Source organism: Chroicocephalus ridibundus, chromosome 1, assembly GCF_963924245.1.
Source record: "Chroicocephalus ridibundus chromosome 1, bChrRid1.1, whole genome shotgun sequence".
NCBI lineage: Eukaryota > Metazoa > Chordata > Aves > Charadriiformes > Laridae > Chroicocephalus > Chroicocephalus ridibundus.
The window spans coordinates 191,529,759-191,601,847 of NC_086284.1; the positions used below are offsets into that span (position 1 = coordinate 191,529,759).

Consider the following 72,089-nt stretch of genomic DNA (forward strand, 5'->3'; position numbering starts at 1 on the left):
TTGCCCTGGGAGTAGAAGGTATTTCTCCCTAATAAAGGGGCCTTAATTAGCAAGCTGACTCTCCCTGTCCATCCCTTAGCAGTTCTTATTCCCCCATCAGAGACACTAGGGAAGTATGGCAGTATGGAGATGTCTTCTGTCTTCCCTTGGAGAAGGTAGTGCCAGGAGCACAAGCAGTCAGCACACTCAGCCCCAGGAGAAGAAATTTCTACATAAATATAACCAGTGTAGCAGCTCGTATGAGTCTATATGTCCTATGATCTCCCTGCCATCACACATATATGAGGCACGTTCATACCCTGTGGTCTCTGGGAATCTGAAAGCCCTCATGCAGCCATGTATACTAAAAGAAAATTTAAAAAGCTCCTAGGTGACTCTGAACTATACCAGACAACACAGGTACTCAGAAGTTTTTATGTTTTTTTACAGATAGTTTTATATTTCCTCACTAATAACAACAGGCTGACGTACTCTTGTTTTTTTCCTGATGCACATAGTAACATGTCATTGGGAACTGACCTGAGTAAATGGCCACAAGGCAGGTTCTAGCTCCAGCTGCAGGCTGTCCCTCCCTGGAGGTCTATAGCATCCTGTGTTTCTGGTCCTTGGAGCTATGCTCTAATCTTGAATCATTGAATATTAAGGTCAAGGGCAAGATATTCTCCACTATAATTCCACTAAGTGGTATCTGATAACTTACAAAAAGAAGTTAGCGTATACTTTAATTTTTACTACTTTATATAGCTAATACCGTATTTGTGTTATCTGTCCAACCTACTGAGAACTTATTAAACTTTCATGTCTCTAGAGAAGGCTGTTCAGAAACTTTCCAATTAGCCATTCTGTTTATTATTTCTTCTCTGTTCACCCATGAAGTCTAGTTCTCACCTTTCCACCCACTTACCCTAGTGCCACCTACACACATATGCACACACATCTCGTATGTACCACCAAGTCATGCATACCGCGCTCATTAAATGACTCAGCTCACCTAGTTCATGCCTGCTCGGAACACAGAAATTATCAGTTGCCTTCAGCCTAACCACTCTGTTTCACATGTATTGCCCTCACTCAGACATATGTAGTTTTCATCAAAAAAACTCCCCTGACACCCAAAGAATGACAGAGCTCTGGATTACCACCTCAACTCTGAATCCTCAGCAGCACCAAGACCTCCTAGGTCAGCAAAGCATCCTGAGTCTCATCATTATCTATGTACCTCCCTGGTCTCCTTTGCAGACAGTGCTCTCAGAAGAGCTGCAAGTCTTAGAAAGCTCATCTGAGATTCGTAAAAGGAGATGGTTGCCTGAAGTGGGACTGTGTTGGTATTTAGGTACTTTTGTAGGTCTAAGAGAGAAATCCACAAATTCCACCTATCTTTAGACATTTCCACATTTTACCAGTCCAGTTCCTTTGTCCAGTCTATGTAACTGAGCAGAGCAATCCTGGTCTTGATCAGGATTGATCTGGGGGGACTGATCTTAAAGGACAGTTACAAGATCAAGCTCTTCAAAAAGTACAGTGGGCTCAGGGTGCCCTTGTCCTATGAAAGCTTCAAGGCTAGAGCAATTCTCCAGCGCCGGTTCATGAAGCACTGGTGTAGGCCTGGAAGAGTGACTTTGCAAACTAAGGAAGAAATTGACCTGGTTGAGGAGACATGGAGGTCTCGGTGTCAGTTTTGTATTTTATCTAGGATTTCACATAAAATTCACAAGTTGTTCTTGGAGTAGGGATTATATCCAAATATTCCGTTTTAGAGAAATGTCCCAATCCATGCTTTAAGGGGTTAAACTTTTCCTTTGTCCAGTCCCAAAACTCCGGGATTGTTTTCTGCAAAGTGTTCTATTTCTGAAAGCAGCAGCTTAGGTACCTCAGTGCACAAGAGGACTGCAGGATATGAAACCTGATCTGAGAAACACATGTCCCTGCAACCCAGCACTGAGTATGTAAACCCTCTGACAGGGCAAGGGTATAAGACCTAACCTTGCCATCAGGGTTTCCTATTAGATAACTTTGGTAGCTCCCTATTTAACACATTGTCTATTTTGATTCTCTTTCATAGGCTCGATGACTACAGAGCTTAGGAATTTTATTCAGGGGTGCAGATACCACTAGGCACCTAAAATTTAGTATAGTGAGTCCAAATATTACCATATTAACCTTCCTTTAGGGATCTAGTTCATACTCTGTCCTCCTTATTTTTCTTTTCCAATATTAAATAGACCTCTAAAGCCTCTAGCTTGTTTCTGTAGCCTATCTACTGTCAAGCCAAAAGTCACTGATGGATAAGAAGAAAGCTCCTCTCCCTGCTGCCCTGAATTTAGATTTAAGTAAATTCAACAGATTATAGATGCCACAATATCAAAATGAATGGGTTTTTTACATTTAAAGTTCAGATAATAGCCACGGGATACACCTCACATGGTATGGGATGTATATACCTCATATAGGCAAGCCCAATACGTTATTTTTAATCTCTGTACTGTGTCAGAGCTGAGCCTTTCATAACCATGGGCCTGCCACATAGTATCATACCTTTTTTCTGTTGCACAGCCTGATGAAATAACTAGAAACTACTAGAAATGAAATTATTAAACAGAAATATGTTACTGAGGCCTAGTAGGCAAGCTAAATATGAATCATTGCAAAAACCCAACAGATCACTTATTCCCTGAAATAAGTAAAAGCCGAGTATTTTGCCAATGTTATAAAGGTGTTGTTTTCATACTACAAACAAAAGTAAGAGGATTTTTAAAAGATAGCTTATCAAATGATAAATAAAAAAGATAAAATTACTTGCTTTGTTGTTTTAAGTACATAAGTTCTTGAAAGTTCGGGCACCTGTGTTCACAGATCAGTCTAGAGTCCTGTTTTGCAATCATAAGGTACGATACGCTGACTAAATATCTTAAATATAGAACGTAAAATCCCATTCCAAATCTGAGAAATGCTAACAATATTCCACTTGTATGTAGATGAAATATGCTTATTCTAACATTCAAATATTTACCCTAAATTCCAACTCTGAATGACTGTACATGTTAAAATGGCAGACCCAGATGTTTAACTTGTTGGAAATAGGAATACAGATGTTTGAAGCTAGCTGTCTGTAGAGACTGGAGTAACTTAGCTAAATTTCAGCTGATATTTAGCAACTGGTTTAAATACATTATGACACGCACTAAAAGCCCACTAATTTTTAATGAATGTCTGTATTAATAGATCCTCTCTATTTATCCCCTGCATTCTTTTTGCAGGTCATATTGACTCTCCTGGGCTCTCTGTAACATTTTTCTGCCATTCTCCAGAGACTGATTCAATCCAATGACTTTCTTCCACCCATAGTCCTGGGCCCATCAATTATCCCTGACCCCTTTTCTTTCTTTCCAGTCAGCTGAGCTGAATCTTTGACAACTGACCAAATATTTTGGGTTGAAATAAATGAGAGAAACCACTTTCGACTTGCACATTACGTACAGAGGACTACCACACAAAGGTTCCCATGGTTCCAGGTTGTCATGGCTCACAGGTAAAAGAGCAAAATATTCCTCAAAGTGAACACTCCTTGGAGTCCCCAAGATTCCATAAAAAATGCAACCAGGCTTTCCCACTTCCATGAACTGCTCAGCTCTGCTTGCAATAAGGCTTGTGTCCAAGACAGTTGAAGTTATTTAGCTATCTCAGTTGCTTAAGCATTTGGACTACATCTGATTTAGGTTTCTCTAAGAAACGGACATTACATGTCTCTTTTAGGACCAAAGCTCTGGGAGAAGAAAACTCCCCAGGGATGTGAGCTGCAAATGGAAGTCTCTACCCTCAAATGGAAAGCAAAGTAGCTATTATTTTGAACTAAGAACCACTTTCAGCTTAACTCAGTTGAGAAAGTAGGAATGCACCTGTGCGCAGAAGTAATTCCAAACCCTGGAGACCAGAATCCTCCTCACAACAATAGTAGTCCAATGGTTAATATACGTCCTGCTGGATGGAAGACCCAGGTTTGGTAAAGCTGAAGATATTCATACATGAGTTTGAATCCTGTCATTTAGTGAATAGAGAATTTACCTAACAGGACAGGAACCTGGGGTTTGGTCCTTGCTTTAAATTTTATGAATTTTTCTTTAAGAACTTACAGGGTAAATTAGATTTAGGAAGGCTTTGAACTGGAAACTGAGTCTAAAGATTCACCTTTTTGGCATGGAGGTTTTAACTATTAGAGTAAAATGTGTCTTAATGTGCTTGTTCTCTCTTGCCCCAGGAGCCTGGTGCTGGACCGCACGGTGACAGCTTCAGCAGGACAGATGCAGGGTTCTTTTAGCCCTCTAACTGAGGACCTTGAGCCCTCTAACTGAGGACCTTGATCCTGTCAGAATATATTAGACACTACTTGAGAGCTTCCACTGTACTGGGAGGCAGCAAAGCAATACCTGACGTCTCTATGCCAACAAGGCTGAAGTTCTGAACCATTTAGACCAAGGACTTGTCACACTGCAGAGTGAACCATCAAAAGTAAGGGAATGTCACGCTTTTTAAAAAAACCTACTATAAACACCATGAAAAGGGTAGGTTCTTTCATCATTTGTGGTCTCCAGGTAAAGAAGTGTTTGCGATCATTATTTTGGGCTTACGCAGATTCAACCTCAATCCTGCTTTAAGTCTAAGCCTAAGCTTTTTATTGGATCTAGCTCCTAATGCTTACTGAATTAATTTCTTTATCTCAATGAACATTTAGCTCCTATATACCTTGATGCACCCTTCCATGTCGCTCCTTAATGCCTCTATCCCATCACTATAACTCATTCACAATTGCTGTCAAAAGTTGTCAAGGCATCCAGCCATCAGCATGCACATCAGCAATAGATCACCCACACGCTTGCTGCCCCACTGAATGCACCACTCCCACAATGCTCCAAAGCTTTGCCCCCCTGGAGAACAGGAACGCCAAGGTGCCTCTTGTAGCAGAGTCTCCTAACACCCTGAAACATGTGCATAAGTTTTAAATAGACTTTAAAAGATTTATTTCACAGCTAGTATTGTTAGTATTAACAACTAAATAACTTCACTATTCTGTAGCTTCAGCCATATATTCAACCAACCCTTTCACAGTTAATGTAGTGTTTCACAGTGGCAGTGAGGAGAGAGAAACAAACACAGCTTAAAAACAACTCTCTTTCCTTCTTAAATTTTAGGGCTCCAGTAACATTATGTAGCCTTGGTGCTTCTTTTAACATACTACCTATGACGGCATTGAGAGCAGCCCTGAGGAGAAGGACTTGGGGAGTGTTGGTTGATGATGAGCTCAACGTGAGCAGACAATGCGTGCTTGCAGTCCAGAAAGCCAGCTGTATCCTGAGCTGCATCAAAAAAAGCGTGTGCAGCACGTCGAGGGAGGTGATTCTCCCCCTCTACTCTGCTCTCTTAAGACCCCACTTGGAGTACTGCGTTCAGCTCTGGGACCTCCAACATAAGAAGGACATGGACCTGTTGGAGATGGTCCAGAGGAGGGTCACGAAGATGATCAGAGGTCTGGAGCATCTCTTTTATGAGGACAGACTGAGAGAGTTGGGGTTGTTCTGCCTGAATAAGAGAAGGCTCCGTGGAGACCTTATAGCAGCCTTCTAGTACCTAAAGGGGGCCTACAAGAAAGCTGGGGAGGGACTTTTTACAAGGGCATGTCGTCATGTATGAGTAATGACTTTAAGCTGAAAGAGGGTAGATTTAGATTAGATATCAGGAAGAAATTCTTTACTGTCAGGGTGGTGAGTCACTGGTACAGGTTTCCCAAGGAAGTTGTGGATGCCCCATCCCTGGAAGTGTTCAAGGCCAGGTTGGACGGGGCTTGGAGCAACCTGGTCTAGTGGGAGGTGTCCCTGCCCATGGCAGGGGCGTGGGAACTAGATGATCTTAAAGGTCCCTTCCAACCCAAACCATTCTATGATTTTATGATTTGTGATCAAAATCCAGAAAATGGCTGAAGTGCAACATAATCTGTCCATCCTTTTCTTTCTGGTCAAACTTTGGGCATGACCCTATGTGGGAGACCCACAGTGTTGGAGCAGCAGAGCCACCAGTGTGCGTGCCCCGCGAGACTCCTGCTTCACAGGATCAAGCTGGGCTCTCCTTAGGGCAGATAGCCAGCTTTCCTGCCTCACCCAAACCACACAAAGCAGCCTCACTGAATGCCAGGGCTATGCCCTGTGTTTTCTCTTGGTGTGTGATTAGCTCTAGGCAACAAGCCACAGAAAAAAGAATAAACCTAATTCAGACATGCTCAACACAGTCATAGCACTCCTTTGTAAAATTTATTTAATGTTTTGTAGATATGCTCAAGCAACACTGATGAAAAAATATCATTTGAAGGCTTTGTCTGGAATAACACTTAGTTCAGTGAAATAGTCATGTTACACATTTCTCATTTACAAAATTCAAAAACATTCGTGCAGGTGAGTACATGGTAAGAGGCCTGTGGCTGTGGCCTTCAGTCTCTTCAGGGTGGAAATAGCACATTTATTCTGCTATGCAGTTACATCCCAAAAGTTACATGATGTTACTGAAGTTAAAGCCCTACATTTTTCAAACAGGGGTACCACTGGAGCTCTAAATCAAAGCAATGAAATAAAAATTTGGAAAAAAATATTAACTTATCAACAGATGCCATATTTCTCAGAGCATTGGCTAATTACACTAGTAGATTATCAACTGTAATGTCAGTACCCAAGTACTGAGTTAGTTTTTATATCGTTCCTTGTGTTGTTACATACTATGCAAAACCTTAGAAAAAACTCCCAGAAAAATATGACGCTTTCCTGCAGAAGAAATTAATGCAAGAAAACAGTGGTTTTAAGTATTAAAAAGATATGAAGCATTTCTTCTTCATATCCTGCTAAGGAGCAACAGCTGTACTTCATTTTAACTTGACGTGCTTCAGAACTTATATTCATACAGGTATTTAATGATCCAAACATAATGGTCCTATACAGTATAATTACTTATATGAAGGCTTAACTTCATATGTAATCTTTTAAAAAAGATGCTTCGTTGGAAAACTTGCTTTGGTTCTAACGATGAATAAGCTCTTTAACAGTGAAAATGCTTTGGAGGGGTTGGAGACAATTGACCGTGGATCTTGAGCACAGTTGACAATCAATGTTATTCCTTCTTGACAGACTCCTTGTTTCTCCCTCCTTCGCAGTATAGCCAATACAAGGAGAACAGGTAGAGTGCAAGACAAACCATCAAATCATAGTGGTAGAGTGTTGCAGCAAATAAAAGAAAGAAGAAGAAATAAAAGATTTTGCAAGCAATATGTTTTAAACCTGGAGACTCACTGGGTAACTTAGGTGCACCACTCTTCTGGTTAGAAAGATCTGCAGAATCAGAAATGTGCTGGCTTTCCTTCCGTGAGTCATCAAGCCAGTTTAGCGTTTTCCCCTCAGTTATTAAATGGTCAGATTGAGAGCCTGTCCCTCCAATTTCTTCAGTGGGCTTACTAATTAAAACCTCTGGCCTCAATGGCTTTTCTTGTTTGAACTCTGCTTGATGGAAACATTGACCTATATTCTTTCCTCTTCCTTCTCGAGAAATCACTATATCTGAAGTGGAAGGTACTTCTTTTTTTTCAGCTTCAGGAGAGAGGTTTTTGTTAATACATGTCATTTCATTCCGTAGACTTAAATCATACCCTGACTCAGCAGCAACCTTGTTAACGACTTTGAATTCAAAGTGTCTATACAGATGTTCCATATCTCCTGCCAGAGTGGACCCTTCAGAAGATGCCACTGAAGAGCTTTTATAATGGTAACTGGGCAGAGCATTTGTACCAGAAGGTGGCATTTTTGTTTCAGCTTTAGCACATAAATAGGAAAGCACACCAACATGGCTTTCCTCCCTACAGAGCTCTTTTGCCTCCTCACTGTATAGATGCTTCTGGGAGCTCGAGGGACATCTAGATACTTCTGAATATAAACCCTGCAGCAAGTCTTCTTTCTTTCCTGTAGCAGAAGCCTTTACTGCTTCTCCTACAGGTAGAATATTGCCGATGTCTGGTTGTGCTTTGGCACGTTTTTCCCTGCTATTGCATACAGACGCCGTTTCTCCTTGCAGCGTTTCATGTACGCGTGCATTATAAATATCTAAAACTGATTCCTTTTCAAATTCAGTGTCATATAATACACCCACTGTGTTGAGTTGACAAAGAGCATAATGTGAACCATCATTTCTCCCTTCATGTGTATCAAACGCTGTTTCCTTTTCCTCTGTGGGCCTGTCACTTAGTGCAGTCTCTTGAGGTAGCTTAGCAATTACTGCTTTTTCACTGGCAGACATTTTTTCTGGAGCACTTTCTGATGTTGTTTTAATTATATAAGCTGTACCTGCCGCTGCTTCCTCTGTAATACCCTGCTCGCAGACAGAAGGCTTTTCACAACTCTGTGTCTCCTGGCAGGTAAACAACTCCTCTGAGGAAGCCGCGCTCCGAGGCCCTGCCTTCCCCCTCGCTCCCCACCGAACCTCGCTCCCCGTTTCTTGCCACCTCTGCTCCCCGGGGTTTGCTTCGCTTTCCTCTCCTATCAGCCTCCCTTTGTTTGTGTTGTCTGACTTTCCTCTGTCTTTTAACCTCGTGAATCCCCTGTGTTCCCGAGCGCCTTCAGCTCTCCTTTCATCCCCCGGAGAGGATGCCGGGGGATCTGCCTGTGCGGGCCTGGGTGCCTGTTTGTTGTCTTCGGCTGGCAGAGCCGTTGTGTTCAAGGCCTTGGCGGCCTGTTTTCTGTGTGACTTGAAAGGCTTGGGTGCCTCCTCCTCGCCGATTAGTGCGAGGTCTGCTACTTCGATGACTTTCTTCTCCTTCCCCGCATCAGTGTTATAGTTCTTCCCTGACATTTCGCCAACTCCTTTTCTTTGCGTATATTGGCTTTTTGAGGAATCTATTGAGACATCAGCATGTGCAAAAGTGTCGGCATATAAATCTCCTCTTAAATGTACCCGAACTTTGCTTTCAATCATCTTGATTTTCCCTTCATTTTTGTCAGCGTCTGACAACAGTGAATCCAGAGTTTGGTGAGACATTTGCGGCGGCTGATGCTCCGGAGCTGGATTAGCATTGCCATCCAGCGTCCCTGCTATGCATGCATTTAATTGCATGGATTCATCATGCTCTGGAGAAATGGTTTCTGGTCTCGTTTCACAAGCCCCTTTCGAGGTATCAGCAGCATCCTCACTGATGAATAACCTCTCCATCATCTTACTTCCTGAGGCACTATCTGTTTCACCTTTTGAAATATCTGTGTGGCTCTCTCCTTGTCGGCTTGAGACAGTAGCCATAATATCGATAGCCTCATTCTGCTTTGTCCCAGGAAAATATGTTGCCGATAAAAGGTTTTCACTGGTACCAGTACGTTCCAAAGACCTCTCACCGCTGTTTACCGAGCCAGCAGCGACTTCCTTCCCTGATGGCTGACTATTATAATCTCTTAGTGAATACTTAACTTTATCCTTTAATTCTCCTCCTATCTCTTGTGAAGTGTTTTCAGATGAGGAACTGATAGGCGCAGGGTGCCTTAGCAAGTCACTGCTTCTTTCTGTACAGGTTAGCTTTTTCTCCAATCTTTCCGTTTTACTTGGAAAATTAACTGGTTCTCTTGTGTGTAAATTCCTTTCATCTCTGGAAGAGGTACCTCTAGCTCCTGTGAAGTGCTGATTTAGCTGAAACAATAGAATAGAAAAGAATGATCAAAAAACGCTTTGCAAAAATATGCCAAGTGAAGGAGGCAGGATTTCGTTATGGAAAGTTTTGTTTTCAGTAACAAAGCTTTTATGGAAACATATTCCAAACCATTTGTAAAATTTGCATTGTATGTATTTTTTAACATAGGTAATGAGCTTTATGGTGGTGCTGAAAGAAGCAGGAAATAAAATAGCATTCAGAACCCTCTCTCTTTATTCATGAGTTCAGTAAGCTGCTAGTGCATTTTATACAAATTAAATCTGAGGAGAATATTCCCTTAAAGGGAGGCTAATTCATTCTCTATACATTTGGTTCTAGGTTTGGAGAGAGGGAGGTGTGGGAAGAGGGGGGAGGACTGGCGCTTAAATGAGGGCATTGATACAGTACATCAAAGCCTGGTAATGTACAGTATTGTCCAGTAAAACAAAGACACATTTCACACTGACAAATACTGTAAGGATTATCGGTGCTTCATTTCTCTCAGGGACCATTTTACAGGCTTCAAACCAGACTGTTTTTAGACAATCTGGTAAGACACGAGTTGGAAATGAGATTAGCGAAGTAAAAGGCCAGAAACTAATCACTCTCCCTCCTAGCTCCCAAATATCATATTGTATTATTCAGCTATGCCTGCTTGTCATTGCACTCTCTTCTCACTTTAGCATAGTCACACTGATAGCACTAGCTGATCAATTAGAGGCTAGCTTCTTGGGCACCCCTTTATGCATTTGCACTTGCTGTAGATACCCCCATTACAGTTTCTCTTATTAATATGTTTTCTGCAAAGCCTCTGCAAACTATTAATAGTAAAACGTCACTCAAAGAAAAGTGAGGGAGCTAATGTCTCTGCAAATTCTGTTTTAATGACCCTCTGCCAACCAGTGCTCAAGTGTATTTGAGTTCTTCGGTGATGCCAACTGTCAGGATTTAACAGTGAGATGCCTGTGTTTTTTTCCCCTCCTCATAACTGACATTTGCATGATCTCAATAATTATATGCAAATCTTACGATTTCCCCTTCTTCTCACATAAGGCTCATGTTACTTGTCAACTGCACAGCTGTCTTGTGAGCCAATGCCTGTGCGTTTCAAAGATTTGGTTGCATTTCCATCTATTATAAGCCTTCATTGTTTAATTCATTAAAGAGCGCATAGTGCAAATTAACATCTAAATTATAGCTCCCCCTTCATTTATTGTACGGACAATCCTGGCAATTGATAAACAAACGGTTATATTTGATCCTGCTTTTTGTAACAGGATGGACTGAGAATAACAAGGGATTTTAGAGGTCCTCCTTTTTATGTTTCACCATAAAAAAAAAAAAAAAGGAGACATTGACTTTCAGGCAGTGAAAGGTCCCACAATAGGGAACAATTTTCAACTTTTTTTAAGTAAAAGACGAGAAAAATTTATATTCAAATAAGAGGAATTTATTCTCTCGCTCTCTATAAGAAAAAAAAAAAAAGAATGGTTCTCATCTTCCTCTCCTGTCTGATTCAGCATTCACATTTTCACAGGTGATAGCTATTATAATCTATGATTATGAATCTATGCACCCAAATGATATGAGCTGAGAACAGACACTGAGAATAATAGATTGCTGTACGTGTCTCATTTATTGCCATTTTTTCTTTCATACTGAAAAATGCAAGCTAAACCACGCACACACATGCACACACACAAATCCAAATAGATTGAATGTTCACCGAGTGTGAAATTTATTATAAAAAATTTAATGTCAAATACTGATATAAAAAAATCTGCTAATATAAATATATATTTATTTATTTTGCTTATATAGCATTTTACATGGTTATCCTTTGAAAAACCCCAAAAGCAAACAGTACCATAAATATAAGAATTTTACCAAATACAAAGCATGTATTTAAGAATATTCCCATCCTAGAGACTAGGAGGGGAGATTTTTGAAATGCTACTCTTCTAATTCCTTCAAACTGTCACTTAGAGCCTCTGGTAAAGAAGTAAAAGGGAGAAGTCATTAATTTAAGACCAGAAAAAGTTGATGCACTATACTGAAATCAAAGCACCTACTATTGTTGAACCAGTTAGAGATTCAATGAAAGTACAGACCAAGGCTTTACATTTGTAAATTAGTACATCAGCCAGCTCTGTTAAAAGGGGGCATTTCACCAGCTTTGAAGCGTAAATGGATTCATATCGTTTAATACTGTAGATATAATTGTATAACACTTACCAGCAACTCTAATTCCTTTTCATCATCTTCATGAGCACCCTGGTTGTATTCTGCATTTTTATCTTTTATATTTTCATTAGCTGGTGTGGTGTCTTTGTCTTCTGCTTGCGAATAAACAATCTCTGGGATGTTTGTGTCTGAAGAGTTAACAAAAATATATGTGAATAATTTCCATGAGGTTGTTTGTTACACTATTTTTTTAATTAACATGTGCAGTAAAGAAGAACTAATTAAACCGGGTGTTGTACCTGAAGTCCTTGAATTATTCCATGTGTCATCGTCAGACGTCGCCAATATTTCTTCTTTGCTGTTAAACAAAAAGAAACCTCCTGTGTTATTTTGCAAAAATTATTGTTCTAATTTCTCTTAGACTCTGCTATAAAGAGTGCTAGTTAATTGCACAAAAATTTGAATGCTGTTTGAAATTCTGAAAATAGCAGCTTTGTAAAATGTAGCTTTTTTTGAGTGACCTGATATTAAGTCTTGGTCAAAGAAAGAATTGGCCAAGAAAACGAAAATGTGTTGACCTTCAGATTACATTGCAAAGCTGATGGGTTTTCCCAGGCCTTTTCTGAGAAAGCAGCACAAAGGTGATTAGATGGGTCAGTGACAGGAGAGCATAACTTTGGGGTCAGGCAAGGGTCTGGAAGGATATATGTGTGCAGGAGACCAGGCCTCTCTCTTGCTTATATTTTTCAAATATTTGTAAGTATACAGAGATCCCTGGAAAAAGACATCTTTGTTACCTGAAATAAATCAAAAGATTCTCCCTGCGTGTATACAGCATAAATCCTGTTGCTAAGCTGTGCCTGGCCGGCAGGAATGGATTCTGCTTCCCTGCAGCCGGTGCAATTTTCTCTGTAGCTTTGCTGGCTGTGAAAACAAAGGCCAGGTCCAACACGACAAACACCTACAGAGATGCTGAGTGCTTGCAGTCCTCATCAATATCAATGCAAAGTGATAGCAGTTTGAATTGCTTGCTTATAGGGATGTAACCTTTAGTGGAAAAGGGGAAAAAAAATGTAAAAACAATGTCACTTATGTAAAATGTAAATTATTGTATCACTCCTAATGACTTCTCTATGAGGAGCAATTTTTTTTTTCTGTAGGTCTTAATTTATGCATTTTTCAACCAGCCGTCCACCTCTGTTACTGAAAATTACTTTCTAATTTTTAAATATTAATCTTTTCCCCTTCTATTTTCTCCTAGCGTCTTTCATTTGAATTGATATAACATTAACTCTGCCACCTAAATGCTTAATTCAGAAGGAGGATGCTAAATTTATACTCTGTTAAAAGAACCTAGACATTGACTGTCACCAACTTTTTAAAATCAAGCCTTTATAGGGATTGCCAGACTAAAGCAGACAGAAGATCCTGCCAGTCTAGCATCTGATCTCTGACGCTGGCCACCATCAGATACTTCAGGGGAAGAGGAAAAGTTCTTGCAGGAAAATACTTGGAGTAATTTGCACTGCCCTATTAAATTTCCGCTTGGCCTGTTGTTAGAAGCTGTCCTTGAAGCACAAGATTTAATGCTCTCTCAACAGCTCTTTTTCACCATTAATTGCAATAATGCTGAATATTCTTGCTATCCGTATGAACGTCATGTCACTCTTGAATTCTGGTACATGCAAAGCCTCTGCATGTTTCTCAGTCTCCTACTCACACCGAGTTGTACTTTCCCCTGCCAGCAGTTGCTATAATCTGCATTTCATCCTGAAAAGGCTGGCAGAGCCAGTCCTTATTTTCAGCAGATCTTGGGGGGGGGCGTCAAGGTAAATCATTACTGCTCATCATTTATACATCATTACTGTTTGTTGGGGCTTTTTTTACTGTCCAACTGTTTGTCTTAGTGTTACATCTAGTTCCCAGTTTTCTTCTGCCCTTTTGCATCTTTTTTACCCACCTGCTTCCATAAGCCTAGACACTGCGTAGGTTGGAGCTTAACCATGAGACAGGTGCATTAAAGCATTTAGGTGCTAATAGGGTGTCTGTAAAAGCCCCGAATTAGAGCCACAACATATATAACACATGAGCTGACTCAGTCACCCCAAAATAATGATCCCAAAACCACATGGGCACAGCAGGGAACCTTCTAATGTCATCCAGGAAAAAAAAGAGTGTCTCAAAGCTTTTCTTTGAATGTAGCTGGCTACCTGCAGCGTTCAGCCATGTGGATGCAAGTCTCAGCAAGCAAGGATGGCATCCTTTGCTGCTAGAAGAGGCCCTAATTTACTTCTGAAAGGAATGGAGTTTGACACGTTTTTTTTCTTTCAAGAAGCATTCCCAGAAGAAAGAAAGATGTTCATGCCCACATCTAACACAACAGTCTACTGGCAGCCAGAGCTTGCATCCAAGATGCAGTGGCTCTTTCCGCTTCTATCACACCCTGACGTGATTAAAAACCCCACTGCACACACATCCCAAAAGTACCCAAATTACCAGGTTGCAGACCATGTGGAGAGAAACTGGAGAGCAGATTTGCCTAGTCTTCTTGCAGTTGGATGTACAAGCAGGATCCTTACTCTTTAGCTTGCTCTTCATTCCTTGGAGAAAAGAGAAACTGTATTCTGTCTCCTATTCCCTGTGTTCCCTATCCAGTGATTGTTTTTTGGTTTGATTAGCAACTTTTCAGTGTAAAATATAGACACAGTCTTTGAATAAGGATGCTAAAGGGGGAGTACCTATTTTCTGAACCTTTAAATGAACAAGTATAAAGATGCTTCAAACTGGATGCTTCTGGGCACGTGCCAGGATGGGGTTAACCTTATCTAGCCTTAGTTTTCTAAACACCTACACTCAGGCAGCTGTGTACATCATCCCTGTCAGCAGCACTGAGAGATTAACACTTCCAAAGGGAGATTTGTTCCCTCTGTCGTGGACACCACAAGTGAAATGGAATGACGTATCCTTCGAAGGAGCTTCTCTGTCTCTGGAAGAGACTGACCATAAAGGGAACCTACAGTGACTGCCTCAGGCTGGAACCATAAATTTTAGATAACTGAAATTAGCTGAGTGAATCTCACCTTGCAACTCTAAATTCAAACTGGAACGTAGCTATTGAGTTTTAGTGGCTGGGGCTGCAACACAGAGTGTGTGACCTGAGCCCCTCACTTCTATTTTTGTTGTGATTAGACTTGAATTTGTCCTTAACTCTTGTTCTAGTAGCATCTGGTACCTGGTCCGCAAGTTTCCTTTTACAACTGCAACAGAGGTAATAAATAGAGATAATACAGCCTCACAGCCGGGATCCACACAGCAGGGCTTGTAACATAACTTGTTGCATGTTGCACTGAATTATATAAAGATTGCTGGTTTATAGCCCATTATTTGCGCACACCCGTCCTGCAAATACCTGAGTACAGGGAAAGTCAGCGCAACAGCTGTTTTCCTTATTTTAATGCTACATCAAAAATATCTGTCCTCATATAATTATTCTAGTGGGAAACCTAAAATTAACCTACATTGAGGATATTGGTACTGCAGTCATTTAACGGCACTGCTTCAATATATGGAGTGATATGAAGATGCTGAGATTAGAGGTGCATACAACTACAGAGCAATCTCAAAAATGTATGTTCACCCTAAACGTTGAAATACTTCCCAAAAGCCAATAAAGACCATCCCGTTCACCAAACAGTGGCAACTAGAAGGTGTTTGTCTAGTGAGTTTTTTGGCTGACTGTTTTTTCTCCATATTTCTCTGAAAAGTTCCTATCTCACTATCAGAATTCCATGCGCAGGTCTTTTAATTATAATAGTAATTAAGCTTTTGTTTTCTAAATTAATTATTGCCCTGTGTTGTGGAGGGTGGTCTAAATGTACCTACATTGTATAGTGAAAGGCGCAAAATTTGTGTTCTGTTTAAAAACATTTAGTTTTATTCCTAAGCGATGCAGGTGTTCTGACAACAATGGGAGCTAGAAAAATTCATTATACCAGCTGATGCAGTTCCCCTCCAACATAAGTACCTGTATACCTGCAGAAGCGCAGTTGCTTTTTCTCCTTCAGCTGAACAGGGCACATCTTCATAAAGTACATTAGGAACTTAAGAATGTCTACCAGCTTCAAAAAAATACTTATGCTCTTATGATTCATTCTTGATGGAATTATCATTCACTTGGATAAAAAGAAAGAAGGAATGAAAACATGTTATCACTATAATTTTGCATTTACAAAGAACAAATGGGAAGTTCGGGGATTAGTTAGTAGGACTGAGAGTGCTTAAAGGTTCATGGATATTATGCAAAGGAGTTCAGAAGTCCCAAAGTTATGTGGAATTGGCATTCCAAACAGAGAAAAAAAATGTTAAACTTGAACCCTAAATATGCGAGAGGTAGATAGACAAGTATAAGTGATGAGAAGAAAAAATTAATTAGCCAATAAACAATATTGCTTTGACTTCAGAAAAGGCTGGGATAAAGTGAGTCATGTCAAGGCTTTGGAATTAGTCTTTTTAGTTAAATAGGAAATTTTTTAGAAGTGAGGTTTGATCAAGATTTCAGATACTCTATGTATAACCCCACAATCAAAAGATGTTTCCTGAACTTTTCTACCACAGTGCTACTAGTGGGGCAGAGTCTTATAGGAATTGAGTTCTTACAGGCCATAACTGAAAGAACAGAGATTTAGAAAATTATATTGTTTCATCCAGTCTGAGGACAGAAGTTGGTGTTTAAATATTCTCCAATTAGGAGGAGCAGATAATGTCCAACCCAAAATGGAGTTGGAGAGACCCAACAGAGGAAATCACACATTGGTTTAAAATCTTTGCTATTCAAATCTATCAAATTGGTTCCTAATACTACTATAACAGTGTCAGAAGGGTAGGACAAGTATAAACTATATTTAGGAAAAAGAAGAGAAGTAGCGTCAGGGCAGCTACAGGCCCAGGTGTCTTCAAAAAGTTTTCACAATAGATTTAGAACAAAACTTAAATGAGAGAATAAATACAGATAAATGGAAAATGGCATAAAAATGACAGATTCACCTGATAATATCTGTCTTTGATAAGATTACTATATTTCCCTTGCCTAAAAATCAGTTATCTAATCTATCTGGACTTCATTAAAGCATTTGTTGTGCAGCCACATGGGAAATTTGTTAATTAAACTGGAGAAGAGGGAGATGAGTACAGGAGCTGGGCGGTGGGAGAGGGGCTCGGTGCCAAGCGGGGCCCCCCGAGCTGGGCTGCACAGAGCTGGCAGACGTCGATGGGGAATTGGAGAGTACCGGTCGTGTGATCAGACTTACTCAGTCATGTTATTACAGACCAAGGCACAAAAAGTCAAAGTTAAATTAAATCTGTGGCAGATAGGAAGTTGGGAGACATCATCAACGCAGAGGAGGATTGAAAGAAATGGGTGGCCTGGAGGGTCAGAATAATAGATAAGGGATGAAATTCAAAATTATGAAGTACCAGGTTATACATTTAGGGACTAGAAAGAGTTTCTGCCACAAAATGAGGGCTCAGAAATTGGAAGAAACGGGTGAACAAGAAAAATCTGAGTTTGTTTTTGGCAGAAAACATTTCCAAGCCACGGCTGTGAGACGGCTGTGGCAACAAGGCAAACAGAGTTCTGCAGTAATGTGTTGAAGAAGGTGTTCCCAGTAATGACAGATTTCCAAGAAATATTCTTGTCACAGCACCAGGCACTAGTAAGAACTCCTCTGGAACATTTGTATATGATGTTCAAGAAAGATTAATTCAAACTAGAAAAGGTGCAGAAGAGGGCTACAAGAAGACTGGCAGGATGAAAAATCTATATTAAGCAAGGAGACAAATTGAGTATTTCTATTTTCAGCCTAGCGAAATAAAGTCTGAGAGGAAAAATAAATGCCCTCTGTTAATATAGCAAAGGGCTAAATACTGAGAAGACAAAAAAGATATTAAGCAGCAAGACTCTGCTAATGTATCAATAGAAAGAGTTCACAAAAAATTTCTTGTAGAAACTTAAAAGAAGATATGTAAGCATTAGAAAAGTATATCCTGTAATTTTTCAGTGCAAGTACCAGGCTCAGGAAACTGAGAAGGTCTCGGTATGGAAACATGGATATATTTTTGTGAACGGGATTAGGCAACACATTTCCCAAGGGATAAGACTTCATGGTCCCATAGTCTCAGTCCAGCTCTATTTCAAACACTCATCTGCAGCTATATGCCCTGAGAGTTATGCCTTCAGGAGCGCAAATTTCACTGTGGAACAGCAGGTGATTCGGTCTGCTCTGAAATAGGTTTGGGACTATAGCCAGGAGCTACTAATCTCTTCATAATGGGTGAGGTTGTTATAGCTTGTTGCGGTTTTAATTCACACACCAATTTGGCAAAAGTTGTGCCTGTGTGTTTGTATAACCCACAGCACTGTTCACATTGTTCTGTTATATCCATTTATGCTAGATCTGAATACCTAAATCACAAGATATTTATTTTACAGAATGTAGGAAAAGGCTAAAATTGCTGGAGTACAGAGTATGGAAAGATGAAAATATACCTGTAAAACTCATGAAATTAATGCAATCTGAACAATTTTATACTATCTCATATTTAAAAGGAAAGGTGGGAATGTATTATTTAGTCTGAAATTTAGAGAGGTATGGGGATGTTAAAGTATTTAAAAAATACATTTCTCAAATATTTAGTTAAAAGGGAAGAGGGAAGAAAGTTTTCAATACAATTTTATTTAAAAATCCAGATAGGCTTAGGCTCTCACAGAATCTTTCATGCTTCTGGTTTTTACTTCAAGGTGAATTCAAAATCAAAATAATCCTCTTCTACCCTGAAGTTGAGGTGAAGCTAAAAGAAGTCCTCATGAAAGAAGCTGACAAGATTGAAGTTGCTAACCAAACAGTAATTCTATTTTAATTTCAGGTCAGATTTCTAAACTTAAGAGGAGCCTAATACAGCAGCAACCTTCAATACAACTAGTGCTTTTGGATCTACTGCCGAAAATAGCCAGCCTTGATGAAGAATGATGCCACTGGGATGTAAATAACACATGAGATCCTTGAAAAGAATTAGTTAAATGTGTCAGCAATGCTTTACTGAGAAGCAGAAGAGCAAAAAGTAAATTGCTGCAGGTAAGTGCTCAGGTTTGAGATGTCACTGGAGTCAAGCAGGCATCCTGCACAGAACTGTAACCCCACAGAGCTGGCGAGAGGAGGGGCACAAGAGGAGGGACGTGGTAGTTTGGTTTGCTTATTTTTGTGTCATTCGCAACGTATGTCATGTCAAAAGGAAGTAGAAAAGGAAATAACAACAAGTATTTAAATAAAACAAGTAACAACAAAAATTATTTAATTTTTTTTTACATGCGCATTGGAAGCAGAAAGCTTCTAAAAGGTTTGGAAAAGTTAGGTTAAAAGAACATTTATGAAAAACTAAATAAAGGATTTTCCACCTGTAATTCTGAACTCCAGTAGCATTGTATGCAGCGTCATTCAAAATCCACAAACACACAAGAAAAATAAATTTCTAAGGAAGAAGGAATTTTGGAAAGCAGTAGGAAAGGCTGCGTATGTGTAAAGTTCTAAACAGAGCTTTAAGGTTCTATTAAATTGTTTGTAAGACACAGTAGATATTCCACTCATTTTTTCACTAACATAACCCTCCCTAAACTGGAAAATTACATTTAAAATATTGCTCTATTTATACTGGTCTTAAAATGCCAGTGGGACAGGAGAGAAAATATTAGCAAAACCAGTTCATGGATAGAAGAAAATACAACAAAGGAAAAAAATCTGGTGCTATGGAAAAAAATGTTAAAAACAAGCTTGATTCTGGTGTCATTATCATGGTGAGACGACCACAGAAGATACATCCCACCCACCCTCTGGGATCTAGATCCAAATCATGTCCTGGCCTTTCTGTCTTTGTATAACAACTCACAAAAGGGGTTCAGGAGCTGGCAAGGATCCTTCGTGTGGATCTCCAACGTGCAGACTTTGACTTCTTTTGTGAAGGGTTGTCCATAGTCAATTCTGTTCTCGTTGAATCTCCCTCATTGAATGTATGAACTAAATATTTAACAAGATAAACTCATTCCTTGCCTCCATAAGGCTCAGTCCAAAGCACTATAGGGACAATTCCCCTGCTGATTTAAATTGATGCCCATGTTGTCAACTGTTGAAGTTACAGCCTTATAATACCGCTCCACGATTTCTTATCACACATGGTTCCAGCACCTTATAAATATTAGTCTCAAGCCCTGGTGCTGCCACAGAATTCACAGCCTAGCTTGAGAACTGGAGGTACAACCTTGGCTTGAAGCCACCTTTGTGTTTCCTGGGGCCTCGTTTCACCATGCCTCAGCACAAGCCAGGGCTCTCAGATGGCATGGAGATGACAGGGAGGCTGAGGATTATCTGCCTGTGCACCAGCATAAGAGAGCATATACCTTATTTCTCCTCTGGAGAACTTCTAACGCAGGAGACTGTTCCTGCTGCAGGTGTGTCAAACAGCCTCCCCACCAAGCAACACTTGACCTGTTATTTCTGGGTGCTTGAAAATTAAGAGGCCACAAAATGTCTTCATCAGACTCGCATGTGGTGGGACATCTTTATGTGCAACCACCTATGTGTTGTAGAGAGAAGCCATTAGCTAAGTGCTCAGCTTCCCAGGAGCAGGCCACTACCGTGCACAGAGGCCCCAGTGCCCAGCAGCACCCAGCAGTGCTGGCCACACTGGAGCCAGTCAGGCTGGTGGGCAACAGGATCCGACCTTGTCCAGAAGTCTACCTCCAAATTGTACCTGCAAATTGTACCCACTCAGGCTTTTTGCTCCCTGCGGCTAAAGAAGAGAAAGAGCCCTGATAAAGGAAGCTAAGGAGAGAAATCACAGTTATTGCAGGAACTGGTGCTTATTTCTGATTTGTTTACCTGCACATTTTGTCTAAACGAAGGCAGAATATTATTTTTATGAACGGTATGCTCTTATTTGGAATTGACACTAATGAATGCAAGGCCCTTTCCCCCTCTTGTTTGTACCATCAAATTAATTAGCTCTATTGTGACATCAGTATTTTTCTCAAGCAGTTCAAGGCTTGAGCATTTTCCTTTCTTTTTCTAAAGGGCATCTTCAGCGCCCTTTATCTACCATAAGAATCATGCATCACTTGTATTTTTCACAACTAATGCTGTTTATTACAAAAACTGATTGTGATGTGAAGATTGTTATACCGTGTGGCAAATTGCCCAAACAATTACTGTAAATGCATGAGCCATAAACTGTACTGCCAAGGACACTGGTAGGTTAGCTCCTATAAAAGAAACAATTAGAGTCTGAGGTGAAAATAATAGAGATGAGATGACAGTTATTGAAAAGGCAGAACATCCAGTTTAATGTTGTAAATATAGGTTTGTGGATTACACTGATGGTTTTAAAGTGTTCATGGCTTATTGAATGGAATAGAATATTACATACTTTAGAATGGGGCCATAATTATTATTCCTTTTTAATTGTGATGTCTGATGCATTTGTGAGCAGTTGTTGAGAACATCCTCACATTATACTGATTCTAGTTCTAAATTATCATCCTGCTCCAAGGGTTTTGTGTTTTTTCTTTTTTATTTTACTTTTTTAGCATTTTGTTGTTCGGGGTCTGTTCTGAACAAAGTATTTTCTCTTGAGGAACTTAGAGTGCTTAGAGGGTTACAGCAATAATTATTTCAGTTTCAGCCTACACACTTCACTGCTTTAAATCATCATTAGAAGTTTCATCCCTCAGCAACTCCTGCTGAGACAGTCTTAAACTCCTAGAAACCATTAGATAAGAATAGCTTATCTTTATAACAATTTGTATATAAAGGTATTGATAAGAATTTGCTAGAAATTAAGGGAATACATTTTTTTCTTAAGAATCACCTAAATAAGGAATAATGTTTTATATGATTGCTAAAGAATTTCAATCATTCGAAACAGATTTGCATCATATGAAGATTAGGGTGCATAAAAAAAGATGTGCACCCTACAAGAAGACGTTTTGTGATAGGCTATGGTAGATATGAAGAAAACACAAGAAAAGTGACATTACTGCATGAGAAAATTAAATGGTCTTCCACTCTTTTAAGGTAGGACACAGGGATAAAACCCAATGAAATAAAATTCAAATGTTAGACCTTAGGGAGAGCCCTAAACAACTGGACACAACTAGGACTGGCCCAGAAGGCAGAGCTGCTGGGCACGTAAAATCGGAACTGGGGAGAGTTTGCCCTGCGAGGAGAGGACAAGGTGAGCAGCAGAGCAAAGACGGCAACCAGCAAAAGGCAGTCAGTGTCAACACTGCAGCATGTGTGAGCTCTGAAGTACCAAATCCATTAGTAGGGGGGAAAAAAAAGCACAGTAAAGTGGCTTTGAAAGAAAGTTTCAGGGAAGCTAAGTACTCAGCTGTACCACCTTTCAGGGAAATGCTCTAAGTCGTTTTCAGGCTTTTACACACTGTTAAGAGAAGCTGATCTCAATGGTAGGTAGGGGCGTCACAACTGTGTTGGAAACCGATGGCGCCGGGCTGAAGTTCGGGGAGGTGTTGGGGAGCAGAGCTCAGGAGATGGCTGGGCTGTGGGCCTGGGCACCTGGCTGCCTCCTCAGGCTGAATTTACTGCCTCCTACAAAAAACAGAGGCAGAGTCCAGGGACCTAGACCTTCGGCAGAGCAGAAGCCATCAGCCGCACAAATTACAGACAGACCAAGAAACTGCAGAGCGTGGTGTGAGCGCGGCGTGGAGCATCGCTGTCTGTGAGGGCAACAAAGCAGAGGGTGACTGAAGCTCAGCGTGCTCTGTTCTGGGCTCCTAATGCACACACCCAAATTTCTCCTTGCCAAATGGCTTTACCTGAAAATATGGCCAGTTCCTACCTAAGAGCATTTTGGCTTCAAACAATACCTCCTTGTGGAGATGTCGTGGTATGTGTGCGTGAACTGCAACGTTGCTGTTGCCTGTCACATGTACCAGTATCATTGCCTTCTGTTTATATGTTTAATTTTTTCAGGAGGTATTTAAAAAATAAAAGCACAACAGAAAAATAATTTAATTTCAACAATGCAGAAAACAATAATTTAAATTGCATTGTTCGATTCCAAACTGACTGAGACCACACAGGAAAAGATTCAGAAATTAAAGGAGAAACTGCAAAGAAAATCAACAGCCATAAATGAATAGCTGTGTGAACATTAAGTAGAAATTACTGAATAATATTCTAAAATATTATGCCATTACAAGTGATCCTATTAGAATGAAGCTGTACATAAAATCAGAGCCCTTATTTCAAACCTAGGCAAGACTGATTTTCTCATATGACCTTCAACTACCAGCAGTGTTAGAGAAGGCTTGATCTAGTTCTTAGTAAATGGGTGTCACCAAACAAACAGGACTGACACTAATTAGCTCCCTTGTTGATAGTCAGGAGGCAGAGGATAGAGGCACGGAGGCGGAGTGACCCACTCGTCGCTAGATCGGTAGGTGAGGATCTTTGCAGGCTGGCATGGCAATGGAGGTTCGCGCTGCAGCCACCATTTTGAAACTATACGGTGAATAGAAGACTGCACTATCAGGAGAGCCAGCCTAGCAACCTCCACAAGCATTGTGCACAAAAAATAGAGCCACAAAGAACCTCTACTTAAATATTTGACATTTGAGGAAGGTAATATTAATCTCTGGTGTTTCCCCACCTTGAGGAAATACCCCTTAGTTTTGGTCATCTCATCTAAGAAAAGGGGCTGACTGCAGAAGAGGAGAACAGGTGGGCCTGCAAAAGGACAATAAAGGACTGTCAGTAGCTTCTAAAGAAGGAGAAATTGGAAAAGAAGTTTGGAAAGCAATGTGGAAAAAGATTCTCAGAATAAGCAGTATATAGTATGATGATTAATAGTGTCGAGGGGGACAATTGATCAAGAGAGCAGCTTTAAGGGAATTTGAGTGTTTTTTCTGAAAAGGTAATTCCCAGTAGGGTTCAGGCAATGTTTGTAATAAACCTATTTTTATTAAGATTATTGGATTGGTGCTATCCAGGGGATTATATTTTCCAATTACTAATATTTTCATTTTTCAGTCTTAGTTTATGATTGAAGCAGGGACATAGGTGGCACAGAACAAAATGCATTGGCCTGGTTTGGGATGAGAATAATCATAGCCTCAAAGCAAACAGAGTCCCAAGAAATTAGTCTTTATTTTCTAGCTCATTAAAAAAGACCTTGAGTTTTAACAGCAAAACATTCGTACAATATTTTTTTTAAAATATAGATGTATATCGGTCCATTTGAAGATTTTAGTTCCATACAGTCTGAACCAGGAGCCCAACACCAATTTGGTGCCAGGCTGAAACCTTTAATATAGCCCTGTCTATCCCCAATTCTCATGACTATAGGTACGAAGACTGCAGAAAAACCCATGCATATTAAGTCAGCTGTATCTCAAATTAAGCTACAGAAACTATGAACAGGGAGATTGCAACTTTTATCAAAACCTTTTATAGTTCTATCATGATGGTGGTACATTATTATGATAGGCACATAACAATGTTGAAAAGAAACCAGTTCAGAAGTCTTTTTACACAGCTGTTTTGTATGTAGATTGGTCAGAAAATTGCATAAATCCCTCGACAAAATGGGCTAACTATTTGAGAAACAAGGAAATTCTTTAGGAAAGATTTCCCTGTACAAGGTCAGAAGCTCTATTGACAGCTCCATTGTGAATTAGTAATGCAGCTCCTTACTATTGGGATGCCAATCTCCAGGGCAAGGCTACTGAAAAAGAGAAAAAGATGAGTTAGGAGACAAGTTTCCGAAGGGCTAGGCTTGGCCTGAGGTCAGAGGAGACACTTCTTAGGTTGCCATTTTGTCTGGAAGGCCGATGGTCAAATATCAAAATGGTGTATAGAAAGGAGTTGGGGGTAGAGCCCCTCTGTTCTCTTGCTTTTTTTCTCCCTCTATTTTAAAAGATGGAAGGAGAGTAAACCAAGTACCATCAACAGGTCTTGCACTTCTCCCAGGTTGTTTCCATTTTGGATACATCTGAGAAGAAAAAGACCATACATATGTGGTACCTGGTCTTTCCCTGGATCACACGTGGAAAAAAAAAGAGAAGGAGCAGTCCCCTACTGACGTGTCAGAAGAGAGTCATTTCCTAGAGGCTGACTGCAATAGGCTGAGGCATGTATGCAAGAAGGTGACAGATGCCTTAGAGAGACTGTAGCTAGATAGATGGCAGTCAGGTGAGACTAAGACACAGATATCACCCCTGGGGAGGAGAACAGAATGGGTGACCACAAAAAGCCTTAGCCAGTCGTTCTTGAGAGAGGACAATTATGACCCAAATCTTGGAAAGCAATTGTAAATTCACTAAGTATCTCAAAAGGATGAAATATCCAGGTGTTACCATGACAAGAAGAGACTTTTATAACTTTTTTTTTTTATGTGCTGTCTTACTACCACACAGCAAGAAGGCAGCTGTGTCATCCGTATCAATATTTCTATCAAGAAGAGCTGGAATATAACCTGAGAGGCCCTGGTGCAGATTTACTAGGGTAGCTGGAGAGAGAGAAAGACTGACAAACTCCCCAACCCTCTACCGCAAGAGGAAGTGATCCAGGCTTGAACACCTTATGTTTATCGTCCAGCAGCCACAAACACTATTGCAGGGACAATTATTATGCATCAAAGCAAAACGTAAATGCAAATCCACCTAAGTGCAAGGTAAGAAAAACCTGCCAGCTTTACCTAGTTCACATTCAGCTGTGCAGCTCAGTGCTCTTCAGTGCTCTTTAGGACTGCTATTAGTAACCAGCGGTAATAAATCTTTGGGTTTAGTGTCAGAGTATCAGATGGTCCCACGGATCAGGAGGAGAGTGGAGAGAGAGTCAGAAAACCAAGCCCCCCATTATGCTTTGGCATATCAACCAATATTTTCTTGTGTGTCACTGAAAGCCTAGGGATCAAATAGCCACTTCTAACATGCTCCCATGGTGTTTAAAAGGTCTTATCTCTTCCTTCACCCTAAGGCAGGGACTGCATTTAACTTGCAAAGTATTTGTTTGGATCATTTTTTCTACCTTTCCTAACTGAGAAGTTAATCCACATTTTATCTTAAAAATACGATGGGCGATTGGGTCTCTGGACTTACACCGCAGCTGAATCAATTGCTCCAGTTCCAGAGCTGCAGTGCTGTGGCTGGATCATGGCTAAAGTTCATAATCAGAATAAACAGCTCAAATGACATTGGTAGTGAATGCATTGATTAAATATGACTCCAGTGCTCTCAGTTAATGTTTCACTGACTTTAAACATCTTTTCAAGACTAACATTTAGTCAAGTCAAGGTGAACGTAATGGAACAATTTTTACCCAACCGAGCATTTATGAACTGCGATACCTGAACAGTGGACAGGAGGCAGAGTACTGAAATGGTCATTACCAGCCTGGTTCAATTTGCAAAACAGATTTCTCACTAAACAAAAGAGTCATTGAACAATGGAATACAGGAGTTCACTTAGCAATATATTTCTATTTGTCCGAAGGTCCTTAATCAGTGGTCTGAAAGAGCATAGAAATAAGCTGCGGTCCTGTAAATATTAACATTCAAGGACAGTATTACACATGCAGAGTTCTACAAAGTTCAGTGAGACTCCTGATGTTCATTAAATTATTTATTGTGCCTATTGCGGGATCAAGCCAGTTGCTGCATTAAAGAGCTCTAAGAGTCAGTTGTAATAGTGTTACAGTATTGGCATATATAAATAAGCTGATGAAATTGTAGCAACTGCAAAAAAAATTTTACAAGTGTAAAGCCAAGCAATGAATGTATAATTACAAATACTCACTTATCACGTGGTTGAGAAATGATACTCAGATTACAAAGCATCAGTTTTATATGGTTTTATGCGAACAAGTGAAAAAGCTTTATAGCAACCAATATTTCCCATACATTAGAGCACAAATTTCTGTTCTGTACCATTGGTGAGAGCAGTTTCTAAGGTAGATCATGGAAGTGAATGAGAAACCAGTAACACTAATTAGATCTAGAGTAAATACTATGCTAAGATTGACGACAAAGGAACATGCTATTTTCACATATTGTTACTTAAAAGTTTAGAAGCTTCTTTTAATATTTCCAGTGCAATAAATGGATGGCACATGGGTAGCAGAGTTCACAGTCACCAAAGCAAAAATGAGACATTTTTTCAGTCTTCAGGTGCTCTCAAATTAGGAGAACACAAGTATGGCTAGCAGAGGTCTGTTTGCTCTGTGCAGGCCATTCTCATCCATAACTTCCACCTGTTTCTTCAACCTTTCTGTGGTAGCATTCAAAGCCTTGTGCCATTAACTTAGATATCTATCTTTGGGGTCTTTCATAGTTCAAATAGTAAGTATGCTCAGATTTTGAAATATTATGATTAGACGGATCGAAAATGACCATTGAGCATAGTTCCTGGCCAAGTAGGATTGTTCCCTGTAGAACATTTTTCATATGGTTTATCTTAGTTTATTTTAAATTACTTTGGAGAGTAAGGCCACAGCAGTTTCCTTAAAAGATAACTCTAGAGTCACTATGAAGAAGTACTCCTAATACTCAGTCTCAGTTCCACAGCTTGCTTTTACCGGGCTTGTCTGAATAATACATTTTAGATTGCCTTGAATAATTATCTGCGTCCCTGACAATCACGGTCTTCAAGTACCTGGAGAGGTCTTGTTTTGGTGCCAGTGCTCCTACTTCTACAACTGGCAGAGACTGGCAATGACCAGGAGGTGAGGGAAGGGCTGGGAATACTAGGTCAGATTGAACAGCAGAGGAGTGCTGCTTTTAGCTGGCTGCCTGTGAATGGATAGCTTCTGTAGCAGCTGCTCTCCTGGTAAAAACAGTGACTGCAGTCACTTCCTAATAATAGAAATAAACTTTAGTCAAATCCCATATCTGTATGCTGATCAAGGTGTAACTTGTGACTTGAGATGCCAGAAACAACCTTGAGATTAAATAGCAGTACACAAAGAAGACGTGCGTTTTAACACCTTTTCTGCTCTCCTTTTCCCTTTCTGATTATGATGTGCAATAATCAAAAGAACAAGGATTAAAAGGGAACATAATTTAAATGCCATATTTTAAATGGACCAGCTGGGAATAATACAGTTGTTCCTCATAGCAAAGTATAGGCGAAGCTATTTCCAAACATCTCCCTCAGAAGTCTTTGATTTTTTTAGTCACATTATGGGTTTGTGGGAAAGGCCGGGAGGAGATGATGCAGAACTGCATTTCTCCAGGCAACCTAGGCACTGGTCTGCCATCTGCCTGGGGAGGACTGACTGAGCACAGCGCAGTCCCAACAGGCTGGATCTTCAGCAACTTACTTCCTTTGCCTTCCATCAGAAAGGGGACGAGACAGCAGCTGAAGACAGGCGAGTACTCATGCGCAGAAAAAATGTTCTCACTGGCAATTGCTTTAAGACCATTCAGTATTTATGCTGCTGAAGTTGGCACTGGTGGCCCACAGACCCAGGGGGTTTTATCTCTTCCTTCTCATCATCGCGCATTGTACATAGAGCAGCTCTTGTATGAGACATTGCCCTATTTTGTGTTCTACTTTAAAGTGGCATAACAGAGGGAAGTGAATTGAGGTACCACCATTCAAAGAAAAGTACAATCTGGCAATTATTACAAAAAAAAAGCACAGGACCAACATCAGTTCAGGGTGATACGCTCCTGGGCTCAGGGAGGTAAGAGGGGGATAACTCTAACAGTTAGGATAAAAATACTAGCCGCCTCCTCCTTTGTCAGAGGACAGGAGTCCAAATACACATTTTACCCTTTTGTAAAACAATTCTCATGCTTATCAGCCATTTTCCTTGCGCTCTTGCTCCCGCTGCTCTCTTGACCGATGGCAAACCAGGACCAAGCACAGAAATGGGGCGCAGCCTCACCAGTGACGGGGGGGGAATGGTTTGCAGGTCGTTATCACTGCGCCGTGCAGCATGATCTACAGGAGTTTGCCTCATGCAACACACAACCAGTCCCTGTCTGATCAGACCGATGCAGGAGCCTGGGGTCCACAACAAAATCATGTGGTCCAAACCTGAGCACCAGGAGAAATTTGTGTTCAGAATCATTATTCATGTCCCAAAAGCACAAGAGTCAAACAAAAAGAGAAAAGAGTGGAGCTGATACAATTAATTTACATTTTTCTGAATGTTTACGTATATCTACGATAGAAATCAGGGCTATTTACTGCCAGAAGCTCTCTCTTTTCCAGTGACAGCCTTAAAATTGTAGGAGTCAATTTTTGTCCCCGAAGTATTTTTATGAGCATGTATAAGTCAAATGCACACTTTCAGATAGACTAAAACATAAATTAATTAATTCAAACATTATTTTTTCAGACTACATTTTGTGTCTATGAATCCTTTCAAGGTTTTTGAAAAACACAAAAATATTTAAAATTTATGTGGGAAAGAATTTTACCTTGGACAAATACGGTTAGAAGCAAATACTTTATGAAACTCTTAAGAGAAGACTATTTGCTCATGCCTAGACATAGAAGAAAAAGCAAATTAAACATGGAATGAGTGGACAGGATTTTAAGTCCTGTGGTTCTGAATATTCAAATCTAGACTGTTTTCAGCATTAATTATTCCATGCAGTTTTGCTTTTTGCCATCAGTTCTTTCAGGTGCAACTTTTGAGGGTTAAGTCCATTTTTATCTTATTTCTTAATAGTGGTGTCAGAAGCCACCCTATTGCCCTCATTCACACAACTTTGTCTTGGCTCATATTCTTAAGGGTAACGTGATGCAGTCATATTGTGTTTCCTCAGTAACTTCCTCTGAAAGTGCATATTATTCCTTTCACTTAACTAACGCAACTAATCCTCACTAATGACATTTAATGAGCTGCACAAGTATGCCCTAGAGTGGATCAGACTCTCTGCTTAAAAAACATAATTCTTTAACAGTCCTATTTTTTAACTGAAGAGGTGAATGGCGCATTTTAAGAGAAAGTATAAATATCTCAGAGCCAAGATTTTAAAAAAAAAAAGTTATAACACTTTTCTAAATTTTAAATGGGGGCCTAAACAAGTGCCCTGTTAAAATATTCTCAGATTGCTATAGAAGAAATATAGAAAAAAATATTTAATTGAAGACATCCAGCTCATGGGCATGGATAGTAATATTCCTTGCCTGTGTATTTATTGTGTGAACCATCGGCAAAATCGTTATTACTTCTGTGTATATCTGTTTGCATTGTTACAGCTCCTAAGACAAGCCAGTTACAGCTCCTAAGACAAAGGACTCCCACTTTGCTAAATGTCCTGTGAACATCCAGCACAGCGTATATAAATGCTGCAGAGTTTTTCATCTGAACATAAAACAAGAGGCGAGAGAGAGACAGGCTGGTGGAGGAGAGCAGGGAAACAGGCAGCACTGTTCAACGTGATGTGGAGGAGTCATAGCACATCAGCAGCCTCACTTTGCCAATTTTGGGGGGTTTGTTTTTCTTGCGCTTTTTTCTAGACATCAAAGCAAAGGAGTTTTAATGAGGGTCTGAAGGAGAATAATGAGGTACTTTTGCAGATGTCTGCAGGGTGTTCCTCCTCACTCAAAGGGGCAACATGTACAAAGACACTTTGAAAAACAAGTGAGCAGTGGAGGTTGGCATCTTAGTTCTTTTGAAAGGAAAGGCCCTGATGCTGACCTCATTTACACTGGTGAAAGCTGTAACTCCTGTGAAGTCAATGAAGTCCCTGTAGCATAAAATTAGTCCTGGATTACAATCTGCCAGAACTGTCTTTCAGAAGCCTTGGCGACCACTGAAACTGTATTCCAAAAATACTTTCAGCTCATTTTTGCATTTACTGTAAGGTCTCTTTACATCCTTCTGCCACTAAAGAGGGTCTTGAAAGTGCACAATAGTTAACTCTTTGCCAAAAATATTCAACAGATCTTAATGTAAACAAGAATCTGATCGCTTTAATTTTAATATCACAAATATACATGTGTGTATGTGTATATATGAACAAATACGCACACATATGTACACATACATATATAGATATCTATACCCACAGGCACACACATATATACATATATACATTCCTCTGCAGACTGATATTGGGGGAGGCAATTTTACACTCTGATTAGAGACGAGGTAATTTTATGTTAAGGAGTAAATATGTTACCTCCTTTCCCATTTTTTAAAATACCTCTCTGTCTGACTTACATATAGAACATCTAGCATATAATTGTAGAAGAAGATCCCCCAGAAGAAATGCTTCTACAACTTATGCTAGTACTAGGTATGTCACAGGAGGCTTCAGGGAGCCTTTAAGCTGTTAGGAGTCATTTGACCTTAGATGCCCAATTGTATCTAAATCTGCAGGTTAGTCCTTAAAGCATCTGGAAGCCCGGGGCTCACTAAATTAAGACTCAGGTCTCCGTGTCCATCATCTGCTCCATATGGGCTACCTGAACTCAGACTGAAGTCACACCGCCTGCATATGCCTGTGGCATTTGATATCACGGCCCTTCTGCAGGGCATCTCAGGCTACCTTATTTACCCAGAATGGGTCTTGTGACACTTTTTGAAGGACAGATACAACATACAGAACCAGGCACAAATGTCAGGGTCTGACCACACGGCAGGTAAGGGCATCGTTCCCTCTGCTCTTATGTGCTAGGATGTTCCCCCATGGAAGCACCATCGTGGCCCAAAGGACACTTATCAGGAGAGCATTGTGGACTCAGGTTAGCCCTGGGGCTGCTCTTACACCATGGTGTTGATGCAGGCACTAAGCTGTATTCACGCCTCTCCTCACTGGGCTGAGGTGGGACTAGGGCTGGCAGAGGCTCTCAGCACAGCGAGTCTGGGTTTTGGGAAAGGAGGTTCTGCACAGGGGAAGCCCTTGTTGTCTCCCTTCTCCTAAAGCTCCCACTACTGCTGCGGTTTTGATCCCCCTTCCCCAACAGTTCAGTCCAGTGGAAGAGCACAGGGGAAATCAAACAGCACTGCCTCACTTGGAAACTGTAGGAACTAAAAACTCCACAGGAATTCAGTTCTGGGATCTAAGTATTGCTAAGGATGCTGCAGGTAAAATATAGATTCGGTTCTGCAGAACTCCAACTGATTGACAGCAAATTTGTTAAGCAAAATATTGAGAATTAGACTTTGACGGGCAACATTGTTTTGCTTACAGAAAGGAGTTAAGAACAGAGTAGGAAGCCAAAAGTAACTATTCCTGAGAGTCTCTCTTCATGTGGGGTCAAGTTATGAGTTAACCACTGCCACTTTATAATTAACATAGTACTTGCCTACATTTAATTAGAATAAAATATATGAGATAAATTCTATGTATCTTTTTTCTTTAATATATTACTAATTCTGCAATAAATTCTATGTATCTTTTTTCTTTAATATATTACTAATTCTGCCTTATAAATCATTATTGATTTCACCATTTGGCAAACAGAACCATCAACCAGTGGCAGGAAAATTATTACCCTATTATTACCCTAATATACAACTTGCAGAATAGCCCAACCACTTGCAGAAAAGTTTGTACCAGCCATTCTAATTGCAATAGGATCCTTCCCCGAGTTATCAGCTTCCTGAACCACCAGTGCCATTTCTGTTTTAATAATCACATGTAGAGAATGAAATATGAAATAAATCATGTGAAAACTCAGGATTTTTTTTGCTTTTAAATTTTTCTTGACTTACCAAGGAAATGGATGTAAAGTGTTTTAACCGTACAGCTACCTCAGTCTGGAGCAAAGCTCTCACTGATGTCAGCTCAATTTATATCCTACAGAGGTCAAAATGGGTACACAGCCCATAATTTATAGACCCTCACACTACCTTTCAAATGAGTGGCATGCATGCCATGTATTAAAACTGTCTGCAGTATCAATCTGTCTGCAGAAAACTACTGGCTGATATATGCAAGAGCTTTACTGAAAACAAGTCTTGGCCTAATTTATCATTTAAAAAAAAAAAAAAACAAACAATAGAAGAAAACAGCATGGGCAGTCATAGCTCCAGCAAGCACACTTATACAGAATTAGCCAGCTATATTGTAAATTACCAAAAGTTAAGGTGTAACCTCACCTGCTTTGTGTTGTCTTTAAGCAGCCTTTAAGATGTCTATCAGCAACCTCTTTGTGTGGTTTATTATCCGCCTTGGGCACAGTTTCTTTCTTGTGACAAATCAGTGTGTAATTTTTGTCGTCGTTGTTTGCCCAGAAGGTACCAACCGATGTCTCGTAGCGTATACAGAACTCCACCTTAGCTCCATCTTTCTGGTAAGGAGGCACCAAAGAAATCTTGAAACAGAACTGATCGGTTTCACTACCACAAGAATTGGGCATGAACTCTGCGAGGATATCGTAATAACTGAGCCAATTATTCAGTGTCATTCGAACATACACCAGTTTTTCAAAGGATAAATTGAGGACTCGTATAATGCCGTTCATACAGGTAATCCCAGGCAGGAACACGATTGACTCCAACAGTACTTTCTGCTCTCGCACTTTTTGCAAAACTTCTTCTTGTGAAGCAGGTAACGTAAACAGTTGAGAGAAAAAATATTCCTCTTGAGGGAAAACTTCATCTTCTGTGTCGTTGCTTTGTCCTGTATTTGGAACTTCCCAGGTATCGAACTCTTTAATGGACACAAGATCAAACCCAAATGCATCAGCAAATGAAACTTTTCTTGTGATGGTGGGGGGGGTTTCTGCCTCCTCTTCCTCTGAAGAAGCAGAATTCCGCCTTCGGGGAAGTGGAGAGAAACGATGTTCAGTGTCAGGTTTAACATCTTCATCCTCTGAAGAGAAATCATTTACAGTGGGGACTTCTAATAAGTTAGCCCTGCTAACCCGACTAGGTCTTTCAAAAGACTCCATTGGGGTCTCTGATATAAACTGAAAGACAACTGTACAACTAGTAGCAGCTGATATTTGAGACACTGTGATTTAAAACAAGGATTAATGTTTCAGTTGACATTGCAAAAGGGAGTCAGGACTATTAATAGATGCTATGGTGTGTGAGCTATGTTGGCCTGTTCTCCGTCTGACAGTATTAGGTGTTATAATTTCAACGATACATTTCAAATATTGCATTCCCTATTTTTATGTGGTTCTATATGCTAAGAAGAAAAATCGTACTCAGAAACCAACTTCTTTGCGTTGTTAAGCTGCACATATTGAGCTATTTTTAGATGATCAACTTATGTTGCACAACAAATTCATCACATCGCACGAATGAGGAGCTATTCATCTCTGATTAGGATGTATACTTCATGAGATAAATAGTTTCTACGTCATAAACTATTCCCGCATATATTTTCAAGGCCCTTTTTTTTTACAGTGTTTGCAGATATGAAAGTGCAATGTCACATTCTGCCCTGGCTTCATACCATGCTGACTCCTTGGGCCAGATCCTAGGACTATGCCAGCTTTTTCTAAGGATTAGAAAAAGCTAAGGATTAGCCATGCCAACCTAAACGAAGCAGGAATGCTATAAAACATTGAAATGAGTACACTAGAGGTGAACTTGTAACGCGCCATTGTAAATATGACTGAATTCACCACTAATTAGATTATGAAATCATCTAGTGTTAGACTGCATTTAGCATCATCCAGCCAAACGGAGAGAAAAGCAACTTGCAGAATTAACTTGTGCAGCCAACCCTGAAACACAAACCCCGTGCCACACAGCTGTAAACAGGAGGAAGAAACACACTGCACTGTTTAAAGGGTTTTCAACCTTTGTGCGGGATGTCTTCCCATCATATGAAACAAAACCACGGCTTCTCAATCAACTTAATCAGTTAGCATTTGGCTTTTACTTTTATGGCATTCCACACGTGGGAAGACGCAGTCTTTATGGGACAAAGATCATGAATGCGAAATGTCGCCTTTTTCCTTCATATTGTTTAACCTCTCCTATTTCTCCTGTGTCTGTCTCAACAGGTAAGCCTATGCTATAATCTAAGAGTGCAGTATGAGCTAAGAAATATAACAGGGCTTGTTTGGAATTAGCCATATTAGAAAATGATAGCATTAATGGCATCGTAGATCTCAGTGCAGGCTAGAAACCTTCATACACATTTTCAAATGGCTCTGGTCTTGCAGGCCACCTTGAATCCTTTCCCCTGTCGTTACGGTGACACTGGTAACTTTAAAGCTGATCTGAGTATGTCTATTACCAGATAACAAGGTAAGCCATATCTTACCGTGAATCCCCTTTTATGATGAGGCGTCCTCCCACACCGTGAGAGCATCTCCAGGTCTTTCCAATGCTTCTCCATCTTAACCTCTCAACAGCTGTCCCACCTGCTACTATGAAAACATTGATGCTTCCCTAGTACTGTCATACTTTGACAAAATGGCGTATAAGGAGAGATTTATAAAACAGTTTTCTACTATAAACTACATAAGCCTTACCACAGTCCATAAATGGGGATATTACCAATTTCGAACCAGTACAGTACAATGCTATACTTTTCAACAAGGGCCAACAGGAAAAGCATTCAAGATTTCTTGTTTAAAGATAGATGGTAGTGCTACCCGGCCATGTATTCATGAGTGACTAAGAAAGGAATGAGATCTCCAGAGCTGCGCTCATGGAAGAGTTCCAAGTTTTTTCTCACTCTGTGGGACCCCAGAAGCATGACTTTTGCCTGTTCCCACTTACTGCTCTGCACATAGCTGCAGAGCTGATTTGCTGCATGCACATTTTGGCTTTGCATCGTGTGAATTAGGTTCAGTTTGGGAAAGGAGGCATCTTGCTGTAATGGCAACTCAATTTCTTCTGTCAACATGATCTAAGAAAATACTACTGCAGTAATTATGCAAACAAGGAGAACTTATTTATGACACTGTTACCCTAATGGTTGCACCTATTTCTGTGAAAAGCCATTTCCCCTTTTTCATTCTGTAGGTTTCTTTACAAAAAGCTGCATAGAGGAATGCAAATGGGAAGGTAACTTCACCGGTGAACTCTGGTGGGTCACAGAGGTAAGAGATGCAGGAAGGAGGAGGGCTGCCCACCACTCAAGGGCAAGAAGGGTGTGTCTCAGACCAATGCATGCTTTGAGAATTTCTTGTTGAAAATGGAAGGAGGAAAGCAGAAAAAAAGCCCAACAAAATAACATGGAAACTAGTATTGCTGCTAGATTGTGTGAAAATAGCTTAAAGTCCAGTTAAAGGTTTGATCTGTCGATTATTTTTTGTTGTAATTTTCTGTTTTCTTTCTGCTTGCTGAAACCAAACAGTGATTTGTCTTTGTCTAGTCCAGCACCAGTTCAGTCAACGAGATCCTTTCAATTGGCTTCAGCAGGCACTAGGTTAGACGTTCTGCCCAAGCCATCGAATCACTACATGCCATAACAAGGACTGCAGGATGTTCTGAAAACAAAGATGCATTCAAACATTTATTTTTTAAACCAAGCAATACCAGTGACTTTAATTGACTTAGATTATTACGCGCACTTGTAACTGTCTTGCTATTCATTGAGTTCAAATCCTTTACTTCTGTCCTGGCTGTAAAGAAACATGGGAGCTGGGAATCAAAGGGTTATTTAGGAGTTTAGCCTAAGTGCTGCCACTGAGCCACAACTTCTCTAATCACTTCTTTTCTAAAGCCTCAACTTCCTTAATGTTTTTGAACACACCAAATTCAAATGTTGAATCAAGACAAATGGTTTCCAGGTGTTCTTAAACACTGTTTAAGCAACAGTGGAAACAACAGGTAGAATTAAGGAAGCTAGTGTAGAAAATAAGACAGGTCTATATGGGATAGCTTCTCTATTGAACAGCACAGTAAATACTACAGGGAAAAACGTCACAGATTTAGCAGGCTTGGGACTTAATTAAACACACAGCAGAGCAACAAAAGTGATAGCCAAATAGACCTTTAATTAAAAAATACTTGCACCTGCCCATGTTTTTGGCATATCTATTATTAGCACTGGCCAGCTGATCTTTCTTGGCCATAACTGGAGGGAGAGAGAATATACGTTTCTGTGTCAACTGAAAAACAATTATGTCTTAAGCATGGACTAAAGATGAGTAGTATAAAATCTGGTTCCACTTGGCTTCCTAACAGTGTATTCCCTTGTGCCCTAGAAAACTGCACTTCTTCAGCTGAGAGTATGAGATGTATTACTTACTTCACTGCTATTAAATAAATCTATTAGGATAAGGCATAAAAACATTTTCTCCTTGCAGAGAACACTATTCTAGCTGACTGCTGGATGGTCAAAAGTGCTGAACAAGAGGTAAAAGAAAGATTTTAAAGGTTATATCCTTTAGAAAAAAAACATTGCTGGCATATTGCGAGAGGTGTTTTGATACAGCAATTTATTCTTAAAGTATGTAGAGCTAAGGAAGAAAGCACAGCATTTCACTTAAGCAAGATTTTCTCTCTAAATTCCACTTGATTGAAGCTAAATATCAGTAATACAGACTGAGTGAGGACAAAAGCTGCCATCAGTTGTTTTCTGCTCTTAGTTACAGATTCTATGCGCTGTCGGATTTTTTTATGAAACTTTGTCCTGTGACTGCATCTGGTCTACTCTGTGACCCAGAGTAGGAACCAGTTTACTCTTAAAATATGTGCTGTTTTCACAGTGCCAAGCAGAAAAATGGCAGTCTTTGTAAATATTAAAAAGAAACATTAGAATTCTTGTAACAGGGTAGCCCGCATTCATACAGTCACAGCTAATTCACTGACAAAACTCTCTTTGACCTAAATTGATGAGAGACCCAAACACCAACAGAGGAAAAGACAATCTTTGCACAGTGAAAATTCATAACAGATTACGTTACTGCAACAGAATTTCCAAATGCTCTGGTTTCTCCATTCATCTTTTCAAGAACATTTCATTTATTGACAAATCAAAATTATAAACAATTTAACTAGTGTGTCTGATAAAGTTACCCCCTTCTTTGTTACAGTGTTCTGTGGGAAATCTCAGATTTCTAACCATCCAATGTTTTAGCAGCGCTGTAGAGAATGCAGTAATGAAAATGCTGCTTTAATAAGGGGGGTGTGTATGTGGATATTTGAAGAACAGTCTGCTTCCCCAGGTTGGAAAAAGTCTGTAGAGTAAAAGTAGACAGTATGCTTTCCCTGCCTCTGATTTGTCTTTTCAGATAAAACTGGACATTGAGCCGGTGCAGATGGTTCTCCCTCTAATATGAAAGCTTTGCAGACATTTCAGGCAGTGACAAGAAGATTCCCACAAAGAATAAGGATAAAACAGGGAATACGCCTTACGTTTTTTTGGAAGGAACCTTGATTTGGGGAAAGAGGGCGATTTTCACCTTTAAAGACATGACTCAGAGGAAAACAAAAGTTAATTCCAGAAATAATGTGTAGAAAGGAGGAACAAGCAAGATGCCCAGAAGTATGGGTTGAATATTTTCCTTGAGGGCGTATCTAAAAAAAAACAAAACAAAAACCAACCAGAGAGATCAGGAGACCAGGGCTTTCAGCCCTTCCAAATGTAGCTCTTTTTGTTCACCCTTTTATCTTTCATTCCCTGTAGAATCTTCCTTTATTTACTGAAAGGATTGTTCATCTGTTTAAGTATGGAGCCCTTTCCTACACATTTTTTCTTCTTGCTTAAGATTTGAGTTCAAGTTTTATGCTTTCGACTTTTGGGCCTTCACTACATTTATATTTCTGAACTCTTCAGTCTGGCTCCCTTTAACAACCTCAGTTTCCTCAGTTTCTGAAAATTTGCCCTTCAAATTGAAAACCTTAATAAAATGGGTTTTTTTATTCTTGACTTAATTTGGGTATTTGTAGGCACACAAAGTCTAATCTCTGTGCCTAGTCCTTCTTTAAAATCCTCTCCATTTACAAAGTTGCTAATAAAATAGTAGAATGTGTGGTTGATTCTGTGTTTCTTTGTTGGAGATATGAGGGAAGGAAGACATAGTCCTTGTCACAGTGAGTGGCATTTGCAGCCTGCAACTGCAGCGTTCCACAAAAAAACCCCAAATCTCAGTAGAAATAACCTAATAATCTATAGCCAATCCGGTATTTTGAATTGAAGTCAAACTTTTGATGTTATTATTGTAGGAACCCCTTTAGGCATGACCTGCTTACAGTTGCAGCAACAGAAATTGAATGATTTGCAATAAATAGTTTAAAGTGCCAGATCACACATTTCAGAGGTAATTTCAACAATTTCTGCTATGATCTGGCAACCATTCAGCTGCAAATAAGAGAGGACGAGGACAAACTGGGCAAATTAGTCATCAGAAGGTTATGAAAAGCTGCCAGTAATGGAAAGATGATGGCAACTTTGGGATGTGCCAGGCAGGGAATTTCTGTTAGGGATAGAGCAGGTCAAATGCCTTCAAGAGAAGTCATTGCTGAGATTTCAGGCCCAGGAAAAAGAACTAGTAGCTCATCATGTCATCACCAGGATTTTTGAACAGCCAAGGCTGTTAAAATGCCAGGTACATTACATCCCATTCACAATGGTTAGTGGAAAGGTCCTCTATTAAATCTTGAAAGCAAGTAGGTGGCAATTCTGCCCTGACACAGAAATGCTGGCTAACCCACGTGAACTATAACATTATATTGAGTCTTATTTCCTGATCTAAAAACGTTGTGGTTACCAACTGAAACACTGGCTGGTGGATTTGAAAGCCTGAGGAAAAGCTTCCAGGTGTCCACTTAAGATGATCAGCCAGGATGTGAACTTCCAGCTCAGAGGCAAAGGGGTCAGTTTAACGGGTGCCCTAATCCCTCTCTCTCTCTTTGCCAGTATTAGCATCTGAAGGAAGCATCCAAGGGTTCTTTTCAGAACCCATAAAAGCATGAACAATATCACCAACTTCAGCCTCCTAAGGTTGAATCTTTGAGGCTGTTGTTGATGCCTCAAAATACAGATCTCATTTGGGAATACATATTTTGAACATCAAAAGTGACCCAAAAGAAGACAATACCTCTTCTTTCAAAGCTTCTACCATTTTGTTTTGCTTTGTTTTGGAACATATTTAAACATATTAAATTAGCTTTCTTGACTAATGACATGATATAAGCATCTTCTCCTTAACAGTGTCAGACCTCAGGAGGCTGAGGGCAATGTCAAAGTTCGAGAGACAATTCATGCTTTTGAGGGTCCCAGAGCCCAGCGCTCACTTGCTCTGAGGGGTACTTGCTCCCTCAAGTGGTCTCCTGGGTCAGCAGGACCGGTCACATGCATACTCAGCATGAAAACTAGTTACACAATTGGGATCAGAGAGTTAATAAGAAAAACAGGGAGCAATTTTTGGACGGGTTGTGCTTTAATTCAATTTCACCAAGAATAGGTACCCTGCAGCTACAAAAATTGATAGCAAGTTTCATTGCCCACTGTACTTTCTTTTTAGCGCATAAAACAAATGTTTATTGTACTAAATACGACATGTTTGACTAAGTGTAGAACACAGGAACCAACATGTTGGTTTCAATTTGTTCTGCATATCACTGGAGGGTCTAAACCTTTCACAACTCTATCTAGCCACCATCAATTTTTCATTAATCATTATGTTTCAATGGGGAACACTGAAGGGTGTTTTCTCAGATTATAATGAAGTGAGAGGCTAACGTCATGGTCTGTTTATCTTCATACTTAACATAGTGTAATTATTTTGTATTTTTTTTTCATTCAGCTAGGACTTGCACCTTGACTTTTGTAAACATAGGCAGTTCAGTTTTCATTGTTAAGGATGTTGACTTAACAGAGTATAAAATAGGAATCTGGGTACATGAGAGCAGCACATTTAAAGTCCAGCTTTATTTCTCCTGCTAGTTATATTCAGCGGACCAATTATTCAACCGACAACTCGCAGTAAAACATCAGGACGCTTAAAATAAATGCTAGGCTTCGTGCTGCTATAATGAGTGGAGACTTTTCTGAAAACAATGAAGGAAGTCTAGACATCTATACAGTAGGAGGAGAAGAAGAAGGAAAACTGGTTCACAGGATTCCACCCCACATTCACAGCTCTCACATACATCTCAAAAAGGGTCTTTCTGTGACTGTGGATGAACCAAGATTTCTGGAAAAACCACCTCTATCTTACATAGCATTAATTGCAAAGGCAATTCTTTCTTCCCCGGCAAATAAACTGAATTTAGCTGCTATCTACAAATACATTGAAGATAACTTTCCTTTCTACAGAAACAAAGGTCGAGGCTGGAGGAACAGCGTAAGGCACAACCTTTCACTAAACGATTGTTTCATCAAGGTGGGAAGATGTGAGGATGGCAAAGGAAACTACTGGAGTATTCACCCATCAAACTTAAATGACTTTGTTCACGGGGACTTCAGGCAACATCGAAGGTCTCGAAAGCGAGGGCGTCAAAAGGAGCTAGAGCATTGCCTTGCTGTGAATTATTTCATGCCATGGGGACACTATCCTTCCTACCCAGCAACAAACTGGCTTTGCCAAACACATTATTTTCTGGATCCTCTGTGGAAAACGCTGTATGCCGACAGACCGCAGTTTGTGCATGAATACCAAAAATGGAATGTAAACAGTGATTTAATCATGGGGAAGTTTTCACCTCCACTACAGACTGATAAACCACACAACATTTCTGTGGACTGGTTTTATGGATCTCCTGCTACTTCAGTTATGCAGCAGAATATTTTCCTAAATATTCAACAGGCTTTCCCTAATTCCCTTCTCTTTTCTGCTCAAAAGCAGCAGCAAAGGGAAGCATTCAGACAGATCTGTTAAGTACTAGAAAGTACTTGAAGTGCAGTAACTTCGCAGGCAGCTTGGGACTCTGTCGAGATACCGTGTATTAATATATATGGCACAGTTTTGAAGGTTTGTATATGTTTAAAGACAGCAAAAGGGCTTACTTATTTCTGTAAGCCAGTGATTACCAATGATTATTACCTAAGTGTGTTAGCTTTGAAATGATAACAATGAATACTGTTTTTAATAATTCTATTAGTCACTGGCGGGGCATAGATAACTGTGTAAGAGTAAATCCATTAGGACCGACTGCCCAATAAAATTATTTTTAAGTTGTCCTGTATTAACGATATTACTGTATACTACTGCTCTATTAGATTCTTACTAATACACATGCATGTGGATTTATATATTCAAATATGTACACCCATGTATTTACTTTTATATTACATTGAGTAGGAAGCGTTAATACGTTTTTCCTTTGTCAGTTGGGAATGTCTTTGAAATGCTACTTGTCACCTCCCGTGCTGCTGGAAATACTAAGTGAGTTATTCTTCTACTCATTTAATTTTATACATTGGTTAGGACTCACTTGGCGTTATTAATTCTGATGCATTTTGTTGATTCAAAAAACACTGTACACTTATGTATCTTGAGCAGTTAAGTGGATACTTGCTTCTGTTTGAATAAATGTTCAGATGAATAAATATTCCGAGTGAAATAGAATTGCAATATTATCTTTAATATGTTTTTGAGTTCAAATCTGATTCTTAAATGCACAGCCACATATTAATTAACATACTTAAATAATCAATTAATGACAGCATGACTAATTATGAGTTTACCCATTAGCTGGGTTTAATCCATTTCAGAAATTTTCATTTTTCAGATGACGTTACCTACCCAGAATTGCTTAAGCTTATATCTGTACTTTTAGCTTTCATAGTCATATGTACGGACATGGTTACTTGCACAGCTATAGAGTATACGATGATATAAAGTGCTCCCTTAAATACATTTTTTAAACATATGTATCTATCAAGAATCCTCATTGTAACAGGAACTTTTAGTCAGGAAAGTGTAGCAAGCGTTATGGTGAAAACGCTCAGCTTTTGCCAAGTTATAAACTTTCAGAAAAACTTGCTTTGAAATATTTGCTTACTGAAAATGCAGATTTGTGTAGCAAAGCCCTAAAGGCTCTGCTGTGCCTTAGTCACGAAGAGCCCTAGCATGTGGACAAAACTTGAGACTTGGGGGAAGACGGGTGAAGGTGGCATCCAGGGGCTGGCCAGATGGGGAGACCAGGCTGAGGAAACGATGGAGATAGCAGGGGTTGGGACAAGAAGCCCAGACGTGCTGAGCAAGGACCTGTGAGAAGCCTGAGGAATACAAGCTGTGAATGCCAGGCAATTATAATCAGATGAGAATGAAAGCTAAGGATAAGAAGAGTCAGGGCAGGTTTAAGGAGCAGCAGGTGGGAAAAGTCTCTGCCTGCTATAGTTTATGTACTAGAATGCCTGGGATGGAATTTAATACCCACAGTTCTTTAGCTGTCAGCAAATTACTTTAAAATTACACAAGACAACAAGTTACTCCTGTTTGTTCTCACTGGCTCCATTAGCTTACTTGGCAGAAGCTTGTGAAGTGCACCTGAGGATATTCCTAGAAGGACACAATGCCATTTGACTGCATCTTCCCCACTAAATAAGAGTTGGAGGAGGGGAGTAAGCGTATAAAATGGCACTTTGCTTGAGGTAATGTGACCTGTCACTTAACAGGACATCCTTTAAGCCCAGAGTAACCATTTTAGTTTGCTCTGAAAAAAGAATTGCATTTTACCAGATTAGTGATGGTGGTTGGAAACGTGGCATGAATCAAACCATACATACCATGCAGATCTTCATCCCGGTTTCCTGTGGGAATGCGATAAGAGGAACTCACATGCAGGAGGAGACATTCTTCTGCTCAGATGCTCAGATTTTATTTGAAGACCACTTTGAAATAGTTTTCATACCACTAGTGGTACACATACCATAGCCTGAGAACTCCCATCTTAGATATTTCCAGTCTGATTATGTAGCTGTCAGTATGCTTTCTTACTTTTTTTTTTTCAATGTGTTTTAACTTTTTGTTCATTTGTATAGCACCTGCATGCCTCAGTGGAGGAGGATTCTTTTCATGTAATAAGCAACTATTTTGTTGTCATCATTCAGTGGCTTTCTTAGTGTGCATAGTTCAAACTCTGCTCTGAAGATAACATTGCCCAACCACTATTTTATTATTATCTTTCAAAGCCATAATATAATTTACTTTCAAAACATCATGAGATGAGGAACATCTTGAAACATAAGCTTAAAAAGAGTGAGGTCCAAGGTACACACTTACTTTGGACAACGCTTTTGTGAAATCATTGTGTAGCATTTTATGTGCTCAGAGCCCGGCGCCCAGTGCCCTGGCTGTCAGCTCTGGGTGCTCAGAACATTTCCAAGGATAACAAGCAACAAGGAAATAAGTGACCACCTGTGAAAAGTCTGATTTCAACAAATTGTCCAGGAACATTGCAGCAGATGAAAGAGAGGAATCCACCTCTTCAAGGCAAACTGAAACTGCCGTAATATGGACAATCATTTTTCTTCCTGTAATTGCCAACCGAGTTCCCTTCAACTGAGTTCGCCTTCCAACTTCCGCAACAAACCCTAGCATTTCTTCATTAAGCAATTCTAATTAATCTGCAAAACAGGTCTACTTTGGGTATTAGATATGGCAAGAGAAAAACAGACTTTTTCATATAATCAAGCGCAATATTGTCATGCCTTCTACTGAGGTAAGGGCCAAGTTAGGAATGCACAATTTAGACAAGATGCCTTTTTTTCCACCCTCGCTTCTGAAAGCTTGACATTGTAATCTTAATAATGTTTTTCATCACAGCTGAAGGGGTAGGGTTAGTGTGTCATTTTGTGATGAGAATGTCAAAGTACTAATTTGCAAACAACTTGAAGTAAAAATTTAAAAGCAATAAGAAACAAATCAACTTGTGTATTTTACCTGAATTCCAAGCCCCCAAATCCACTTAGCATATAAAATTAAATAATTTTCTGATCTTGAAATATCATTCTACAATTAGAGAAGACATTAAATTTCTGATACAGGAAATTACCATTTAATGAGAAGACAGAAAGGTTCTTGAAAATTAAGCGGATGAATTATATGCTTGTACAGGAATATCTGAGGCAGTACACGTGCTGCAAGAGATTCCCTTAGAAGTAAAAACAACAGTTACAAATGCTGAATTATAGAAAAACTGACAGGAACACAATATCCAAAAATTGCTTGTTAACAACTTCAGCGTTTTCCAGCTGAAATGCACTACCAGGGTTGATAAAAACATCAGGAACTTAGAATCTCAGCATTTTGACCATTGTCACCTCTGTTCTGCCCATAAATAAGGCAAAGGTCATCTTTTTACAGCAGATCTACTTTGGGCGTACACAGATGAAATGCCAGCATATGACATAAATAGCTGGAATGGAGGTCACGTATGCTCTCGTAAATAAATACTGCCAATTGCTCTCCTCTTCTTTTGGCACTAAAGAAAATGACTTCCATATAATGAAATTATGTTTGAACCATACATTTGCGAACGCTTTCAATAAACTGCATCTTAATGATGAGCAGTAAGAGAACTAGGCCTGAACATGAGAACCTTTTACTAACAACACTTCACAGGTAATCATTTTAAGTCAGATAATAACATTGCCTTTGCAGTTGACCTTCACCAGTTTATACAAATATTTATTCTAAAAAATCAGTAAAATGTCTCAGCCTATAAAGCCCAAAAAGTTAGTACACAGTTTAATTTCTGAAACATTTGCTGCCCGGCACAACTGCTGACGCTGAGACTTGTCTTCTTTCATATTGAAAGTAACCACTCTCCTGGGGCACAAATGAAATCTTCGTAGAAAAAGAAGCCTCCAAACTGTATAGCCACTCAAACCTACGCACGCTAATTTATGCTCACCCAACAGTTATCCATTTCTTGTACTCCCTGCAACAGCTCATGGAAGACAACGCTCCCTTTGGAGGCAGCAGAGCACAAATACCTCTTCCAGAGTGGTGAGGCTTCTGTATATGGTTGCATGAGGATATGTCAGGTTTGGCCTTTAGTGACACCATGAGGGGAAAAAAAAGAAAAAAAAGGAAACACTCAAAACCTCTTTGAGACTTGGTGTCATCAGAAATGAGATTATGAAAATGAAAATGCCCCAGCCACAATCACATGGGAACAATATAGCATCACTATAGGACACGGATATGGCTGATTGATTTAAATCTGCCCTCCTGTACCTAAACCTTTGAATTTCTTTGAAGCATAATTTTAACCAGGACCTTCCCACGTTTGTATTATCTGGCCTGTATATGTTAGAAGAATTGTCGTGGGTTTGGCCGAATTGGCCAAGCAGAACGACAGATGGCCTTCCCCCCCCCTTCTCCTCAGAGAGGAGAGGAAGAGATAAGGAGATTTTACGAGTTTAGAAAAAGAACTAAACTACTTTAATGAAAATAATAATAAATAAGAAAATAGTAAATAATAACAGAATAATAAAAATTAAAGAAAAAAATGTATACAATATATACAAAACAGTATCCAGCTCCCAGGATGACAATCGTGTCACCAGCAGACACAGGGAATGTCCCAGACTGGAGTCTGGGTGACAGGAGGTGAATTCCGGAACTCGAGTCAGGAATGCTCGGACTGGGATCAAAGACAGATGAACAGACAGGGTCCTCCTCAGACGTCGGCCATTGAAGAAAAAGTGAGCCAGAGCCACCTTGCCCCTTTGATCCCTCAACTTTTATACTGAGCGTGATGCACATGGGATGGAATACCCTGTTGGTCAGTTTTGGGCCACCTGTCCTGTCCGCTCCTCCCTGCAGGTGGGACCCCTCTACGCTTCTCCGCTTCCGACCCTCTAACAGGGCAAACAACGAAGTTAGCTGACCTTGGATGTTATAGCAATAAGTCTAAGCAAGAGCCTCTGTGCGTACCATTCCTTGGTATAATCAGGTCTTATCACTCCGAGAGTGAACAGGGTCTGAACAATATGCTGTTAATTTCAGACTTCAGTCAGTTAGAAGAGGCCCAGCTAAAAAGTAAAATTACAAATCAGAAAATTGGTTCTGTTTTACCTCAAACCAGGACACAATGAAACAATCGTAACATCCTTAATCTATATTATACACCAAATAGTGATAATTACTTACAAATTTAATTCCATCTCTGTTGGTAAGGTGCAGCGTTCTGCCAAATGGATCATGCAGACATGGGTCAAAATACACACTTTTTGTACCATAAACCAAGTTTTGAATCTTTTTAGCCAACACAGACCCCTGACCAGGTGCATCCAAGCACCTGAGAAATGCCCTGGAAGGGCCATCTCAAATGGCTGAAAGCCACCATGGCAGCTCACGTACCACATTGCCCCAACGGCACTTTGGCATACAGGATGTGGCTGAAAGCTGGAGGTCAGACTCTCCTGTGGTCTTTAAGGCTGTCGTAGTCTATGTTTACACTACGTTTAGGTAAGAAGTTGGATACAAAGTCCATGAATGGTTCCTCTGCATCTTACCTGTTCCCAGTACAACTGAGGACCTGGCCAGCTGTGTTAACTATTTCACCCTCTCTTCCTCTTCCTCCAGTGTTTAGTCTGTCCTCCTGTGTCTGTGTTCACTTTGCTGTCTTCCAGTTCCAAACTGAATTTCCCACTTCAAGTTTCCTTGTGGCCCTACTCTGTTACTTTCCTAAGTATGGCTCAGCCAACACGGTCAAAGCAGAACCCTGAATCCCAATATTCCCAGTTCATCAGAGACAGAGCTAAGCTTATGTCAACATACTGGAATAAGACTTTAACAACTACTGTAAGAACAATGTAGAAAGATGATACAGAGCCTGATTCTGAACCTACCAACAACCATGGAAGCAAGAACTAATTTCATTGGATACAACAGAGCATAAATTTAGTAAAAATCAGACTTGCGGACTTTATTTCTATCATAAGACCGTGCTGTGCTAATTTTCCTGTGCGCCCAACAGATTTCTCAGCACAATCTGTGGTAGACCTGACTCAAACTGATGGCTCAGCAAGCAAAGTCTCAGCTAATGGACTTGCTTCTGGGAAGTTCTTGTCTCCAGGTAGAGCTGTCAGCTATTCAAAAACCCTTTGGAGCTTTCGACACTTAGCATTTTTATTTAACTGTTTTAACATTCATTTTGTTACTGTGTTTTCAGCACATAGAGCTTACCTACTTGTGGCCTTTGAAGGCAGTGCATGGTTGACACTACACTCGCGAAGTGTTAATGCGTCTCAGCTGTGGTATATCTAGAGCTGAGAATGAAGATCTGATCAGGTAGACACATGACAAAGTGCCAGGTCTGCTGGATGTTTACGCGGCTGCCTCTCTCCAAATGAAGGAGTAGAAAAATAACGGGGGAATGCTCACACCAGGCAAAAAACATCAGATAAATTTGAACTTTTAGTGAAAAATAGCCTGAGAATGGCTTCTTATAGAGAGTATTGGTTTTGTATTGGAGAAGGAGGCAGTGAGTTGCAACGGAAGAGCTTTCCCTCTTTTATTAGTAAGAAAAAAAACATTAATCTGCCTGCTGGGAAAGTGCTTTCGTGCTTCCATCCTGTCCAAATGGGTGTAAGAGAAATCTTTAGTAAGGAAGTAAGGCTACAACACAATAAAGCCAGAATAAAAAAATTTAAAAAAAAAAAAAAAAAGAAAGAAAAAGAAAGGAAACCCTCTGTATCAGTTAGTATATACTTAATTTTGCAGCTAGGGAGGGAAGGGAATAGAGGGCCACCTAACTTGTAACAGAAGCTGCCGCTCCTGAATGCTGTGCAGGACTGAGAAATTGAAGACTCCTGACCCTCAGTGCTCTCCCCCATATGCTGGCCTTCCCTAGGAGAGCCCAGTTCTCCATGCCCAGGGGAGCACAGTTCTGCTCCCAAATAGCTACTCTAGGGACACAGCAGAATTTTGGACATGAGAAATAGCAATTTCACCCTAAATAAACTAACTGATTTAACATGTAATTCAAGCAGTTTGCTGTTGCAGAAGCCAATTCCACAGCAAGTCTAGAAGGAAATAATGAGTGTTACCGCGTTCTGCTCCAAGCAATTCAAACACTACAATCTTCTAGTGTTGATGTTGACAGATATGTATGTATTTCTGTGCTGTAAATAGATTAGTCTTAGCCATATGTGCTCAGACAAGAATTATTAACAATAGAATACGAAATCGAATTTTTAAAGTAAGCATTTAAAAAATCAAAATATAAAATTAGAATACTGTGCTGTTTCAAAACCCAACAAATGATAAAAAGTCTAGATAACAATTAAAAAACAAAAAAGCAATATCATTATAGCCTGGGACATACAGCTCCGCTATAGGAGAAAAATGTATTATCTGTCTTTGCTCCTCTTCCATAAAAATTCTGAAGCCGTGGATCACAGTCCAGTCTGTTCAAGGCTTTTGGAATTATTTAGTAATTCTAATACACATGCAACTTGCTGGGGTTCCTCAGATAACAGTAATACCTGTAAATACTAAGGACAATAAAAATATCCAAATAAACAAATGAAGCAGCTATTAGATGCAATTGAAACAGCATATATTCCAGTCTTCCCAACCTACATGTCGCTTCCACAAATTAAATTAATTTTCTTTCTAACTTTCAACTTTGTAAGAATATTTTCATGGCTATCGTTATGTGTAAAACCAGTAAGTAAAACTACTGAAATAAGAAGTTGTAAAGGAAAACCATTGTAATCAGAGATGGTTCTAAATCTGGAGACTGCAGAAGGAGTTTGAGAAAAGGAGTTTGAAATAGGTTTTGTCTGGTAATAGCTTCTAGAAAAGGTCGTGAAAGTATTTTTACAGAAAACATACATAAACTAAACTTCAAAATCCAGAATAGTTTACGGTGTTAAAGCAACATTGCACATGGACTGACCTATTAGCACATTTTCAGCACAAGACACATTTTAAACAGCTCAATAGTAAGCGAGTGAAATTGTTTATCTAATATAGATATGTTCGCAGACATTTGCAGTATGTGTGTGTGCGCACACACGCAAGCACGTGTGCATGTTTATGAACGCTCAGAATCTCATTCTTAAATGGTTCATAATTTTGCAACAAGTTGAACAACTTTATATAAGAGGTACAGCTGATGTAAAAAGCAAATCAGTGATGCTCCAGTATTAATAGCTGGTATGTTTGCTGCCTTCACTGCTCCTCATATTCACGAAAGAGAAGCTAGACATGTGGAGGTAATTATCCCATTACGTTAGTAGTACCATCTCAAAGATGAGATTAAAAACTGTAATTCTGTTTAATCCCTGTAGCCTGTGACACAATCAAAGAAAAAAGGTAATGAGAATACAACTTGCAAATCAGAAGTAAAAATAATGTCATAAAGGATGCTCCATCAGTTAAAACCTCTAGATGTACATACAATTGCTGCACACGAAGAAATCATTGCATAAAACATCAGGCACTGGGTTCACAGAACAATTCTGAAATGCAAAGCAAGAAATTAAACAGCACACAGTAAGAGTCAGAATCAATCAGGACAAAATTTATGTCATGCTTGAAAGCCTCACTAGAATTCATACAGCAATGCTTCAGTTAGTAGATCTTTTGTTAATTGAGATACAACAATACATACCAAAATTTAGTAAGAAATGGCAGATGTGCTACTAGCTGATAATTACTTTGCAAATCTGAATCAAATAATAGCTTTCTAACAATTAGAGTAATCATAGTAATTTTAAGGGTGGAGAGAACAAGGATGATATCAAGTTTGCGATATAAAAAACTGGAATTAATACTTGAATAATCTCCATCATTAATCAAGAAATAAATCCATCTTGCAAGTGGATTTCTTGAGAGCAGTTAATAACTGCCATCACACTTTCCTGAGCCCGCAATCCAAATATAGATAGAAGAATGACTGATATTAGTTGTCTGAAAGTGACAATTCCCTTCTGAATATCACCAGAACATGTGACCTGTATAATATGAAGTTTTGAAGTTAAATGATCTTATAAGGAAATAATTCAGCAGCTAGCTAGATGACTACTGTGCACCACAAGCATAGAGACTCCGGTAAACCTGCTGTACCTTAAAGCTGAGAAAATACTGTCATTTTGTGGTGTGTATTTATTTAAATTAAAAAAGAAAATTTGGTTTCTACCAATTTCAAAGCGTTTAGCTGCTTTCCTAGTATCTCCAGAAGGTTTGAAACTCAGTTTAGAGGAATACGCACCACCCAACAGGTCACAGGATATTTCCCAGGCACCCCGATTTTCCCGCTGAAGCTGTTCCTCTCTGCATTGCAAAGCTGCGCGACACAAAGTCAGTAAGAACTTAACCAGATACTGTGCGTTCCTACAGCCCAGTGGCAAGGGGCAGCTTCCTGCAAGGAGGGAAGCCCTGCTGCAGCACGTCCTTCACTATTGCTCCAACTACACAGTAGATCAGGGGCCAGAGAAGAGATGTTCTCTGCTTCCCAAGGGAGTTTCATAAACATACTCACAAAGCCAGATTCTCACTCGTTCTTGTTTTTTCTCTGCTTCTCTTTCCTCTTTGATTGTTTCAGACCACAATCGAAATGGACCATAATCAAGACGATTGTCTGGTCTTCTGGGGACTTGACTTGTGAATGCTGAGATTGCCGGCAACACTGTAGTTTGTTAAAAAAAGAATCTAAGCAACCGAAAATTAAACCAAAACAAAACACTTTGATCATGATAACTCAGAGAATACAAACTGGAATTCCATTTGTTAAATACAAATTATGATTTATTTTTTCCTTAATAGCCTGATCCTTAACTCATGGAAGTGAGCTCTGACGTTTGTGCCAATGTGAGTGACTGTGAAGGGCAGCAGAGGACAGGCCCAATGTACGACAGTGAATACAGCGTTTTACAGATTCAAAACATGTCTGAATGCATTTCTTAAATCCATTGCCAACGTGCAGTCTGACAAACTCCACAGAGGCCAATGAACATCTGGGGTATCAAACATTTCAAACAATTAACCAGGGGAAAACATATGAATGTGAAAGCCAAATCCTATCTCTCAGTGGCCAGAAGACATCTATTCATATAGAACAAGAACGGATGAATGAAACTTTGCTGGAAAAAAAACAAGGTGCTTGCTAAACCTTTGGAATTAACAAAGTAATCTGTTAGCAAACAAAAGCAAAGACAAGTTTCCAAGATCCAACATACCAGGTCAATTAATTGTTTCCTACAATGGCAGTTTGATGTATACATGTGAAAAGCAACTGGAAAGGCTAATTTTTTTAGCTGTACTTCAATAGAATTCTCTCACTTGAAAGACCAAAGAAGAAATATGGCCTAACGTGGCCAGTTGCAGTGCATTTGTGCTGTGATTTAAATAGTACCTTACAGGGGACAAATACTAAAAGAAGAAACAAAATTTTAATTCTACGGGAAAACAGAACTTTGTGGGTTTTTTTTCTAAAAACCATTACAGCAGCTACTCTGAAAAGCAAAATTACCCCTTTGTTTGCAGGACGGCAAATTTCTTTATAGTATTTTAGCAAAATACCTAAAACTTTTCTAGATTAGGGATTCACTCTTCCACGCAAAGGGCATATGCAAACATATGCAAATCTACTGGAAAATAATGGTGTCCAGGATTTTATTGAAGGGTATATGCCAGTCATGACACAAAGTCTGGCCCTCTGTGGCTATGTGAGTGAAGATTCTTGTTTCAAATAATAGACTTTTAGGAATTTTTATGTTCTATGCCTTGCAAGAGGAGACAGACTAAATGAAGGGTTTGCTGTATCTGTTAGGTAGAACCGTATACTTTCTTAACTGTGTGTCAGAGATGTATTCAACATATTCAATATACCTGGCTTTTTGGCAAACATATGATCTGACAATTGAAACAAACCTTTTCCATTTTCCTAAAAGTGCAAACACCATGATCTTGAATAAAAGAAAGATTCAAAATGCTTTAGCCTTGATTCGGTGTAGGCCATCTCACAGCCTCTTGGAGATATGTCAGATCTGGACAGAATCTTGAGATGACACTGAATGACACTGATTGATTGGAGAAGTCGAAAGGGGGCATGTCATGAGGGAAAGAGAAGTAAGGACAGCATGTGCATTAAAGGCTGCTAACAAAAGAAATGCTCCCAAATTTGTAGAATGGGAGCTAGTCAGGGATGAGGTTGATGTGGCTTTCCAGGAATGCTGAAGTGAAGAGATGCAGAGCATGTTCCTCATGCATGTTCCTAAGTTTACCTCTATTTTACCTCATAATCTGCCTTAGCATCTTTCTGGCCATTTGTGGCACTTTCCTGTGCCTGGTTTGCAGTGCATCCTTTCCCCGGCAGCCACCTGCCCACAAAGAGGCCCTGGGAAGGGGAAAAGTCCTTCCTCCTTCTGCAGTGTCCTTTGAACTGTTGTTTTTGAGAATTTCTCTTCACTTTGGACTTGGATTCAGAAGGCTCCAGGAGCTCCTATCTTTATTTTTATTTTTTAATATTTTGCAACTATCACTTGGGTGTTACAGCATGGTCAGTGTAAGGGGAATTGAAGAAACCAAGACCAGAACTTCTGACAAACAAGTATTTGTACAGATGGAGCCACCGCACTGAGCCTGTGTCGGGGACAAGGACACTTGCTCCGTGGGGAGAAGAGAGAAAACGGGGTGAAAAGGGATAGGCTCTGGCAGAAAGTCATTCCCAAATCATCAAGCTTACTCACTCTCTGGCTTACCACAGACTTCAGCTGCCTCTTAAAAACCTTGTTCAGTCAGGAGGGCAGGAGAAAAGAGAAGAGTGGCAGTGAGAAGAGGGCAGGAGCTGAGCTACTGCATTCTCACAAAGTTTCATCACTACTTTAGGTCCATCATGTCAATGGTGTGAGTCAGGGAACTGGGGATGGTGCTCAGAACAAGTACTGGCTCACAAAGCGGTGATCTGCAGCTCTAAAGGAAAAGCTATATATTAGATAACGTCACAGCCTGTCAGACCTGTGACCTTTAATTAAAGCATGTGCAATCATGCTCTTAGTCCTCTCAGCAGTGATATTCAGCTCAAAATGAGATATTTTCAGAGGCAGAAGGCTGGCTGGCAATGGGTCTAAAGGGAGGGTGCTAGGTCAATCTTTCTGAGGTCCCGGTTGGGTCTGGGTGAATCAATAGCATCCTGGTATCCAAAGTAGTGCCTGATATCGGTCTTCATCATGGAGGCAAGTGACACAGGACTGACACAAGAGACTGAAACAGGAGACACAATCCTTTTGTGCATTGACCACGTCTGAAACAAGACACTGGCTGATGCTGGCAGTCTGAGTCAACAACAGTCTAACTAACTGCTCAAACATGACCAGTCCTTAGCTTTCTCTGACAACATTTCCATACCCTTTGTTTCAGTAGAGCTCTGTATGACATCGCAGTGAAGGCTTTGCACTGCCATTTTCTCAGCAACTTACAAAATGTTTGAGCGACTGCCTCTGAACTCCATGAATTTATTGTCTCTACTTTTACAAAGAAATTGAGGAGCTGCAAGATGCTCACAGAGGTCTCACTGGAAGCACGAATTTAGATATGACATGCAGATATGAGCCAGCACTTAATGAGATATAACTTCTAGCCACCATTGTGATGCCGTAGTAAAGATCGTTCAGGCAAACAGACCAGCTGGTCAAGACAGGACAGTAGTTTACAGTGAACATCAAACTCAGAAATCATCTGACTTACTGTAAGATTAAATCTCTGATGACTCTAGTGGAATAAAACCACCAGACTGATTTGCCAGCTACACCACTGCAATTACGCTGCGTGGATGCAACTCTGCTTAAACAGATGCAATTCATACTGCATGAGTAAACTACACACGTAGATAACCTTCACCCAGACTTTCATATGTCAGTGTCCCCATTCCTTCAAATGTTGGTCACTTGGTTAGATCTGTCAGCAAGGGTTATCATCAAAGTAAATTGCAGTGGTGAGTTTCTTTGGTGACACGGTTATTAAGCTTCGGAAATAACTGAAACTCCTGCCTCACTGGAATTTCACTACCGAGGTACCAAGGTGTGATTCTAACCTACAGGTATGAGGCACTGTGGCCTATTATCACCATGAAACCATGCAGCCCTGGATTTGGCTTTTTTAATAGATTTACTGTAAGAATTAGCTTGCCAAAAAAAGTGCTTATCAGTCTTGCATTAAAGACTAATGCTATCATGAGAGAATTTGAGAAGACCATTACCAACATCTTTAGCAAAAGCTATACACCTTCCTGCAAAATGTAATATGTCTTAAAATGCTTTCCTGATGCTCCTGTTTGTCAATGAGTTAAGTACGTGCTGATTTAGGGATGCTTTTTTTTACATACTTACCTCCCATTTTTGTCATTTGCATGTCTAATCTATGTGCAATGCACTGTTAATTTACCCTGTAGTGTTCCCATGGAATATAATTTGTATGCACATGAAATATCAATGTAATATCTAGAGATGAAATCCAATGGAAACAGTTTACTGTGAAATCCAGTCTTTGTTCCCTCATTTTTCCACTTCACTGACTGTTGCTTTTTCAAAGTACTCCTAGAGCTCTCTTGTACAACCCTTCATTATGCCGCATTATTTCTTCATTTGGGAAATAAAACTAAAAAGTATTTTTATACAACCTAATTTCCCATAATTGTTGGGATGATGTTAAGACAGTTTTTCAGGAGAGAAAATGCTAATCAATTTTATTTCAAAAACACATTGAAATTCCACATAAATTGGTGCCAGAGTGCAAACGCTACTCAACTGGGAACGGAGAGGGAGGAAAGAGAAATACATGCCAACTCTCACTTTAATACAAAGGATGTGAGATACGTTTTATTGGAATCAAATGCTATTTAGCAACTTAAGCATCTGGAGCACATCTGATAACTTGGGTAAAATGTATCGATTTCTCTATTGATTTTTCTAATATACCTTCTCTATGAGGGAGCTATAACTGAAAGCGGCAAGTGACTCGGCTAATGCCAACCCTAAGTAGAGTGGAGATGTTCAGATATGCCGGATGGGTCATCGCTGAATTCCAGAATACGAGGAGTTCTTGCCTTCCACTGGAGGCAATACACGGCATTGGTATCTTTCTCTCTCGGCTTGCAGTGTTTGAATTTCTTTCAATATGAATCTCTTAATGCATTTTTCCATTGCTGTGAACAAGTGGCTTTCCTCGTAAACTAGATATTCACATGGACTGAGACAGTATATAGCCTTTATACTACTATACATTAACTTCAACCTTAGGATGAGGTATATAGAGCCTTTTTCTTCAGTCCCCAAAGTGATTCATATGTTGAAATAATACATAACACCTGTGAATTTCTGGTCAATTTATTTACAGGAATAATTCTGAAACTCTGCAATGCTTGTCACACCCTCTGGGCAGTTTTATATAAACAAAGGATAGCAGGAAATTCTTGCACTCTTGAAAACACTAGAAGTTCTGCTATTGCCTTCAATGGGACAGGAATTTCCTGGGCACAAACAAAATCCACCACTGAACTAACAGCAAGTTTTACTTTGTACTGTTGGATTTAGCCTTACAGTCTTAAATTTAGATCTTAGTCACAAAATATGGCTCAGAAGCAAAGAAATTAAAAAAAAATTAAAAAAAAATCCCCCCCTCCCTCAAAAAAGCCTAAAAATCCAGGAAAGGCAGCCTTGACTTACACTTAACATTCTAAATATTTGCACACAGCAAGTAACACTTGAAATATACTTTCAGCAGTAGGAACCCAGACTTTAAGTTTCAACTCTGAAGATCCAAGAATGGACTCTGTAATAAAGAGAATTCAGGGCCCTCACAGCCCTTTGACCAGTTGCCCACAGGATTTTCTTCATGCCCTAACTGTGAAGAGAAGGTTGATGCTGCTCCTTGGACACAAAGGGAGGGGAAGAGATAGGCCAAATAGGTAAAATGGCTGCGCTGTGAGAAGCTTTTGCTACTCTTTGTACAGAGGCACCATAAAATTAGTGGCTGCTCTTCTTTCCCCAGCAAGCACTATGCTGCTTACTCCTAGTTTCTCTGATGGACTCAATTCAGACATTGTTTATTGCAATAAACAGAGCGGAGAGAAACAGTCCATCTTTAACACGCCCTCTGAATTAGGGCTTCACCAGGGCCCACCACTTCACCAGGGCCCACCAATTAGCCCTTCACCAGGGCTTCACAGGGCTTTCAGATGAAACACTTACGAGGTGGCACACACCTGCTTCACCTCAAGACTCTTCCAATTCCTTAAGTCAAAATTTACCCTGAGATTTTTACTGGGTTCTCCGGTTTTGTAACGTTTTAGAAGCAATTCCTGTCCTCTGTCACAATGTTAAGAGAAACGTCGCACCCAGCGATTCTAAAAGGCGCGCCCTGAGAATAGATAATTTGCAAAAAAAATGAGAATAAATATGTTTCAGTCTGCTGCACTCCGGGCATCACAGACTGCCCCGAACCTCCGCTCGAAACGGCGACTGCTGGTAGCGGATCATCTGGAGGCAGAGAGCGAGCGGCGCCTTATCGTGGAGCTCCGCCATGACCCAATCTGCGCTTCCACTACAGCCGAAACAAAACCACAATCCAATTCCCCGGCAACCAGCACGTCTCCTCCTCCGGCGTTAGCAAACCCTGCTTTTTTTTTATGGTTTTCCTGTAATTCTACACCAAAAAAAAAAAACCAAAACCAAACAACAAAGAATTGTCTTCTGAACTGCTATTGAATCCTGGAATCTTTGCCCCGTGCGTCTCGCACGGCCTCGTCCTGCAAACAACCCCTCCTTGCGCCCCCGCGTTAATACGGCAAGGAGTAATTAAACACCGGGAATGGCCCAGGGAGCGCGGGGGGGTGGGTGTGGGGGGGTGTCCTGCTCCGCAGCAAGCCACTAGGTGGCGCCAAAGCGCCGTTCTCGCCCGCGGCGCGGAGCGGGGAGCGCGGGGCGCGGAGCGGGCAAAACGCATCTCCGCCGCGGATCGCTCCCCTTGGTCCGCCTGTCTCTGGGCAGCCTGTTCCAGCGCTTTTACCTCATGTTGAGATGGATTTTCCCGTGTTGTCCCCGTTGTCCCTTGTCCTGGCACCTGAAAAGCGTCTGGCCCCATCCTCTAGACACCCGCCCTTTAGATATTGATAAGCATTGATGAGATTCCTCTCTCAGTCTTCTCTTCTCCCATCTAAACAGACCCAGGTCTCTCAGCCTTTCCTCATAAGAGAGGTGCTCCAGTCCTTCGATCGTCTTCGTAGCCCTCCGCTGGACTCCTTCCAGTAGTTCCCTGTCCTTCTTCAACTGGGGGGTCCAGAACTGGACACAGTGCTCCAGGTACGGCCTCACCAGGGCAGAGTAGAGAGGGAGGATGACCTCCTTTGACCTGCTGGCCACGGTCTTTTTAATGCACCACAGGAGAGCACTGGCTTTCTTGGCCACAAGGGCGCATTGCGGCCTCATGGTCAACTTGTTGTTCACCAGGACTCCAAGGTCTCTCTCTACAGAGCTGCTTTCCAGCAGGTCAGCTCCTAACCTGTACCTGTGTATGGGGTTATTCCTTCCAAGGTGCAGGACCCTACACTTGTCCTTGTTAGATTTCATTAGGTTCCTCAGTGCCCAACATTCTAGCCTAAGTCTCACTGAATGCCAGCTCAGCCTTCTGGTCTGTCAGCCCCTCCTCCCAGTTTTGTATCATCAGCAAACTTGCTGAGGGTACACTCTGTCCCCTCATCCAGGTGGTTGATGAATATATTGAACAAGACCGGACCCAGTACTGACCCCAGTAGTTCCTTGTCACTTACCAAGGTCAAGGTTCAGGTGTCAGTCTTTGCAGGGTTTCTTTTTAGCTCCTCTCTGCCTTGGAATACTTGTTATTCTCAGCACGGGGAAACAGGACAGCAAGTCATCTGTGTCCACCAGAAGAGTCACCAGACCCCTCCTCCTCTCTACTGTGGCCTCTATTGCGGTGGTGCCAGCAGAGCTGGTGCCACCACAGCTAGTGTCAAAATAAGCACATGCGCTTTTAAGGACTGCTTTTAAACTGCCTTTTCATCTGTCCTGGTTTTTTACGCTATATCCAGCAATCATAACGGTATCTAAGAACCAAAAACTCTTTCTCACTCTATGTGGGTGCAACTTCATGACTGCGCAGAGTCCCAGTGGAAGAAAAAACATTCAAGCCCGGCCATATCTCAGTGACTGTAAGTGATATTTTGCTTGTATTACATCTATAACTTACAAGTCTCAATCGGGCCCTGACTCGTCTGAGCCAAATGCTGGACAAACAAAGCCTTCCCCAGTGCCCACTGAAGGCAGTGGAGGCTGGACGGGCCCCATGGGGAGTGCTCCTAGCCCAAAGAGCTTACAAGTCCAAAAAGACAAAACAAACAATGACAGACATAACAGGCATGCAGGCAGCTGCCTTGGCCCTGACCCTGCAATTTTTTCTGGTCTGGTTTAACCCTGCCTGGGAGGGTGCACGATCTGGACTCTTATTTTAAATGCAAATCTTGCCTGCTTACTAATCCGAGGAAGCTGAATATTCTTTCTTTAATGTATTCTAAGTTGAGCCTTTAAAAGCAATACCAGTGTTAAATATGTTTTCATATATTTAAACCATCAACAGAAAATAATCAATGAAGTATTGTTTTTTCTGCACCTAATTGGCTTCTTTTAAAAATTACATTTGCCCTTCTCTTTTCTCTCTCCACTTTTAGTTTTTTCTCAGCCCTTCCTATTTGGTATTAATTATTCCCGGTTTTATGCACCATTTCCTATTTCAGGTTTCTATCTTCTCTGTTTATCTTTACTTGTGTGTATTCCCACTAGTATCAATGAAACTATTCATATGCTTAATTAAACACAGATAAAATTTTGTAAGATTATTATTTTGCTTTTTATGCAACTATTAATTCCTTGGTATTTTTTTTCTTAGCTTTTTCCATCTTACCTATCTTTTGACTTAGGTTCTAGCACAGTGGTTCCCAAGCCACTTCAGTTCAGCTCTTTACATTTCCCGAGGGATTTTAAGTTCCCAACCTCCAGCCACACTGACCATCTGATTCTCCTCCCTGCAGCTCCATTTGAAGGTCCAGCTAACCTGCCCCAATCCACCTTTCCACCTTGCCCTCCCCCAGGTCCTGCTACTGACCTCCCAGCAGAAGCCCCCTGGATTGCTTTGCCCACCAAGCCAGCCTTAGCCAGATCACCGTGCCCTGGCCAAGTCCTTGCCCTCCACCTGCCACCAGAGTTTCACAGCATCCCCCAAAGACTGATCTTGCCCTTGCCCAACCAAACAGCTTCCCTGCTGAGGAGGTAACTCCTGTCTGGAGAGCCGTTTGCTACGCAAGCTCCATGCAAACACTGCTTGCCTCCCTGTCCTCACTGATTCATACTGATTGTTGCAGACTTAGAGGAAAGAGAGGTCTTCTATGATGAGAGGAGAGCAAGGCAGGAAAGCAAAGTGGGGAGGGAAAAGAAAGGGAAGTGACAAGAGAGGAACTGAATGGAAAATTCCTGATGGTTTTGAACCTCCCTCAGCTCCCCTTCATGTGGTAGCATCCCTTCACAGCTTGAGATCTAAACTGAGCTGAATTTATTTGATTGTGAAGATATAAACTATAAAAGCGCCATACCTTTCCCCCTGTTTATTTAGTCAAATTCTAAATGTCAATGAATTTGCTGAGCCTGATTTCAGAAAATTGTTTAGGTTACCTTCCATCTGTGTTCAACACTTCTACCTGCAGTTCTTCTCTGTCCTCAGAGCAATGAGCCCGTCACAGGGAAGAAACCTTCAGGTCAGTCTTCACATTTTGAGCACCCGAGGTCGTCGTCTTCATCCTTGATCGGACTGTCTCCATGAGGAGCACCAGATGCTGTTCTTTTATTGTGAGTAGCATTTTGTGGATCATCAGTAGGCATCACCTACACCCCAGATGAGCAACATAACTCCTCCTTTATGTGCCTTATTTTACGAAAACGTAAGGCAGCCAGTGAGACTCATTTTGTGCTTATGTATTTGCCTAATTTTTTAGTATGCTGCTAAACTAAAAGTATCAACATGGTTTGGAAGGGATATTTGGTATACCTGTTTAAAATTCTTATCAAAAATCGACCAGCAAATTAGGAAGGCTTCATATGAATGTGTTGCTGCTTACAGTGAAGCTGCCTTTCTCTGGACCTTGATAATTTCTCTGCAGATGGCATGACAGCGGGACTTATTAACCCTCCCTACCCCCCCTCCTCAAGCACATTCTTTACTTTACAGAGCACCAGGTTGTTTTTTTCAAACGTTCCTTGGGCGGTATTCAGGATCCCCACCTTCAAACTTGAACTTCAAAGTCGAGCAGTATGTCCAGTGCCCATCTTCTCAGCATATTTTTCAAGAACAAATTATAAACATTTCAAGCAAAGTGCACTTATTACAAGTTTGTTTGCCAAGTACTGCTGCCTCCCTTCCAAGTTCCAGCTATGTCAAAGCATCTGGTTTACAAACAGGTTCCTCCCCCCGGCTGGTACACGGATGCCAGGGCACAGAGGCTTATCGCTAATGAAGGAGTTTTCCGGATGAAAGGGGAAAATGCTGTGGGAGTCACTTGACAGACTCTCACTTGTCACAGAATGTGTGGGTATGTTGTAGTCGCTGAGCAGATGAATGAAGTGATGTGCAGGAGGAGTGATTTCCCCGAGTTCTTCCTGAACCTGATCTAAAATCCCCTGAAGTCAATAGATTCCTGTTGATTTCTATGGACCTTACATTGGGCTTTCAGGTAATTACTTATTCTAATCATGAGACACTGCCTACCCTGGGTTTATCTTCTTTAGAGGAGTCTGAGGCCACCTGGCATTCCTGAATATTCGCAACTTAGCTTACAAAAAAAAAAAAATGTTTATTGAGGAGATTAATATATATCAGTCTAAAATATTTTGTTCAGAAAGCAATTCTGCCCTTAGCCTCATTTTTACTTACAGCTAGACCAAATGCAACTTACATAAAGGATAAGTTATTCTAACTTGATGTTTGGGTCAACCCCAATTTCAAGAGAACATAAATCTGGCATAAAGCCATGTGCTTCTTGTGCATCACACTCCACATTGAGATCCACCATTACACAGACTCAAATACAGACTGCCCTCACATTTCTTTGTCTTTTTTTTTTCTATCATAGATTGCATAGCGGAACTAAGAACCTTCAAACACCCCTCTTTAGATTTGTGGGAACTCAGGACGAAATTGCACCCATAAATGTTAGCCTGATCAGAACATTTAATATGTATGACAGAACTGCTATTGCTACGTTCTTCTGTGGCTCTACTCCAAAATCGTGTTTTCCTGTCTTTTACACCAGATTTTAAGAATATCTCTCCTGTTTTCAGGCGATTTCACCCTAATATATAGTGAGATGTCAAATGCGGACTTAGTTCAAAAGAGAGATAAGTCTGGTCTAGGCAATAGTGCTGGTAGAATTTTTCAGAAATCCCTTCTTTTTTTCCATTCCTGCTAAAGAATTTCACTCTTTCTGGGAGTCCATTTAAGTGGATATATAATTAATATAGCATATTTTGCGTAGCTTGTCTTTATATAATTTCATTATATAATGAAAAAAAAATATATATTCAATTATGTGATTTAATTCATTATACTGCACATGGTCTTTCCCTTCCTTTATTACGAGGAAGGAACAGTGGGTCATGAAGTAGTGACGATGATCCCTATGTCAGAATTGCCTGTCTAAATCAGTGGAGCTAAGCTTTCAACGTCATGGAAAGTCTCCAAACTTTTTGCTGTCTCAGTTATCAAAATGGTGGACTGTGCTTGCTCACTTGCCTAAGTTTTTATTTGCACGGATGCTAGACGAGTTGTCAGATGTATTATTCCCACTCAGTGCCTTGTAAGCTGGATGTTTTGTGAACTGAATGGGTCTGTCCCCGTCTTTTGCGCATGTGTGCAGGACAAAAAGGCAAAAGGAGCCTTCCTCAGATCTTATCAGCCCCTTGCAAAGGCCAAGGCAATGACAAATACAGTGTTTGCAGAAAAGAGAAGGGTTCTTTCAGTGTGGGTCTGACTGCACAGCACCTCGGCTTCTGGTCACACCAGCGCTGCCGTGTGTATGACGGCAGCTGAAGGCTCTGGTCCATGCGGGAGCTCACCCCGCACTACTTACGTACTTACTTACATAGCTTCAACCCTGGGTCTAGTCTGTAGCATCCAGCTGGACACGAGCCCATGGAGCCAACTGTTTTCATGATGATACTATCTAACACGGTATCTGTATACAACTCTGGCCGAGTACTCAGAAATTTCAACAGTCATCTTTATCACTGTAAGTCCAAAATTTAAAAAAAGCAGAGAAATAATAACGGTGCACCATTAAGGCATAATGAAATGTGGAGCAAAAAGTGGAGTGGAGCAAAAAGTGGCTGGCCACATGTGAGAGCAGCAGCGGTTAAACCTTTCAGAAAGACCCTGATCAGAGTGAAAGTGGCATGCTACTAGAAAAACCACCTGATTCTCAAATTTGTGTTTATTGTTAGCTTTTCATTTCAGCAGTGGGGAAACCAGTGCAAGGGCTGCCTGAAAACAGGACCTGCCATCTGGCTGGGCAGAAGCAGTACATGACTGTTTTTCAAGCACTGATCATTCTGTGGGCCACCTAATCCCGTGCCCTCCCTGTGAGGATGTGCACAAAACTCAGCCCACCTCCCTTTCGGCTGCTTTTCAGCTCCAAGTATTGCCAGTAAAAGAATCTTTTCTGTTTATCCTGTTATGTTTTCCATTATGAAGCTCATGTATTGTCTTCTTTTCTTGTTCTTGTACTCGAAATGCTGAATTATTGGTCATGGTTCTGCGTGACCTGGTTCTGATGTTATTAGTCTAGCTGCTATATTTTTGTTATACGGTATTTCAGGTACATCACTCTTTCGGAAAAGTACATTTCTTTTGTGAAAGGACTTCTATTGTGTGGCTGTTTTTCACAATATGTATGTATGGTGCCTGCTGCAAATGATTGTCTGCTGTATACATAAAAATAAGGTGGTTTAATCACGATGTGCCCATCATTCCTGCTGTCCAATTTACAGTAAAAACTTTAAAAATGTTTAAAAAAAAAAAAAGAAGCACTGGTATTCCTGGAAATTTTCTATTCAAGGACGTAAAAAACCAAAACCCAGTCTTATTCAGTACTGCCTATGGAAAAAAGAAAATCCAAGTGTGTACTATTCTCTTCTGTGTTTTCTGAAGTTCGTCAAATGTAGGCTGTTTCATATCAATGGCAGGAATGAAATGTCAGAATTAAAGGCCTTCCAAATTTTCCTGGATCTCAGCAGCCAAAACATAGAGGCATCTTGAGCTGACCTCCACTGATGAAGAGGAGTAAAGGGGAGGAGGAAGCCTACAATTAAAAGAAGCCAGAACCCAAGTGATGATGTGATTTACAAATCGTAACCACTGCTTTCTGAAACAAACAGGAAACGTCTGTGAACTGATGAATTTCAGTATGATATTTTCCACTTCTGAACCACAAAAAAGTTTTCAAAAGTCCAGATTAGACTAAAATGGGAGGAAAGGGATTTGCTTCCCTCAGTAAGGTTACTTATTTCACACAAGCAGATTTTGACTTGCGATGAGGGCTCTCATTGCCTTAGGAATGTAAGAGGTTAATTCAAGCTGTCCTGATATCAGATAATAATTACCTGATTTATGACCTCTGTCATAAAGCATACAAGAGATCAAAGACCAAAATAATGTTGGTTCATTTTATGTTGATTTCGTTCAATGCTAGTAACAGATGGGACTTGGTTTTTTTCTTGCTAGAAGTCCATTCTTTTTTTTGTTGCTTTAAGTGCAGTAAGGTTATTGTTGCTTAACATGTGTCATTTTCACCATTTATCCTTGAATTTGCACTGTGTCTTCCACTCATAACACACCAATACGAATGGACATCTGGTATCACAAAGGCAATTACTAAATTTTCTTAAAACAGGGATGAAAAAAAAAATTTTAGATTTGGGGCACACGACAGTCTTGCATTAAAATGTAATTTTAAAATTTATTTTTATTTATACCCTTTTAAAATCAGCAGTGTGCCGCTAATCGGTTTTGCTGCAGAGTCCTTTACAAAAATTCTGTAAAGTGGCAGACATGTTATATTGCTCTTCAGTTTGGCTCATTTAATACTGCAAACTTTTCTGTTGTAATAGTACAGGTATTCTTTTCTGCTGGGAGGTGTATGAAAAGTATCATCACTATGGAAATTCAAGGAGTTTAGGTAAGAATAAACTAATTACCCAAGTTGGAATTTCAACAAGACACCAAAATCAATATCAGCTTTTCCTTATACGAGTGCAATGAGAATAAGTCGCAGGGTGAGCGCTCAGGGCTTTACTTTCTGTATGTCATTGGAAAGAGATGGCACTTTCAGCATCAGAGTGTCTTTTGGCACTGGACACAGGATTGGATCAATACTGACAGGAGAACAGGAATGTCACCTGCCAGGATCTGTACAGCATGCCTGCTAAAAAAAAAAAAAGAGAGAGAGAGAGAGAAAAAAGTTGGTTAAAGCACAGGAACAGCTCTCAGAAGGCTTTTGTTTCATTTCCAGACAAGCCCCAGAATTCCTCTCCGATCTTGGGCAGTCTCTGTCTCTCGATTTGTCCTCTGTATAATGCAAATAATAATAGTTACTAACTTCACAGGATTTCTGAGTGACTCAAGCCATTAATTGTTGCCTATGAGATTTTTGCTGGAAAGCAATATGAAAGTGACAAATTTTACTTATACAGCTATTAGTACTTTATACAGTAGTATACATTTAACAAACTAGTTTAATGTTTGTAAAACAACTTCCAATGGTATACACATAGTTTCTCCAGAGGTGGTCTTTTTTTAAAAAAAAATACAGTTGTATCTCCTAAAAGCCTTGTTCTAAGAAAGATACGCTACCAGTAAGGACTCTTTTCATTCCTTAGACTCTTAGATTTTGTCCTGATACATTTGGAGGCCTCTGTTTTGAGGGCTGCAAGGTCCCAAGGCTCAGTAGATGATAAAACCAGAAGTACTATTGTATAGAGCAAGCTGTTAGAGCTGCCTACGTTAATTCTTGTTTTAGCTACAAACTGTCTTTTAGAGAAACATTTAAAAATTGCTATTGAGAAGGAATCTGCCACAGACCATGGGAAGTTGCTCACTCCAGTTGGCAAAAACACACATCCTTATTTCTAGCACGAATTTGTCCAGCTTTTCCTACTATTTTACCTCCTTATGTTATTGCTGATTTCATGTATTTTCTAGATTTAAGAGTCCATAATCAAACCTGTATAACTCCCCATGGTAACAGCTTAAAGGTTAGGTCCAAATCAATCTTTATTATTCTCAACTGATAAACTAAGCAGATTGAGCTTTTTGAGTCTTTTACCCTGAAGCATGATTAACAGTCCCCAAGTCATGCTTGTGACTCTTCTCTGAACTTCTTCAACAATATTCCTGAACCATGGACCCCAGAACAGGACAAAATATTCCAGTAATGATTTCATCAGTGCTAAATACAACAACAGTGTAATAACTCTCGACACCTATCTTCATTCATTATTCCTCTGATGCCTATTTATTAAGCTCATATTCGACATTTGGTGCACTGTGTCACATTAGGAAATTATACCCAGATGACTACGAACTCTGATCCCCAACTCTTTTTGAGAAGCACTGCTTCCCAGAACTGAGGATCCACTCTGTAATTTTACAGGCTGAAACTCTAGTTCTTAGGTTTTTAGTCATGTTAAATATATTTGCCATAGTAATCTCGGTAGTGTTTGCAAGGAATTTGATTACTCCATGTTGGTGATGACTCTTTGCACTGACCAGTTACTCCACTTACTGTTTTGTTTTCAAACATGGGCACTGATGGTTCATCTCTGGTGGCCCACCTGGGGCAATGGTCAATGCCTTAAGGTTCAGCTGATAGAGGAAGACCCTTCCAAAGCACACTCCCATGAGAACAGTGTAATTCTCAGTCACAACTTGGTAAGATGCATTTCTGGACCCCACAGAGATGAGTAAGGAAGGCGATCACCTTTCTGCCACCAGTTATAAATCTGGAAGTTGCTCTTGATAAGAAACTATCCAGACCTTTCAAAATAAAGGTCTGTAATACCAGCTTCTGGTATTGAATACCACAGTTGAAGAACTTGCTGCGTGGAGATGAATTGTCTCTCCTTTGTTCGACATTACCTGTCACTGATATTGTATTAATAGATGTATCATGAGAACATATACAAAGACTGGGTTAAATAGTTTTAAATTATTTTTGCAATCCTAAGAATTCCAATTATATCTCCTCAAATTACCTTTTTTTTTTGTAAAGTAGGCTACATAACATCAGTGCCAGAGCAAACACGAGTCTTCCTGAATCCCAGATATTTGTTAGAACATCCTTTCTCACCCCTTAGCCAAAGAAATTCATAATATGCCCAGTTTTAATTGAAACTTAACGCTAAAATTTGTAGTTCTGTTAAAAAAACCCTATAAGGTTTGGTTGAAAGAAAAATATTTAGCCAAAGATGCTATTTAAGCAAGTCCTACATAGAATTACAGATTTTACAGCTATACTAAGTAGGTATGCCCAGTCCCACCTTTAAAGTAAGCAGACTGTACATAATCTGAAGATTTCACTGACTCGCTATCCCTCCAACTACTCTCAGGTACTAATTTGTTAGTGAAACACATTAAATAATTAGAAGAGAGGGAAATCTTCATTGGCTAGAAAAGGATAAGTTAATTGTACTTCTTGTTAGGAATACTACATAGATGATATGCGCTTCTTTACTTCTATTTTGTAATCCTTATTTTCCTTGGTGTTATTCAGATTTGTTGCTACATATATATATTTCTGTATATATTTTTATTTGTATATATGTATATTGCATATATACATATTGCATATATGTAAATATACTTATTATTGTAGCTTTTTGTTGACAAACAATGCTGGTTTTGCAAAAAGCTTATAGAAGGACATATTTGTTCTTCTTCAAAAATGTGCTCAGAGGAAATGTTGGAGGGTCTGTCAGAACTAGTTACAGCTTCTTCTTTCTCAGCCTGCCCTGTCCTGTCTTGCTTTGCTCCTCAGCTGAAGTTACAACATAAAATAAGTTTGTGAACTCTATATGGTTCTAATTTATGAAGCTGGCTTTGGTCCCTAAGGGACCATATGCCGGCCAGAAATCATCACAGTAAAGATACAGTTCATCTTCCCTCTGAATTTCCCAACCTTTCGTTTGCTTAACATGCTTTTTTGGACAAGACAGAAAGCAGTGGGAACCAGCTCTTCTGGTTTCACACCGTTTGACAGTTCCCTTCAGCCAGGGGAATTTTTACACTGGCATCTGTGACCAGATTCCAAGTTTCTTTACTGTTCAAAGGCTGCAAAACAGCTGGGTCAAGGGGGCATAGAGTCTATCCGAATTTATTTTGCTTAAGCTTGAGGTCTGGTCTTGCTTAGCTAACAAGATCTCATTACATCATAGCCCATGCAGCTATGCCTTGCAAAGTGTTCCTTGGACAAGACAGTGAAAAGCAATTAAGAAAACGACGAACACAGAGATCGCTCAGGCTAGTTCAAACAGAGATTTTTTTGCACCCAGTACTCAAGTCTTCAATCAAAATTGATGGGGGGGGGGGGGGGAAGAAAGAAATGTACATTTTCTATAATTTTAGTTTGTGATGAAGATCCCTTGCTTTACCAGAGACGGTAGATCCTTTGTTTCATTGCAAAATTTTCCTCTCGTGTGGGATGTTACAGAGAAGTCAAATACAAAACCAACAGTACTACTGCTACACAGATATTTTGGACTACCAAAACAAAAGAATTTTACATCTTAGACTATTGTTTAACAAAACAAACCACAAAACACTTGCAAATGTGCGGTCAGTACTTTCATACTTGTGTTTTCACACTCGCTTCAGCTCGCTAATAAAAAAAATCAAGAATAATTACAAGACAGAATCCTGCTAAGCTTTGAACCCAGCATTTTTCCGTGCTGTAATAAAGTGATGCATGCCGCTTGAAGGAGTGGAAGAGTGCTTCAGAGCAACAGAACGCGTACCCTCAACAGCTACGGCTGTGTCTGTTCCCTGCCTACAAACTACTGTTGACTTCAAATTGTGCTGCAAGATCCCTTATAAACTAACCGAAATAGATTTCTTACAGCGCATGGTAGAAGAGAGTCCTCAACTTGCGAGCGTTAACTGCTGTTGAACTAAAAATCTTAAATATTAATAATTATAACACATTTCCTTTAGTAGTATTTCCTTTCTGTTTACGAATACAGCTTCCCACATGCAATCCAATAGAGCAGTGGTCTGAATTTTTAAACTGCCCGAAACGGCAGCCCTAAGGAATGGTATGGATGGCCCATTTATCTTCATGGGGTGTTAAATACCTGGTGATGACAATTGTAACGTCAACACTGCTCACAGATTAGAAAGCCAGACCTGGCTATTGTGATCATGGAGCCTTAACTCTACAGCACCCAGGCTAAGACATTTCCCTGACTTAATTTTTATTTTGATGATAGTATATTCAGATAGGAAAATATCCACACTGGCTTTAAAAATTGATTGTGATGGGGAACCCCTGACAGCATGTGAGAAATTATTCCGGAATGGTCCTACTGCCCAGAACAAGCTTACTGTTAAAAATGCTCCTCTGTGCTCTACCCTGATTTTGTCTCACTGCAGATGCCCAAACCACCACACCGTCCTTTGGAATCTCTTACACATTGTCTGCTATAGTGAAGACCCCTCTATTCTCACAACATACTGGTTTGTAGATATTGCAATACATGGTTTTAAATTTGTTTGAATTCTTGTTCTCTTCCCTTAGCCTTTTCCCAAGTTTTAATCTTCTCTCTAGGACTGCGGACATACATTCCTTCTGATCACAGCCTCACACTCAGGCCTGAGCAAGGATTTTGTTCGGTTGATTATCTGTCGTGTTCCCTGTGGGTTTTTAGAAGTCCCGTTTTCTTCCAACACAGGCCCTTTGTTTCATCCTCAGCCCCTCCCAGCAAATATCCTGTGCACATTTTGCATTCCTTTTTCCCATGTATCATTTTAGCATGTGTTCCATCCGTTGTTCGGGACTGATACCAGACTGACAAGCTTATCCACGCTGTCCTGTTTGCCACTTAGAAATACAGCTAGAGCTTTTGCATTCTTCCATTCTTTTGGAACTTCCTTTGTTTTGCCAGATTTATTGGAAATCTATATTAATGGCAAAGCAAAAACCTCATCCCACTCTTTTAAGGCTCTCAAATATCAATTATCTATGCCTGTTTATTTTAAAATCTCTAGCATTTGTAACTGCTGCTTATTGTCCTCTTCTGTTGCTCTAAAACTGATGTTTATTCATCATGTGCTATAATCAAATGATTCTGTTTTATCTTTGTAATTTTTAATTCGATGACCGCCTTTTCCTTATATGACACTGTCCCCTAATTCCATTTTATGGTGGATGCAACTCTCTGAGTCAGGAAATTATTACTGGTAAGAGTAACCCTCCCTTTAAACTTTATTGCATTTTTTAGAAGTGGCAACGTTAAATCCCATTTCATTAAACTTGGGTTGAACTTACTCATTTTAATACAATCTTTCTTCCTCCATTGCTACAGATGGGTACTTAAGGTACTGCTAAAGGATACAATTCTGCAGCGGACCCTCCCTATTCCTCCATTAAGACGTTCACACATTAGTGTTTGCTTGTTTGCAATTTGTCATCACGTGGAAACACATGATGCCGTTCTTCTACTCAGTGGGGTAGTTATAGCACATATTAGCCAAAATTAGTCTTTAATCTTGAAGGCTCGTTTGTTTCATTCCCTATACTCAATAGAAATACACTATGGGGATTCAAAGCATCAACGTGAATCTCCTGTCTCATCTCCCAATTCAAGAAATCTAAACATACCAAAACATTCATAAAATAGGTATCTAAGGAAGTGCCTAAAATGCGGTTGTTTGACTACCTTCTTTATTCTGCTTACCTGCTTTACATTTTTCCTAAGGAGGTTACAACATTCATTTTAATAATCCAATCATGTATATACATTCCCATCAGGTTTCCAGCCAACTAAGACAAACTCATTTCATAAATCTCTTGTTTGGCATTCAGGCTCCTGACACTGAGGTACCGTAAAGAATTTGGTCTTTTATTCTGCTATCAGTACCTGAATTTCATTCAAAATCAGCGTTTCTGTTCTGATGTGGGGGTTAATTCAGTGCTGAAATATCATAGGATAGTTCCTTATGTATCCATTGGTGTGGGTAGAGGGCGATAATTAGCTAAGGACAGTGCAGCAACTGTTCAGGGTTGTTTTGATGGTTAACTACTATTTTAAAGTCTCTCCACAACACTTAAAGTCCTTTCAAACCTGTTTGCCCAAAATTAAGCCAAAGGTTAATTCTCAAGAAAAAAAAAATCCTTGCTGGTTTTATATTTTTTGAAATGCCAAACTATTTACCTATTTCTAGAATTTAGTTACACACTTGAAATAGTCTGTGAGACGCAAACACAGACTACTATAACATGAACGGAATTTCATATCAGTATAAAGAATACAAGAGGTACCTTGTTGATTTATTGTTCTTATTTATTAAGGACCTTTATATTTTAATTTTTTTTTTTTGTCTCTGTACACTTTGCAGTCAGCTGGTCATAGTCGTGGCAAAACCAGCAATCTTTCTGCAGATTTTAAGTAATGCTTGCATTACTTAAATGGTAAAAAAGGTAAGCTTTCAGTTAATGCTTATATTTGGCCCAGACCGGCCCCCACTAAAATCCACGAACAAACTAGCAGATGATCTCCTAGAATAATCCCTCTTAAACCTTTATTACAGCGAGTAGCACCAGTTCACCTGTTATATTAAATTCAATAAATTACTGTAAGAAGTACGCAGACATATGGGCAGTCCAGGTAATTCTTCAAATGGGCACTTACTGCTTTTGCCTTCTTTCACACAGATTTGGAGTAGGTCCAAAATAAAGGGGGGTTGTGCATCCGCATAGTGTAGCAGGATGCTGCAGCGTTAGATTTTCAATAAAGAAGAATTTCAGAATTTGATGTGTGCGGCAACTCCAACTGGAAGAGATTTTTAAGAAGTCAGCATCCATTTAAGTACTTTTAAAGACCAGATTTCCAAGATTCAGCTGCACCCTTTGATGATCTGATTTCTTTGAAAGGTGCTGACTTCTTTAGCATGGTCTGGTCACTTGTTTTAGTTCCTAAAGAGGTGACTTCTTTTGAAAGTCTGACACATAAAGGACGCTCACGGATGGAAGAATCATCCCCTCAACGAGAAAATGTTGACTTGTCTTTGACAGCTATGATGCTCCCTGAC

General features: G+C 40.1%; 2 protein-coding genes across 2 annotated transcripts; one reads left to right on the top strand and one right to left on the bottom strand.

Moving 5' to 3' along the window:
* Window positions 1–6,288: 6,288 nt before the first annotated feature.
* On the bottom strand, window positions 6,289–33,803 carry PPP1R3A (protein phosphatase 1 regulatory subunit 3A). The gene is made up of 4 exons (XM_063324171.1): window positions 33,010–33,803; window positions 12,181–12,239; window positions 11,933–12,069; window positions 6,289–9,696 (listed from the first exon to the last, which is right to left on the bottom strand). Exons 1-4 carry the CDS (start codon window positions 33,801–33,803, stop codon window positions 7,147–7,149), a joined length of 3,540 nt encoding a protein of 1,179 aa, XP_063180241.1. The 3' UTR covers window positions 6,289–7,146.
* Window positions 33,804–40,698: 6,895 nt separating this feature from the next.
* LOC134510954 (forkhead box protein D1-like) lies at window positions 40,699–42,139 on the top strand. The gene has a single exon (XM_063324186.1). It carries the CDS (start codon window positions 40,803–40,805, stop codon window positions 41,646–41,648), a length of 846 nt encoding a protein of 281 aa, XP_063180256.1. The 5' UTR covers window positions 40,699–40,802; the 3' UTR covers window positions 41,649–42,139.
* The last annotated feature ends 29,950 nt before the right edge of the window (window positions 42,140–72,089 follow it).

Excerpts from the sequence above, each read along its gene's own strand:
- PPP1R3A (XM_063324171.1), bottom strand. The coding sequence starts at position 33,803 with ATGGAGTCTTTTGAAAGACCTAGTCGGGTTAGCAGGGCTAACTTATTA. Across the intron at positions 12,240-33,009 it reads TTAAAGACAACACAAAGCAG|CAAAGAAGAAATATTGGCGA; the intron begins GTGAGGTTACAC and ends TTTGTTTAACAG. Across the intron at positions 9,697-11,932 it reads AAAAGGAATTAGAGTTGCTG|CTAAATCAGCACTTCACAGG; the intron begins GTAAGTGTTATA and ends CTATTGTTTCAG.
- LOC134510954 (XM_063324186.1), top strand. The coding sequence starts at position 40,803 with ATGAGTGGAGACTTTTCTGAAAACAATGAAGGAAGTCTAGACATCTAT.